Source organism: Mytilus galloprovincialis, chromosome 3 (assembly GCF_965363235.1).
Source record: "Mytilus galloprovincialis chromosome 3, xbMytGall1.hap1.1, whole genome shotgun sequence".
In the NCBI taxonomy this organism is placed as follows: domain Eukaryota; kingdom Metazoa; phylum Mollusca; class Bivalvia; order Mytilida; family Mytilidae; genus Mytilus; species Mytilus galloprovincialis.
In genome coordinates this window covers 10,818,678-10,890,766 of record NC_134840.1, presented here as the reverse complement: position 1 = coordinate 10,890,766, position 72,089 = coordinate 10,818,678, and the positions used below count along the sequence as shown (strand labels likewise).

The 72,089-nt window shown below is 32.9% G+C and overlaps 1 protein-coding gene across 1 annotated transcript; it reads left to right on the top strand.

Annotated features, from left to right (window-relative positions):
* The first annotated feature begins 15,235 nt into the window (after positions 1-15,235).
* On the top strand, positions 15,236-69,982 carry LOC143069867 (ALK tyrosine kinase receptor-like). Its single transcript, XM_076244671.1, has 9 exons — positions 15,236-15,463; positions 19,523-19,613; positions 37,405-37,469; positions 44,849-44,990; positions 45,920-46,020; positions 60,079-60,180; positions 66,587-66,721; positions 68,484-68,574; positions 69,626-69,982. The coding sequence occupies exons 1-9, from the start codon at positions 15,273-15,275 to the stop codon at positions 69,980-69,982; spliced, it is 1,275 nt and encodes a 424-aa protein (XP_076100786.1). The 5' UTR covers positions 15,236-15,272.
* Positions 69,983-72,089: the final 2,107 nt, after the last annotated feature.

Here is a 72,089-nt window from a genome sequence, read left to right as displayed (position 1 = left end):
AGTTGGGATATGTTGTGTTAGGTTAAATTATCTTACTAATCCTGACTGCAGTTCTTATATGTCGTGGTAGGTTAAATTATCTTACTAATCCTGGCTGCAGCTGGGATATGTCGTGGTAGGTCAAATTATTTTGCTAGTCCTGGCTGCAGTTCTTATATGTCGTGGAAGTCAAATAATTTTGCTAGTCCTGGCTGCAGTTCGGATATGTGGTGGTAGGTTTAATTATCTCGCTAATCCTGGCTTCAATTCTTATATGTCCTGGTAGGTCAAATTATTTTGCTAGTCCTGGCTGCAGTTGGGATATGTCGTGGTAGGTCAAGTTATTTTGCTAGTCCTGGCTGCATTTTGGATATGTCGTGGTAGGTGAAATTATCTTACTAATCCTGACTGCAGTTCTTATATTTCATGGTAGTTAAATTATTTTTCGAGTCCTGGCTGCAGTTCTTATATGTCGTGGTAGGTCAAATTATTTTTTAGTCCTGGCTGCAGTTCAGAATATGTTGTGGTAGGTTAAATTATCTCACTAATCCTGGCTGCAGTTCTTATATGTCGTGATAGGTCAAATTATTTTTTAGTCCTGGCTGCAGTTCAGAATATGTCGTGGTAGGTTAAATTATCTCCCTAATCCTGGCTGCAGTCCTTATATGTCGTGGTAGGTCAAATTATCTTACTAATCCTGGCTGCAGTTCTTATGTGTCGTGGTAGGTCAAATTATCTTCTTAATCCTGGCTGCAATTCTTATATGTTGTGGTAGATCAAATGATCTTCCTAATCCTGGCTGCAATTCTTATATGTTGTGGTAGGTCAAATGATCTTCCTAATCCTGGCTGCAGTTCAGATATGTCGTGGTAGGTCAAATTATCATTCTAATCCTGGCTGCAGTTCAGATATGTCATGGTAGGTCAAATTATTCTAATCCTGGCTGCAGTTCTTATATGTCGTGGTAGGTCAAATTATCTTCCTAATCCTGGCTGCAGTTCTTATATGTTGTGGTAGGTCAAATTATTTTGCTAGTCCTGGCTGCAGTTCGGATATGTGATAGGTCAAATTATTTTGCTAGTCCTGGCTGCAGTTCTTATATGCCATGGTAGGTCAAATTATCTTACTAATCCTTGCTGCAGTCCTTATATGCCATGGTAGGTCAAATTATCTTCCTAATCCTGGCTGCAGTTCTTATATGTTGTTGTAGATCAAATTATCTTCCTAATCCCGGCTTCAGTTCTGATATGTCGTGGTAGGTCAAATTATTTTGCTAGTCCTGGCTGCAGTTCTTATATGTTGTGGTAGGTGAAATTATTTTGCTAGTCCTGGCTACAGTTGGGATATATCGTGGTAGGTTAAATTATCTTACTAATCCTGACTGCAGTTCTTATATCTCGTGGTAGGTCAAATTATTTTGCTAGTCCTGGCTGCAGTTCCGATATGTTGTGGTAGGTCAAATTATTTTGCTAGTCCTGGCTTCAGTTCGGATATGTCGTGGTAGGTCAAATTATTTTGCTAGTCCTGGCTGCAGTTCTTATATCTTGTGGTAGGTCAAATTATTTTGCTAGTCCTGGCTGCAGTTGGGATATGTCGTGTTAGGTCAAATTATTTTGCTAGTCCTGGCTGCAGTTCGGATATGTCGTGGTAGGTTAAATTATCTCACTTATCCTGGCTGCAGTTCTTATATGTCGTGGTAGGTCAAATTATCTCACTAATCCTGGCTGCAGTTCTTATATGTCGTGGTAGGTCAAATTATTTTGCTAGTCCTGGCTGCAGTTCGGATATGTGATAGGTCAAATTATTTTGCTAGTCCTGGCTGCAGTTCTTATATGCCATGGTAGGTCAAATTATCTTACTAATCCTTGCTGCAGTCCTTATATGCCATGGTAGGTCAAATTATCTTCCTAATCCTGGCTGCAGTTCTTATATGTTGTTGTAGATCAAATTATCTTCCTAATCCCGGCTTCAGTTCTGATATGTCATGGTAGGTCAAATTATTTTGCTAGTCCTGGCTGCAGTTGGGATATGTCGTGGTAGGTGAAATTATCTTACTAATCCTGACTGCAGTTCTTATATGTTGTGGTAGGTCAAATTATTTTGCTAGTCCTGGCTGCAGTTTGGATATGTCGTGGTAGGTGAAATTATCTTACTAATCCTGACTGCAGTTCTTATATGTCATGGTAGGTCAAATTATTTTGCTAGTCCTGGCTGCAGTTCCGATATGTTGTTGTAGGTCAAATTATTTTGCTAGTCCTGGCTGCAGTTCGGATATGTTGTGGTAGGTCAAATTATCTCACTAATCCTGACTGCAGTTCGGATATGTCGTGATAGGTCAAATTATTTTGCTAGTCCTTTGGCTGCAGTTCTTATATGTTGTGGTAGGTCAAATTATTTTGCTAGTCCTGGCTGCAGTTCAGAATATGTCATGGTAGGTTAAATTATCTCACTAAACCTGGCTGCAGTTCTTATATGTCGTGGTAGGTCAAATTATTTTGCTAGTCCTGGCTACAGTTCGGATATGTCGTGGTAGGTCAAATTATTTTGCTAGTCCTGGCTGCAGTTCAGAATATGTCGTGGTAGGTGAAATTATCTTACTAATCCTGGCTGCAGTTCTTATATGTCGTGGTAGGTCAAATTATAATGCTAGTCCTGGCTGCAGTTCAGAATATGTCGTGGTAGGTCAAATTATTTTGCTAGTCCTGGCTGCAGTTCAGAATATGTCGTGGTAGGTCAAATTATCTCACTAATCCTGGCTGTAGTTCTTATATGTTGGGGTAGGTCAAGTTATTTTGTTAGTCCTGGCTGCAGTTTTTATATGTCGTGGTAGGTCAAATTATTTTGCTAGTCCTGGCTGCAATTCTTATATGTTGTGGTAGGTCAAGTTATTTTGCTAGTCCTGGCTGCAGTTCTTTTATGTCGTGGTAGGTCAAATTATTTTGCTAGTCCTGGCTGCAGTTCTTATATGTTGTGGTAGGTTAAATTATCTTCCTAATCCTGGCTGCAGTTCTTATATGTGGTGGTAGGTCATTGTACATCCACCAAATATCCATACCACATAGTAAGCATTTAAAATTATCCCAGAAATAACAAATGTCAAACAATTCAAACAAGAAAACCAATGGTGTGATTTATATACAAAGCAAATGGAAAAAAAACCCAACATATATCAGACCTAAACCAAAGACAACCTCAAAATTACAGGCTCCTTATTTTGAATAGGCACATACAAAATGTAAGTTAACTGTCAGTTGTTCCTGTTGGATAATTGTATTATAGGCAAACATACAACAAAATACTGTACCAAAATATGTAATCTACATCTTTCTACAGTTTTCAATCAGATCTTTTAACTTACAGAAAGATTTGAAACATATTCAGGTTGTACATTGCTTTTATGGTTTATTGTTGAGGAATTTTCTCCTTTTCTAAGACATGCAAATTCAGTAATATTTCTGCAATTTATAACAAAATCCGGCATTAGTTTTGAGTAGTCTACCCCTTCTACAAACTTGGAACTTCATAACATACAATATTAAAATGGGGAATTCCCCAATGTGTAGATTTTCATTGATTTTTGCTGTCACTGCTATTTCAGGGGAAAACAAATACTTATTTTAATTAAAAAAACATTCCTTTTGGTTGAATTACCTTTCTCGTACATTTCCATAACAAATTCACTCAACTCTTTATGGTCAAGGGCATTGAATTATAGATCCTAAGATTATATAGGTTACATGAAAATTGTTTTAAGACGGGCAATGCCTGATTAAGTATAAGCATTAGGTCTAATTAATTACTGCTTAATTATAATGCAATTTGTGTGTTGACATTCCATTAGCTGGTAATTGTTTTTTTTAAACCTGCATAGAGTTACTTAAGCAATACAATTTAAGTGGAAGATTGAAGTAATACCTAATGAATATTTTACTTAATTAAGAAGACAATATATTCTTATTTCTCTAGCTTTAATCTGAATTGTCCTTTTCCTGACCTTCAATTTAATTCTTTATTACTTTAAGCAGATTATGCTTATCAGTGCAATAAATACAAATACATTTCTATAACACAACATGACATAATACATCAGAGAAGCAAATAAATATCAAGTATTGACCAATAACAGTTTGGTCCTATGATTAAGTGCATTAAACAAGAATTAACACAAAGTATGCAAATCTTTTACATTTTCAGTGCTGAGAAGTTGCACTAATTTGAACGACAATGGACGTCTATAATAATAAGGTTTAATAAACTGTCTCCTCAAGTCTCTATAGCTTTCACATTGTAACACAAAATGGAATTCATCTTCAGTGATATTCAAAGTACAAAGAGTACACTTTCTATCTAACCTATTTACTCCATGATAACAGCCTACTTCAACAAACAAATTATGAAAAGACAATCTAAGGCGAGTTAAATACACTCTAAAATTCATATGTTTAGTTAGATAATTCTGTAAACATACATTATTGACAATATATTTATATAAATAACACTTAGATGAAACGTTCAGTTGATCATTAAAAGTCTGTTTTGCAACTTTTGCTTGATCACATATCCTTGTTTTTACAAATAATAATAAAGGAGTAGGTTCAGTAAGACCCCTTTTTGGCCTCAAAATATAGCAGTTTTAGAAAATTGTGAAAATGTAATCGTTTAGATATTTATTGCAAAGTAGAATGCTTCTGATACATGAATATGGGCTGTTTTTGACAAAACAATGCACATATATCGGGTACTAGCATCATTAAGTCATGCTAAATTACTGAAATCTTCACAATTGTAGCATTTTAGTTAAATTTTAGACGGTTTCCGTCTGAAATGAAAGTGGCCGCATTCGTGTTCATTCATAATATTGAAATGTAAGTTGTATTTGGTGATAATACATAATATATATAAAGGTTGAGGATGAACACGGATGCGGCCACTTTCATTTTTGCCAAAAATCATCTGAAAAGTGACGATTTTTGGCATATTTGATAGATTTTTCATATTTAAGCTTGAATCGGGGCGTTTTAAATGACTTATTAAGTTAAAATCTTCCCCATTAACTAATTGAATCAATTGAAATAGACACTTAAGGGTTAATGAAGTGTCTAAAATCTTTCGTTAGATGAACTTGAAAATTGAGGCCGAAATCGGCCCTTACCGGACCTACTCCTTTGTATCAATAATCAAATTGTCTTGGTTATACCAGATCTCATTTAAACCTAAGTTAAATAATAATTGTTGTAGTTGATAAATCCAACTGCTTCTAATATTACAGAAATTATACAGTTGTTCCCTGTAGCAGTTTTTAAGAATACAGTTGCTTGTGGATAACAATTTTAACCAGTACTTCACTATTTTGTACATTCTAAAATATATCAAAGGATATCTACCCAATTCAAAATAAACCATAACATTTGTTGTACATTGTTTGACACCTTATATGTTTTTGCAAAAATCAAGTTGTATTTTTTCAATATTTGGAGCTTTATGGAAGCCTCATATTTTACAACCTTAACATAAAATACTGCTAATGTAAGTATCAAATGAATTCAAATATGTAAAAACATTCAAATACAATGATGAAACCTTCGACTTTAAACCAAAAACAGCTTTTCTACTTTACTCAGCTAAATGTTTTTGAGCTTTAACAAATTTACCGTTAAAATTTAACAGTACACCAAGGTAACAAAATTCATCCACTATGTCAATAGCATTGCCATCATAATACCAAATTTCTTCGTCTTTTACAAAACCTCCGTTTCTAAATACCATAATTTTTGTTTTGGCAATATTTACAGTCAAACCCCATTTACAAGTATATATTAATAATGTGTCTAAAATATCTTGCAAGCCAATAACTGAATCAGATGTTATCAGCATACATAAGTAAAAAAAAATGACAAGTCTTGCACTTTATATGGTATTTTACTATTATGTAGAAATTCCATTTCAAAGTCATTTACATATAACGAAAAAAGTATAGGAGAAAGAACTTCCCCTGGCATAAGACCAACAGAACTTGTAAACTGCTCAGAATAAAAACCATCAACTTTCACACATACTTTTACTGTAGAATACATTGATTTTAAAACAGACAGTAATTTGCCTGTTATACCAACTCTTGATAGTTTCAACCATAAGTTAATTCTGGTTACGGAGTCAAATGCCTGTTTGTAGTCAACAAAACAGCAATATAAACGTTTTTTTCTTGAAAAGTGCTTTCTGAACGAGTGTCAACAAAGAATAAATTACATCAACAGTGCTGCTACCCGGGCAAAATCCAAATTGCGCATCTGTAATAATATTATTTTCAGACCATTTTATTGGTCTTGAATTAAAATAGATGTAAACAGTTTCACTATATTACTGACTTAACTGATTCCACAATAGTTCGCTGGATCGGACAAGTCGCCTTTTTTAAAAACAGGAATTAACACTGCGAGTGCCCAAGATTTCAGAAAATGTCCTGATGCTAATATCTTTTGAATATTTCCTCTAGGAATGGTAGCAGAATATCCTTAAATTCAATGAATAACTTGTTAAATGTTAACCTGTTGATTATTTTTATTGTCGAGCCTGCAACTTTTGTTGCAGAAAGCTCGACATAGGGATAGTGATCCGGCGGCGGCGGCGGCGGCGGCTACAGCGGCGGCGGTGTTAGCTCACTTCTTAAAAGCTATATATTTTAGAAGGTAGAAGACCTGGATGCTTCATATTTTGTATATAGATGCCTCATGTTACGAAGTTTCCGTCAGTCACATGTCCATTGTCCTTGACCTCATTTTCATGGTTCAGTGACCACTTGAAAAAAAAGTTCAGATTTTTTGTAATGTTAAATTCTCTCTTACTGTAAGTAATAGGATAACTATATTTAGTATGTGCGTACCTTACAAGGTCCTCATGCCCATCAGACAGTTTTCACTTGACCTCGACCTCATTTCATGGATCAGTGAACAAGGTTAAGTTTTGGTGGTCAAGTCCATATCTCAGATACTATAAGCAATAGGTCTAGTATATTAGGTGTATGGAAGGACTGTAAGGTGTACATGTCCAACTGGCAGGTGTCATCTGACCTTGACCTCATTTTCATGGTTCAGTGGTTATAGTTAAGTTTTTGTGTTTTGGTCTGTTTTTCTCATACTTTATGCAATAGGTTTACTATATTTGTTGTATGGAATGATTGTAAGGTGTACATGTCTAGCGGGCAGATGTCATCTGACCTTGACCTCATTTTCATGGTTCAGTGGTTAAAGTTAAGTTTTTGTGTTTTGGTCTATTTTTCTCATACTTTATGCAATAGGGTTACTATATTTGTTGTATGGAATGATTGTAAGGTGTACATGTCTAGCGGGCAGATGTCATCTGACCTTGACCTCATTTTCATGGTTCAGTGGTTATAGTTAAGTTTTTGTGTTTTAGTCTGTTTTTCTCATACTTTATGCAATAGGTTTACTATATTTGTTGTATGGAATGATTGTAAGGTGTACATGTCTAGCGGGCAGATGTCATCTGACCTTGACCTCATTTTCATGGTTCAGTGTTCAAAGTTAAGTTTTTGAGTTTTGCTCTTTTTATCTAATACTATATGTCATAGGTCAACTATATTTGGTGTATGGAAATATTTTATGATCTATATGTCAGTCGTGCAGGTTTTATTTGACCTTGACCTGGTTTTCACGGTTCATTGCTCAGTGTTAAGTTTTTGTTTTTTGGTCTATTTTCTTAAACTGTAAGCAATAGGTCAACTATATGTGGTGTATGGAAGCATTGTTAGCTGTACATGTCTGCCTGGCATATGGTTCAACTGACCTTGACCTCATTTTCATGGTTCATGTTAAGTTTATGTGACAGTCGTAATAAAGCTTTATATTTAGGAGTATCAACATAATATCAATGATTAGTAAAGAAGCCGAGACATTTCAGCGTGTGCACTCTTGTTTAATCAACTTGTAGTTTGGTTGGTTTCAGTTTTTCATTGGTCAAAATTTATTATGACATCAAGTTTTCTTACTTTCTTCTGAAATTTTGACATGGTAAAAAAGACGACCATGCCTGATTATTTCACAAAGAAAGAATATTCATCTTTTTGTAGATCATTCAAAAAGAAGGATTCAGTTGGTCTGCATTTTGTTTAAAAATCATAACAAATTCCACCACCACTTCTCATGCAGTACAATATTTTCCACTCTTGACAGTTGAATATAGTTTTTCTTCTATCTATGAATTTGACTGTCCCTCTGGTATCTTTCGCCCCTCTTTCACGCTCGACTCTATGGTTGAATCAATATTTTTCTAATTCTTACACGATTTTTTCTTTCCTGACCTGTTCATTATTTTTATAAATCAAGGTGTGGTTCATTTAATCTTAGTCTTCATTGGTCAAAATTCAATTATGACGCCCACTTTTCTTGTTTTCCTATTGTAGTCATGGGAAAAGGCGACAATGTCTGTGGCCAGAATTTTTCAATTTGTTGGTTTTCAAATTTTTTCATAAAAAAGTTGAGTCGGTCAGTCAGAAAAAAATATCTTTGAAGACATAGATATGTGGAAAAATATATTTCACCTACAAAGTTTTTGATATGCTATTTTGTCATAATTTCTTACATTTGAGTTCCGATTTTATTGATCCACTGTTTTTAGCATAAAATGCATGCCATCATCAATACAATTTCCAAAAAGGGGAGATATGTCCACGAACAAAGACAAAATTAAATTGTTATTTCACAAAACTAGAAAAATGTTCTAGCCTTTCATTTTAAAAATACAGCTGTCTTGCGAGGATAAATATCATTTCACACTTGTTACAATGGTGGAATCTATATAGATATGGATTGAAATAAAGGTTTTCTTTGGTCAAAACTAATTAATGACTGAAATGATGTTTATACCAGTTATGCACGTTTTTGTAAATATGGGCAGTTGGGTAAAAAGGTAATTGGATTCAGAAAAGAACAGCCTCTTATTACACACACTTAATTGCTTTAACAGTCTTGATCTAAAATATTATATAAAAATTGTCAAACATAAAAATAAAAATCTTAAAATACTGTATATGATAAAAAGGAGATATGGTGTGATTGCCAATGAAAAATTTATCCACCATTGAGAGCTTTATGTTGGCATCTTGTTGTCTTTTGGTTATTTTTGTCATTCTGGTCTGCTGTATGAAATTACTATATACCTCACATTGTAATTTATTTATATAAAAAATTGTCAGTTTGATGAATTATGATTTAAACTGACAACATTTTTTAGAAATTAAAATCTATATAATGTTCTACTGATTTTCATGCAAATGTTGTATGTTTCTAAAAGAATAGTAATCTGGTAGAATTCATAACTCAATATTGCAATTTGGAAAACAAAACAGAAACCTGTGAGTGACAAAATTGATGAAAATGAAACTGTATTTCTGTCAAGTTTTTATCTTCATCACAATAATTATTTCCCCCCTACTCTAAAGGAGTGGGTGTATATTGTTTTTACCTCTGTCTGTAATGTCTGTAATGTCCATGGCTATGTCAGTCCATATTATGAAATTTTGTTGCTTTTCTCAGGAAATTTCAATCGGAGTTTCCTGAATTGTGTTATCAGTCTTCTGTGCAATGAACTTTCAGATTCATGTTTCCAAATACTTATAAAGTTTAACACATAATTGCTTGGTTTGAAATTTCCTAACATTTTTTTTATAGAGAACTACAAATAATAGCTTCCTGAAATTAGTTATCTGTCTTTGTGTGATACTGCTTTACAGTGTAATACAGTTTCAAATTTATTCCTTAATAAGTTCCTGTTCACCGATTACTTATATATTCTAAAGGCACATAATGACCAAGTATAAAAATGTCCTAGCATTTGTAGTGAACTACAAATATTTTTGGCATTTAACATTTAAACACATTGTGGTTTACGTTAACATTTAGGTGCATTGTGGTTAGTCAACATTAAGGTGCAATGAGGGTGCATTGTTGTCAGTCAACATTCAGATGCATTGAGGTTAGTTAATAGTAGGTGCATTGTGGTAAGTAGTGCATTGAGGTTAGTCAATAGTAGGTGCATTGTGGTAAGTCAACATTCAGGTGCATTGAGGTTAGTCAATAGTAGGTGCATTGTGGTAGGTCAACATTTAGGTGCATTGAGGTTAGTCAATAGTAGGTGCATTGTGGTAAGTCAACATTCAGGTGCATTGAGGTTAGTCAATAGTAGGTGCATTGTGGTAAGTCAACATTTAGGTGCATTGAGGTTAGTCAATATTAGGTGCATTGTGGTAAGTCAACATTTAGGTGCATTGAGGTTAGTCATTATTAGGTGCATTGTGGTAAGTCAACATTTAGGTGCAATGAGTTAGTCATTATTAAGATGCATTGAGGTTAGTCAATATTAGATGTATTTTGGTCAGTCAACATTTGGTGCAATGAGGTTAGTCAATATAAGTTGCATTGTGGTAAGTCAACATTTAGGTGCATTTAGGTTAGTGTGTGTTATGTTTCGGTGTTGTGTCGTAGTTCTCTTATATTTGATAGGTTTCCCTCAGTTTTAGTTTGTAACCCAGATTTGTTTTTTATCTATGAATTTTGAACAGCGGTATACTACTGTTGCCTTTATTTAGTCAATATTAGGTGCATTGTGGTAAGTCAACATTTAGGTGCATTTAGGTTAGTCAAAATTAGGTGCATTGAGGTCAGTCAATATTAGGTGAAATGAGGTTAGACAACATTAGGTGCATTGAGGTTAGTCAAAACTAGGTGCATTGAGGTTAGTCAATATTAGGTGAAATGAGGTTAGTCAACATTAGGTGCATTGAGGTTAGTCAGAACTAGGTGCATTGAGGTTAGTCAATATTAGGTGAAATGAGGTTAGTCAATATTGAGGTAAATTACAGTAAGTCAACATTTTCATTTTAAGTGCATTGTGGTTATGCCTATTTATATGGTTTTACACTAGTCATTTTTTGGGCCCTTCATAGTTTGCTATCTGGTGTGAGCCAAGGCTCTGTTGAAGGCCACACTTTGACCTATAATGATTTACTTTTACAAATTGTGACTAGATGGAGAGTTGTATCATTGGCACTCATACCACATCTTCTTAAATCTATTCAGTATTTTCTTGGTTCTGCTCCAACATCTGCCAATTAGTTTTCAGAGAAAAGTTGCCTTCAATTCCAGATGTGGATTTGAAACTGCAATCAGGTCTCATTGAATACGCTCACTTTTGTGCCCTGAATTAAAACAAATATTTAAATATTTTCTTTATGATTTTCATTTAAACTTTAAATATTTCCTATTGAACTCAGTTGCCTCCATAAAACCTTAATATTACTAATGAAGAATGGAAGGAAACTGCAATAACCTACTAAAAGACAAATATTCATATCATTGATCATTCTTGTAAATAAATTACCTTCATTTCCAACAGAACCCATACAGGAAGTAAGGAAGTAGTTGTTCATTTTAAATAATGATAATTTGAAGCTTCTTCATCTGTGTCTAAAAAGTAAAATCACAAAAATACTGAACTCAGAGCAAAATTCAAAAAAGGAAAGTCCCCTATCAAATGGCAAAATCAAAAGTTCAAACACATTAAACGATTGGATAACAACTGTCATATTCCTGGCTTGGTACAGGCATTTTCTTATGTAGAAAATGGTGGATTGAACCCTAGTTTTATAGCTAGCTAAACCTCTCACTTGTATGACAGTCACATCAAATTCCATTATATTGTCAACGATGTGTGAACAAAACAAACAGACACAATAGGTAAAAATGTCAAAAATAGGGGTACAGCAGTCAACATTGTGTTATCAACTTAATCACGCTAAGCCATTATGATACCATTTTGTAATGCGAGTGTACTTGCCTTCATTTATAGGCATATGATACTGTTACAGGGGAGGATATAATGCTGCTAACGTAAATTGTTATTTTTTGTGACATTAAACTATGAATTACTAAGTAAAGATGCATTTTTCTACTGATTTTAATCATTAGCTTGAAAATGAATACATTGGCCTCAATTTTTAAAAATTAGGTATGGCTAGATTCATTATGTATGAAAATTATTTCTACTAATGTTTGTTGGGCCTGCAACTTCTGTAGGAGAAAGCTTGACATATTGACAGTGATCCAGTGGCCGAATAAAGTAACTACTCAATTAAAGCTTAATATAACAGAAGGTATAAGGCCTGTATACTTCATACTTGTATATAGACGCCTCATAATATATGAAGTTTCAGTCTGACATTGTTTTTTGTCCTTGACCTTTTTTATCTCACCTGTCCCGAAGGGACAAGTGAGCTTATGCCATCACTTGGCGTCCGTCGTCTGTCGTCTGTCGTCGTCTGTCGTCGTAAACTATTTCAAGAATCTTCTCCTCTGAAACTACTGGGCCAAATACTTTCAAACTTTAACTGAATGTTCCTTAGGGTATCTAATTTATAAATTTTATCCGAAGTTTTGATCTATCAACAAACATGGTCGCCATTGCTAAAAATAGAACATAGGGGTCAAATGCAGTTTTTGGCTTATAACTCAAAAACCAAAGCATTTAGAGCAAATCTGACATGGGGTAATATTGTTTATCAGGTCAAGATCTATCTGCCCTGAAATTTTCAGATGAATCAGACAACCGGTTGTTGGGTTGCTGCCCCTGAATTGGTAATTTTAAGGAAATTTTGCTGTTTTTGGTTATTATCTTGAATATAATTATAGATAGAGATAAACTGTGAACAGGAATAATGTTCAGCAAAGTAAGATTTACAAATAAGTCAACATGACGGAAATGGTCAGTTGACCCCTTTAGGAGTTATTGCCCTTTATAGTCAATTTTTAACCATTTTTCGTAAATCTTAGTTATCTTTTACAAAAATCTTTTCCTCTGAAACTACTGGGCCAAATACTTCCAAACTTTAATTGAATGTTCCTTAGGGTATCTAGTTTGTAAATTGTATCCGAAGTTATGATCTATCAACAAACATGGTCGCCATTGCTAAAAATAGAACATAGGGGTCAAATGCAGTTTTTGGCTTATAACTCAAAAACCAAAGCATTTAGAGCAAATCTGACATGGGGTAATATTGTTTATCAGGTCAAGATCTATCTGCCCTGAAATTTTCAGATGAATCAGACAACCGGTTGTTGGGTTGCTGCCCCTGAATTGGTAATTTTAAGAAAATTTTGCTGTTTTTGGTTATTATCTTGAATATTATTATAGATAGAGATAAACTGTAAACAGGAATAATGTTCAGCAAAGTAAGATTTACAAATAAGTCAACATGACGGAAATTGTCAGTTGACCCCTTTAGGAGTTATTGCCCTTTATAGTCAATTTTTAACCATTTTTCATAAATCTTAGTGATCTTTTACAAAAATCTTCTCCTCTGAAACTACTGGGCCAAATACTTCCAAACTTTAACTGAATGTTCCTTAAGGTATCTAGTTTGTAAATTGTATCCGAAGTTGTGATCTATCAACAAACATGGTCGCCATTGCTAAAAATAGAACATAGGGGTCAAATGCAGTTTTTTGGCTTATAACTCAAAAACCAAAGCATTTAGAGCAAATCTGACATGGGATAATATTGTTTATCAGGTCAAGATCTATCTGCCCTGAAATTTTCAGATGAATCAGACAACCGGTTGTTGGGTTGCTGCCCCTGAATTGGTAATTTTAAGAAAATTTTGCTGTTTTTGGTTATTATCTTGAATATTATTATAGATAGAGATAAACTGTAAACAGGAATAATGTTCAGCAAAGTAAGATTTACAAATAAGTCAACATGACGGAAATGGTCAGTTGACCCCTTTAGGAGTTATTGCCCTTTATATTCAATTTTTAACCATTTTTCGTAAATCTTAGTAATCTTTTACAAAAATCTTCTCCTCTGAAACTACTGGGCCAAATACTTCCAAACTTTAACTGAATGTTCCTTAGGGTATCTAGTTTGTAAATTGTATCCGAAGTTGTGATCTATCAACAAACATGGTCGCCATTGCTAAAAATAGAACATAGGGGTCAAATGCAGTTTTTTGGCTTATAACTCAAAAACCAAAGCATTTAGAGCAAATCTGACAGGGATGATATTGTTTATCAGGTCAAGATCTATCTGCCCTGAAATTTTCAGATGAATCAGACAACCTGTTGTTGGGTTGCTGCCCCTGAATTGGTAATTTTGCTGTTTTTGTTTATTATCTTGAATATAATTATAGATAGAAATAAACTGTAAAGAGCAATAATGTTCAGCAAAGTAAGATCTTCAATTAAGTCAAATTGACCAAAATTGTCAATTGACCACTTAAGGAGTTATTGCCCTTTAAAGACTTTTTTCACAATTTGTTCATCATGTTGACTTACTTTAAAAAATCTTCTCCTTTAAAACTGCTGTATCAATTTCAGCCAAACTTAGGCTAAATGAGTTTCAGAGTATCTAGTATAAATTTTATATTTTATTTCCTTGTATGTCAAGAAACATAGCTCCTATGGCTAAAATAGAACATAGGAGAAAATTATTATTTTGTTTGGCTTTTGAAGAAAATAGGACGATCCAAAAAACATTTAAATAAATTGAAAAGCCAAAATAATCATTGATGAGAGATTTAACCAAAAGAATTAAGGTGAGCGATTCAGGCTCTTGAGAGCCTCTTGTTTCATGGTTCAGTGAATACTTGAAAAAAAAGTAAATATAAAAAAGAAGATGTGGTATGATTGACAATGAGACAACTGTCCGCAAGAGACCAAAATGACACAGACATTAACAACTATAGGTCACTGTTAGGCCTTCAACAATGAGCAAAGCCTATACATACCACATAGTCAGCTATTAAAGGCCCCGATACATGTATGACAATGTAAAACAATTCAAACGAGAAATCTAACAGCCTGATTAAAATAAAAAAATGAACCAAAAACAAATATGTACCACATAAACAAGTGACAACCACTGAATTACAGGCTCCTGACTTGGGACAGGCACATACATAAATAATGTGGCGGGGTTAAACATGTTAGTGGTATCCCAACCCTCCCCCTAACCTGGGACAGTGGTATAACAGACACAAGATTACTTGTATTTTTAATTTCTCTCTTATAACTCAATTAAAGTACAGGCATGTACAATTGGAAGAAATACTGTTCATCAGTTGGTATAAAATACTCTTTAAATGGTATATTCATAAGTGGAAGGAAGTAGAATGTTCGTTATTTAGTCTAGTATCGTTCTGTAATTGGCTCAAATAATTTATATTTTGATATCTGTTCACTTCAGTAAATCAACAGAAAAAGAAACAGAATGCCAAACTTGTAAGAATGGAACTGAATTCCACACCAACACGTGGCTATGCCATCAGGACATCAACTGCTAATGGCCTCCTTCCAAGTAGTTTTCTACATTCTACAGGAATAATGGCAGAATATAATCCAAACTATGAATTTGTTGTCGCCAACTGTCCAGAGCAGAGGTTAAATGAGATAAACGCAAATAATTTACGATTAGTCAGGTATGTTAACTGCCTATGTATTTTGTAAAAAGTTCTATTAGAATTTTACGGGACTCACGGTCATGCAAGTGAGAGGTTCAGCTGGCTATAAAACCAGGTTTAAAACACAATTTTCAACATAAAAAAAGCCTGTACCAAGTCAGGAATATGACCAAATGTAACCAAACTTGTTTAAATGATACATTTATGATCCTCTTATAATAGTAGTTGATACTCCAATTACCTTCAAGCATGGCAGCTTTAAGTGAAAGCCATTAAAGTTGAAAACTTGAATAAGAATAGTTAGAAGTTGAGCTTTGATTGTATCATCTTCAACAAAGACCAAAACCAATACGAGAGCATAAAAAAAAAAAAATTAACTGAGTAAACTGTTAGTTTGGATACATTGACATGTACAGATGCTGACTAGAATTATTATTGTCTATACAGTTATATAATTTATTGACAATAGTGTTATGTCATCAGTTAAATTCATTTACATGTAGTTCATTAATCTTATTGACAATCTTCTAATGTCATCAGTTAATTCGCATGTAGCTTAATTAATCACAAAGTTTATTTGTTGGATACTAATGTTATTTCACAACTTTTATTCACAGTTAAGTTTTGAAATAAATGTTCTTTTGTATTTTCTGATGGAGGTTATGTAATCCCTAAACATATTTATGTGTCTGATTATGTAACAGGTTACATTGGTTCTGTAAAGGTCATTTATATAACCTTTAATATTGTAATGTTATTTGTAAAGTTGTAATATTTGTATGGCACACCGTGGGGCATTATGTTTCTGGCTCTGTAATATTTGTATGGCACACCATGGGGCATTATGTTTCTGGCTCTGTAATATTTGTATGGCACGCCATGGGGCATTATGTTTCTGGCTCTGTAATATTTGTATGGCACACCGTGGGGCATTATGTTTCTGGCTCTGTAATATTTGTATGACACACCATGGGGCATTATGTTTCTGGCTCTGTAATATTTGTATGGCACACCATGGGGCATTATGTTTCTGGCTCTGTAATATTTGTATGGCACACCGCGGGGCATTATGTTTCTGTCTCTGTAATATTTGTATGGCACACCATGGGGCATTATGTTTCTGGCTCTGTAATATTTGTATGGCACACCATGGGGCATTATGTTTCTGGCTCTGTAATATTTGTATGACACACCATGGGGCATTATGTTTCTGGCTCTGTAATATTTGTATGGCACACCGTGGGGCATTATGTTTCTGGCTCTGTAATATTTGTATGACACACCATCGGGCATTATGTTTCTGGCTCTGTAATATTTGTATGACACACCATCGGGCATTATGTTTCTGGCTCTGTAATATTTGTATGGCACACCATGGGGCATTATGTTTCTGGCTCTGTAATATTTGTATGGCACACCGTGGGGCATTATGTTTCTGGCTCTGTAATATTTGTATGGCACACCGCGGGGCATTATGTTTCTGGCTCTGTAATATTTGTATGGCACACCATGGGGCATTATGTTTCTGGCTCTGTAATATTTGTATGGCACACCGCGGGGCATTATGTTTCTGGCTCTGTAATATTTGTATGGCACACCATGGGGCATTATGTTTATGGCTCTGTAATATTTGTATGGCACACCATGGGGCATTATGTTTCTGGCTCTGTAATATTTGTATGGCACACCATGGGGCATTATGTTTCTGGCTCTGTAATATTTGTATGGCACACCGCGGGGCATTATGTTTCTGGCTCTGTAATATTTGTATGGCACACCGCGGGGCATTATGTTTCTGGCTCTGTAATATTTGTATGGCACACCGTGGGGCATTATGTTTCTGGCTCTGTAATATTTGTATGGCACACCGTGGGGCATTATGTTTCTGGCTCTGTAATATTTGTATGGCACACCGCGGGGCATTATGTTTCTGGCTCTGTAATATTTGTATGGCACACCATGGGGCATTATGTTTCTGGCTCTGTAATATTTGTATGGCACACCATGGGGCATTATGTTTCTGGCTCTGTAATATTTGTATGGCACACCGCGGGGCATTATGTTTCTGGCTCTGTAATATTTGTATGACACACCATGGGGCATTATGTTTCTGGCTCTGTAATATTTGTATGGCACACCGTGGGGCATTATGTTTCTGGCTCTGTAATATTTGTATGACACACCATGGGGCATTATGTTTCTGGCTCTGTAATATTTGTATGGCACACCATGGGGCATTATGTTTCTGGCTCTGTAATATTTGTATGGCACACCGCGGGGCATTATGTTTCTGGCTCTGTAATATTTGTATGGCACACCGCGGGGCATTATGTTTCTGGCTCTGTAATATTTGTATGACACACCATGGGGCATTATGTTTCTGGCTCTGTAATATTTGTATGGCACACCGTGGGGCATTATGTTTCTGGCTCTGTAATATTTGTATGGCACACCGCGGGGCATTATGTTTCTGGCTCTGTAATATTTGTATGGCACACCGCGGGGCATTATGTTTCTGGCTCTGTAATATTTGTATGGCACACCGTGGGGCATTATGTTTCTGTCTCTGTAATATTTGTATGGCACACCATGGGGCATTATGTTTCTGGCTCTGTAATATTTGTATTCAGGCACACCATGGGGCATTATGTTTCTGTCTCTGTAATATTTGTATGGCACACCATGGGGCATTATGTTTCTGGCTCTGTAATATTTGTATGGCACACCATGGGGCATTATGTTTATGGCTCTGTAATATTTGTATGGCACACCATGGGGTATTATGTTTCTGGCTCTGCATCCTTCTGTCTGTGCATCCTTTCCTTCGTCTGTCTGTGCTGCTGCTTCAGGTGAAAGTTTTTGGTAAAGGTAGTTTTAAATGAAATTGAAATCCAACCAACTTGAAAGTTTTATAAGTATACTTGTTCTTTAAGATCACAGTCTACTGAACATCTATACTATTAAACAAGAAGACCTCGTTTTGTGTGTCCCTTCTCTTCTTTCCACAATAAATTAATCAACACGCCTCTGTGTCCTATAGGTACAGTGCATAGTCACATTTGTCATCCATTCATATGATTATTCATATTGAGTTATTTTGGGAGAAAAAAGGCGTACGGATATTGATTCCATCATTGGACGAAATTTTAAGTCAGATTAGACTTCTGGTTAGCGTTTTTCGGTATACTTTGAACATACATATACTACGAATAAAGTGTTGTATTTTCTATCTGCTATCATTTTCAAGTTAACTATCCATAGCGGTCACAGAGTTTATAAAATAGAGAAGGTCTGCATAATATATCAATGACCGCCGTGGATAGATTAGTAAACTGAGAATTGAAAGTGAAAAGCAAATACACTTTATTTATAGGAATGAATGTTCATAATATACAGATAAGCGCTTGTGTGATTGCCAATGAGACAACTCTCCACAAGAGACCAAAATGACACAGAAATTAACCACTTTAGGTCACCGTATGGCCTTCAACAAAAGTTTGGAATTTTGGAAATAAAGGAGGAGGGATAAAAAAAAAACATTCAGTGTTCTGTCCCCAAGTACCCATTACTTTTGATACTTTTCCTGAAGTTCTCCAGTCATTAAATTTTTTACAAAATTCTTCATACAACACTTTACATACTTTCAACCAAACTCTGAATGCCCGCGATTTCGCAGGTGTGTTCTAGTAGAAGATAGTAATGAGAGACTGGCATACATGAACTATTATGGACACATTCTCGTTAAATATAAATTTTGTAGAGAGAAAAAAATATGCTCAAAATTAATGTTTTAGAATATAAATAAAAGATGTTGTGGTATATGTCAATGAGATAGGATCTTGAAAAATAAAAATCATTTGGCATTTGTCTGAATTTGAATTTGTCTGTTATGACAGAAATATATATCCTGACAATGTGTTACCTATTGATCTAACATTTTAGTAATTAAGAATTTTCAACAGAGAGCTTGAGGCAAATACTGAACTTTTCCATTATATTTTTCAATCAATTGACCCTTTTCGTATAAAATTTAAATATATGCATTTCTTATCTGAACAATATTTTGTTATATTTCAGAGCTCTAGGAAATGGAGCCTTTGGTGAAGTTTATAAAGGATTTCTGTCAGGTGTACCTGATGTCCATGGAGAATTACCTGTGGCAGTTAAGGTAAATAAGATAAATAGAGAACAAGTATGTCTGTCTTCATTCTTCAAGGGTCATTTTGATTCGCATAATGCTTGTTGGTAGTTTGAATAACAATGGTTGGTGGTGGATTTGAATAATACAATGGCTTTGTTTAGTTTTGATTTATACAATGGTTGATAGTAGTTTTGATTCATACAATGGTTGTTGGTAGTTTTGATTCATACAATGGTTGTTGGTAGTTTTGATTCATACAATGGTTGTTGGTAGTTTTGATTCATACAATGGTTGTTGGTAGTTTTGATTCATACAGTGGTTGTTGGTAGTTTTGATTCATACAGTGGTTGTTAGTAGTTTTGATTCATACAGTGGTTGTTGGTAGTTTTGATTCATACAGTGGTTGTTGGTAGTTTTGATTCATTCAATGGTTGTTGGTAGTTTTGATTCATACAGTGGTTGTTGGTAGTTTTGATTCATACAGTGGTTGTTGGTAGTTTTGATTCATACAGTGGTTGTTGGTAGTTTTGATTCATACAATGGTTGATGATAGTTTTGATTCATACAATGGTTGTTGGTAGTTTTGATTCATACAATGGTTGTTGGTAGTTTTGATTCATACAATGGTTGTTGGTAGTTTTGATTCATACAATGGTTGTTGGTAGTTTTGATTCATACAATGGTTGTTGGTAGTTTTGATTCATTCAGTGGTTGTTGGTAGTTTTGATTCATACAGTGGTTGCTGGTAGTTTTGATTCATTCAATGGTTGTTGGTAGTTTTGATTCATACAATGGTTGTTGGTAGTTTTGATTCATCATACAATGGTTGTTGGTAGTTTTGATTCATACAATGGTTGTTGGTACTTTTGATTCATACAATGGTTGTTGGTAGTTTTAATTCATACAATGGTTGTTAGTAGTTTTGATTCATTGATTCATACAATGGTTGTTAGTAGTTTTGATTCATATAATGGTTGTTAGTAGTTTTAATTCATACAATGGTTGTTGGTAGTTTTGATTCATACAATGGTTGTTGGTAGTTTTAATTCATACAATGGTTGTTAGTAGTTTTGATTCATACAATGGTTGTTGGTAGTTTTGATTCATACAATGGTTGTTGGTAGTTTTGATTCATACAATGGTTGTTGGTAGTTTTGATTCATACAGTGGTTGTTGGTAGTTTTGATTCATACAGTGGTTGTTGGTAGTTTTGATTCATACAATGGTTGTTGGTAGTTTTGATTCATACAGTGGTTGTTGGTAGTTTTAATTCATTCAATGGTTGTTGGTAGTTTTGATTCATACAATGGTTGTTGGTAGTTTTGATTCATACAATGGTTGTTGGTAGTTTTGATTCATACAATGGTTGTTGGTAGTTTTGATTCATTCAATGGTTGTTGGTAGTTTTGATTTATTCAGTGGTTGTTGGTAGTTTTGATTCATACAATGGTTGTTGGTAGTTTTGATTCATACAATGGTTGTTGGTAGTTTTGATTCATACAGTGGTTGTTGGTAGTTTTGATTCATACAATGGTTGTTGGTAGTTTTGATTCATACAGTGGTTGTTGGTAGTTTTGATTCATACAATGGTTGTTGGTAGTTTTGATTCATACAATGGTTGAGTAGTTTTGATTCATACAATGGTTGTTAGTAGTTTTGATTCATACAAGTTGTTAGTAGTTTTAATTCATACAATGGTTGTTAGTAGTTTTGATTCATACAATGGTTGATGATAGTTTTGATTCATACAATTGTTGCTAGTAGTTTTAATTCATATGATTGTTAGTAGTTTTAACTCATATAATTGTTGTTAGTAGTTATTTAAGGTATTTAACCTTGATTGCTGTAGATAGTTTTAATTCATACAATAGTTATGTGAATTTTATTTAAGGTATTTGACATACTTAGTATTGGTTTTGGTTATTTTTGATAAACTTTATAATGACGTTGATATCAGTTTCATTTATTCAACTTAGGCTTTAATGATTCTATATATGTATAAAAGATAAACCTTCCATTGTGTCATACCATGATAGTTCATAAGATAAAACACTTTTAAAGTTAATCAGCTTTCCAAGTCTTGCATTAAACCCTTCACTCCTCTGTCAGCTGACCAACCTCAGGGTCAGTTACTTCAGTACAGATATGAATGGTGTCCATTCCCTTTATCTTGGTTCTTATCTGAACATAAGCCTAAAATAGTATTATAAAGTTGTACTGCTGATCTGTATATAAATAACACGGAGCCTGGACTCACATCGAACAGTAAGCTATAAAGGGCCCCAAAAATGACTATTGTAAAACAATTCAAACAGGAAAACCAACGGTCTAATCTTAATTAAATAAAACCAGGAACCACATCAACAAACAACAACTACTAGGTCTGTTTCTCAGTTTCTATATAAAGCAATTGTTCAAATATAAATGGTTCATGGAATCATTGAAAAGTTAATTGTTAATTTGTCATGGTCAATCTGACCTCTTTTCATTTGATAATATTAAGTTTTTAGGAAAAAGGACTGTTTCACAGATACTATATACAGTATGTCGACTCTACTTGGTGTATGGAATGATTGTACACTGAATATGTTACAGTAAATAAGTGAAATTAGGAATAACATGTAACTACTAAAATTTGGGAATTACAGGTAATTCCCGATGCACTTAGTAAATACAAGTAATTTTTTAAACGGCCCAGTAATTACCAGTAATTACTAATTTAAAAATGAATTTTTACACCTATTTACTGACTGTTTTAACAATGTTGCAATATGGTCAGCTGATCAAAAGTTGTGGTAAAACTAACTAGAAGATCAGTGAGTACTCTAAAAAAATGATCAGCCTAAAATGTACCTTTTTGTTATATTAGTAGGTTCATTAGCTACGAGATATAATAAAATTAAATAGGATATTTTTTTTGTTAAATCATTAATGAAAATGATAAAGTGAAATTATAATTCACTTTTAGCAGCTAGTCTGTTTCTATTTTGTTAGATAAGCTGAGAAACATTATGGTTAATGAGTTGTGCACTTGCAAGTTAATAATTGGACCTCATTGAATACATATTCATGTGACTTTTAATATGTTACCGATGTATTTAGCTATTAAAATTGTAAGAGTTTCGCGGAACCCTGTGTCTTGCCTACTTTTGCTGTTAGTCGCAACCTCAACAAAAATGGGAAAAAAATATTAAAATTTTCCTCTAGATACTATATTTTGACTAGTCTGTAAGAAGCTTCTATCCAAATTTGGTAAAAATCCAGGTACAGTGAAACCTGTCCAAACCGAACACCCACGGGACTTTGCGTTTTGTTCGGTTTTCACAGGTGTTCGGATTGTAGAGGTAAACGGAAGTCGACACCAAAATAATTTTGGCATTTACTGACAAGGGATAATAGGTGACACAACAGACGACAGTTTATTTTTGTGTTAATTTAGATGTAAATGTTAATATAAAAGAAGATGAAGATAGACGTTTTGCTACATTTTTGTTTATAAATCAAACGCCACTCCGTCAATCACGCTCGTGGTTGGGAGATGTCCGACGAGGAGCGATTTTGCTTTTTATAATTATTTTTTCATCAGTTAATTCACTGACCAATTCAGATTCACAGTCACTGTCAAATGACGATTCCGTAGTTGAATCGGGAACGTCATTGTACACACGAGTTCTCGGACTAAACTGGTCACCCGCTGATTGATACTTTGGCACACGATAACAGTGAAACAACAGCAGGGGTCCAGTTTATTCTCGGACTTTATCGTTGCTAAATAGCGAACGGAAGTCTTTGGGAGCATTCGAATCAAATATATAGGGCCTCTTAAGGGAATCCAGCAATCGAAATCCATTGACCTTGTTGTGTTGCACGACTTCTTAATCCGGCGAAAGGCTTTAAAACTATTAATTTAATTAAACAGGTTAGCTACAGAATGGCAGTTTCGATTTTGTGGCCGTAATTATTTGAGTAAGGTGCATTTAATTGATCTGAGGGAAAGTTCCTTTCTTGTCATTATCGGCGATGAGGGTAGCTGACCAGTTTAACGTTTCTTTACAAACAAATCACTTTTTACATGGACACAGACATGCTAATTAGTTTGTAATAACAACCCACAAGTTCATTAAACCTCAAATACCTTCGGGGATACTCTGCTTGTTTAATTAAATCATGCAAATAATTAATAATATTCTATTGTTTTGATTGGTATTGATTGATTTTGACAGGTAATTTTTAGATACAAATTTACTAACGAGTCTTCAAAAAGCGTTCGGAATTCGGTGTTGACAGGGTTCGGTTTTTTCAGGCTAGATTAACGTTAATTGATAGGGAAATTTTGTGGGACTTTGCAAATTGTTCGGTTTAAACTGAAATTCGGTTTTATCAGGGTTCGGTTTACCCAGGTTTCACTGTATATATAAAGTATGATAAATGTTTTAAAAACTTTTAACTGCAGAGTGCATGTAATTATTACTAGAAAAAAACTAGTCTATTTACAAGTAATATACCTAAAAAGTTTTTTTTTTACAAACTACTTCTTGAAATTATCTTATGATCATGAACAAGCTTCTGTCCAAGTTTGGTAGAATCCAGGATATTTTGAGAAAGTTATTAAAACTTTTAAAAACTTAACCAGAGGGTGAATGTACCGTTACCTGGCATAACAAACTAAGTCCATTTATTAGTAAAACTAGAACACACCCGTGGTATCACGGATCCGTGACTGAATTAAAGTATATAACTATGCGCAAGCCTTATTTTAGTATTAGTATTGTCATCTGATAAAGTCATGCCGATTATAAGATACACAGTTTTTCTTTGCTTTCAAGTCTTTCTGTTTGAACCCGTCGAACTGGAACTTATAAATTATTGGTAATATTAATTATTTGGAAAACAAAAGGTCCTGGAATGGAGTATTTTTTAATCAACAGCATTGTCCTATATAAGTTATAAATAAAGTTGAATTCTTTGCTTCGCTGTTTTACGTCATGCCCACTGACAATTGAAAATTGTACCTATACGCCTTTTTTTTAGTCCAGATTTTAGTATTCGTATTGTTATCTGAGAAAGTCTTACTGATTAAAATACTACAATAGGTAACAATTTGACAATTTTAATTATTTAGTAGTGTCAACCCTGTGGTTATGACCCGTGTATATAGCATATTAATCCTGAATACAATGTTTGGTGGTGCGCCTGTCAGATGCGGAACGTACAGATAAGGTAATAGGAAACAGTTGAAGATACTATTGGTATCGGTAGCGGACTCTTAATTATTGGCAATATTAATTACATGGAAAACAAAAGGGCCTGGAGTGGTGTAATTTTTAATCTACACCTTTGTACTATATTAGTTATATATAAAGTTGAATTCTGTGATTCGTCGGTTTTACGTGATGACGGCTGACAAATTGGACCTCGTAATTTTAGTATTATAGATACGTAAAAAGCCAAATTTTATTTTTACAAAATTTACTTCTTAAAATTTATCTTATGATCATTAACAAGCTTCTGTTCAGGTTTGGTAGAAATCCAAGATAGTTTTAAAAAGTTTAACCACAAATCCAAGATAGTTTTAAAAAGTTTAACCACAGAGTGAACATTTGTGGACGCCGTTAACAACGGAATGTAGGTTGGTTCGATATGTCTCGCTTTTGCGACAAAAGTTGCAGGCTCGACAAAAAAAAAAAGAATGTCAACATTGAAATTAAAACAAAAAGGATGGACCACTCAGTAGACTTATTCAATCCACAAAAAGATCATTCTTAAATAGGTAAAAACGATGATAAAATTTTTATGCAGGTATATAAGCTTAAAGTTTGGAGGTTTGAAAACTCATAAAAAAGTAAAACACGGAGGCACAGAAATATGATAATGTGACACTAAACGCCATCAATTTGAACAATTTTGTTTGTGAAGAATGTCAGCTTTATTGCAAATGTATGAAAAAAGAAGTCGTAGTTAAACCTATTTTGTAAAAAGAATTTAACTTATGTCATTGGGCAAATTGATATGCAAAGTAAGCCTTATGGAGATTTAGATTTAACAAAATTATGAAATTTTAAGAATTATCAAGATCATTTAACCAAATTTGGCATAATCAAATGTCTATCATTAAAAAGAGCTGGTGAAATTGACTATAAACTTCTCACAAATGTATATCTCAATTTTGGATTGATATCATTGTCTTGCATGCTGAAAACGATTTTTAGGGAGTTTCAAAACTTATCAAACAACCATTTTCCAGTTTCAATTCACAAACACTAAAGAGTATGCACTTTTGAAGTGCCTTGTATTCCTTAATCCTTAAGTAAAGCCCTGAAATCCTTAACCATTTACTTCCTTATTTGATATCTTGAATTATCAAGTCTTTAATTTTAAAACAAAAATATCAAGTAAGTAAATAGCTGTAAAAATGACCAAAAAAATCAGTGAATACCAGGTATCACTGAAACAACTAGTAATTACATGTTATAACTAAATTGGCTAGTAATTATAGGTATTTACTGAAATGTTTAGTAATTACGTGTAATTCCTAATTTCACCTATTTACTGTAACATATACATGGCAAGGCTCCGTGTTGATGACGGTACTTTGACCTATAATGATTTACTTTTATAAATTTTGACTTGGATGGAGATCTGTTTCAATGGCACTCATACCACATCTTCTTTTATCTATCTGCAGTCTGGCATGCCACATTTTCATAGTTCATTGGTCAATGTTGAGTTTTCAGTGAAAGGTCTGTTTCTCAGATACTTTAAGCAGTATACCAATTATATTTGGTGTATTTAAAAATGATTGATATATATGCATGGCTGTGTGGTAGGGTTGATTTGACATTGACCTAAATTTCATGGATCATTGATTACTGTAAATTCAGAAATTATTACATGCATTTATTAATATTGCGATTTTGTCATTTTAGACTAAAATGCATTTTTAATTTTTCCTGTTTAATTCATACAAAAAATTTCAAAATGTGATTATGACCCTGTCGCATTTTTGCAATTATAAAAACATTGCAATAATTTCTAAATTAACAGTATGTTAAATCTATGTGATACTTGGGGTTTATTGTAATGACTTTCATGTAACAAAACCACACGTCTGTTGTACCAAATTAAGTTTTACCATCTTAGAACTGATGATCAGTAAAACAGGCAAGAAATTGTAGCAAGTGAAATTTTGTGTACTATTGTAATATCTTGTGAACATAAATGCTGTGATGTTTGTGACAGAAAGCTCTCATACAGATATAGGAAGATGTGGTATGAGACAACTCTCCATTCAAGTAACAATTTATAAAAGTAAACCATTATACCATGAACATCAGATTACATAGGATTGGTTGTCATCATTTGAGGTGACAAAGTCTTTTGAGAGAACCTTTTTAGGATTTTTAGTGGTAAAAAATAAAAACACATATTTCTATAATGGATTGATTAATAGATATAATGGTAAAGTGAAATACCTTCCATTAAGATATTAAAGACATATAAAGTGGGAGGAAACATTTCCTGGAATCAAATTAAACACTCCAATATGTCAATATTTTCTTTGATTCTCATTATTCACGTCCTTGACCCCTAAACTTAGCCACTGGCATACAACGATTGTTTCCTTTACACACTGTTGATTGCAAATAAAATAAATGTTACCATTCCTATAAAAAATAATTGGTACCATTAAAATTTGTTGGACTTATCCTTGTCAGATAGACTGTTTATTATTTTCATTTTGAATCAATCATCTAGGCTCAGCATGATTTTGTCAGATCTGTCAATTGAAATTGTAGGACTGAAACACTATAAATATATTTAGTTTTTGTTTTAATTGGAGATTTGGGAAAACCAGTTGGACATTACTACATGGTAATATGTCTGTCAGAAATCTTGTCAATGGTTGTATTTTCTTATTATAGAACCCTCAATAAGATAAAAATGGTTTACAATCAATTTCTGTCTCAGTCAGACACACAAAGTAAAGTTCAAGATAAAGAAATATATGGTATCTTGTTTGAAATTCTCAATTTTTATCAAGTGCGTAGTTAAATATTTAAAGTCACAAATATGATTTCTTTTTGATATAGAACTTTATATTTTATGATTTCTTGTCGGAGATTAAGATGCTTAGAAGTGATTATTTAGGCTTCTGAATGGTGAAATACATTAATCTTGACTTTTTTTATTGTCGCAATGTTTAAAGTGCATCAGCTCAGCTAATTTAGATGTCAAATTCATGTTTACCGATTTGACTTAAATTCTCATATTTCAATTATGACACTAAAATGTAGATCCACATTACAAAAAGTCTGAAATAAAAAATTAACAATGCATAGATTGGATAATATATATCAGAATTAGATGTATATATATTAAAGTCTAGTTGCCCTTTAATCAACCATAGAGATGACATCAGAAGACTGCAGATATGAGCAGTAATTACTGATATAAATATAATTATAAAAGATCTGGACCACATGCAGTTGGATTATTTGTAGGTCTGTTTGATATCATGTTATAGATTTAAAAAGCAAGTTAATCATCATTTTTACTTCATAAGAATGATTTTTTTGTCGAATTAATCAGTTCTTCAGGTCATTCATGATTCTCTTTCAGTGTTGACACTCTTTTCCTTATAATAGCTGAACATGTCTATTACATGCATAAGTTATCTCCAGCTTACTGGTTCAATTGGAGGTCGAATAAATAGGAATTCAATTTAGGTGATATTAATGACTTGCAAGTCTATAATACATCAGCCATTTTTAGCTCACCTGGCCCGAAGGGCCAAGTGAGCTTTTCCCATCACTTTGCGTCCGGCGTCCGGCGTCGTTAACTTTTACAAAAATCTTCTCCTCTGAAACTACTGGGCCAAATTGAACCAAACTTGGCCACAATCATCATTGGGGTATCTAGTTTAAAAAATGTGTGGCGTGACCCGGCCAACCAACCAAGATGGCCGCCATGGCTAAAAATAGAACATATGGGGTAAAATGCAGTTTTTGGCTTATAACTCAAAAACCAAAGCATTTAGAGCAAATCTGACATGGGGTAAAATTGTTTATCAGGTCAAGATCTATCTGCCCTGAAATTTTCAGATGAATCGGACAACCCGTTGTTGGGTTGCTGCCCCTGAATTGATAATTTTAAGGAAATTTTGCTGTTTTTGGTTATTATCTTGAATATTATTATAGATAGAGATAAACTGTAAACAGCAATAATGTTCAGCAAAGTAAGATTTACAAATAAGTCAACGTGACCGAAATGGTCAGTTGACCCCTTTAGGAGTTATTGCCCTTTTTAGTCCATTTTTAACCATTTTTCGTAAATCTTAGTTATCTTTTACAAAAATCTTCTCCTCTGAAACTACTGGGACAAATTAATCCAAACTTGGCCACAATCATCATTGGGGTATCTAGTTTAAAAAATGTGTGGAGTGACCCGACCAACCAACCAAGATGGCCGCCATGGCTAAAAATAGAACATAGGGGTAAAATGCAGTTTTTGGCTTATAATTCAAAAACCAAAGCATTTAGAGCAAATCTGACAGGAAGAAAATTGTTTATCAGGTCAAGATCTATCTGCCCTGAAATTTTCAGATGAATTGAACAACCCGTTGTTGGGTTGCTGCCCCTGAATTGATAATTTTAAGGAAATTTTGCTGTTTTTGGTTATTATCTTGAATATTATTATAGATAGAGATAAACTGTAAACAGCAATAATGTTCAGCAAAGTAAGATCTACAAATAAGTCAACATGACCAAAATGGTCAGTTGACCACTTTAGGAGTTATTGCCCTTTATAGTCAATTTTTAACCATTTTTCGTAAATCTTAGTAATCTTTTAGAAAAATCTTTTTCTCTGAAACTACTGGGCCAAATTTAACCAAACGTGGCCATAATTATCATTGGGGTATGTAGTTTAAAAAATGTGTCCGGTGACCCGGCCAACCAACACAGATGGCCGCCATGGCTAAAAATAGAACATAGGGGTAAAATGCAGTTTTTGGCTATAATAACTCAAAAATCAAAGCATTTAGAGCAAATCTGACAGGAAGTAAAATTGTTGATCAGGTCACGATCTATCTGCCCTGGAATTTTCAGATGAATCGGATAATTGGTTGTTAGGTTGCTGCCCCTGAATTGGTAATTTTGAGGAAATTTTGCTGTTTTTTTTGTTATCTTGAATATTATTATAGATAGAGATAAACTGTAAACAGCAATAATGTTCAGCAAAGTAAGATCTACAAATAAGTCAACATGACCAAAATGGTCAGTTGACCACTTTAGGAGTTATTGCCCTTTATAGTCAATTTTTAACCATTTTTCGTAAATCTTAGTTATCTTTTAGAAAAATCTTCTCCTCTGAAACTACTGGGCCAAATTTAACCAAACTAAACTATAATTGGGGTATCTAGTTAAAAAAATGTGTCCGGTAACTCGGCCAACAAACCAAGATGGCCGCCATGGAAAAAATAGAACATGGGGGTAAAATGCAGTTTTTGGCTTATAACTCAAAAACCAAAGCATTAAGAGCAAATCTGACAGGAAGTAAAATTGTTGATCAGGTCACGATCTATCTTCCCTGGAATTTTCAGATGAATCGGATAATCGGTTGTTAGGTTGCTGCCCCTGAATTGGTAATTTTGAGGAAATTTTGCTGTTTTTTTTGTTATCTTGAATATTATTATAGATAGAGATAAACTGTAAACAGCAATAATGTACAGCAAAGTAAGAACTAAAAATAAGTCACTATGACCAAAATAGTCAACTGACACCCTAAGGAGTTATTGCCCTTCATAGTCAATTTTTAACAATTTTCTTAAAATTTGAAGATTTTCAATAACATTTTCCACAGAAAGTACTGTTATAGATAGAGATAATTGTAAGCAGCAAGAATGTTAAGTAAAGTAAGATCTACAAACACATCACCATCACCAAAACACAATTTTGTCATGAATCCATCTGTGTCCATTGTTTAATATTCACATAGACCAAGGTGAGCGACACAGGCTCTTTAGAGCCTCTAGTTTTTTGTATCTGATTATGTCAAATTTGGGCCTAACTGACTGTTTACAATGAAATATTTAATTCAAGATTCTGCATGTATTAGTTCTTGAAACAAAAAGAAAGAATTTTAATGAAGGTCTAAATAGAAGCTTATGCCCCTTTAAATGACAAAAAAATAAAATAAAATATCTGAAATGTTTATTATTAATAAACAATAAGAAAAGAAATGGACATCAAGGTTAATTGGTAAATACATTGATCGGGTTCAGAGCTAATCAGCTTTACTGCTGTGTTATTTAACAGAAGCCTTCTCAAATACTGAAAAAGTTACAATGTATTATAGAAAAGATGATAGTGCTTAGCTTCTTATGGTATAAACTATAAGTTCAATTGTGGTCACTTATAGGTCAAAATCAGTATGTCCATCATTCAGTGTAAAGAGGAGGTAAAAGATGTTTGACCGGTCAATTAGGAGAAAGATAATCATATTATGTAGTAGGAGTAATAACACTTGAAACATTTTTCATTGAATGAAGAATAAAGTAATTGTATATATTAATTATTTCATTAATTCAAGTGCAATGACTTGAAGAGGTTTATAGAGACAACAACCTGACCAATCGGCAGAAAACAAGCAGATTTTTGTTTGCCAGTTGTTAGTCTTTCCTCTTGAGACTTTTTCCTCTTGAGACTTTTTTAACAGATTCAGATAAGTTTATGGAATCATCTTAAATGCCTTATCTACAAAGTAACTTAAATATCCCTTATACAGTAAAACCTGTATAAACTGGTCGGATATGGTTGTTATGGAGTGAAAACAGGCCAGTTTATTCAGGTCTTCGCTTTGACAGAAAGTAATGACTTGGATCTAAGATAATTTGCATGAAAAATATCTTGTTGTAATTGTAATCTTATAAATACAAATACCATAATAATGTATGTATTTAAAATTATGTTATGTTTTGTGTGAAAATATTGTGACATGAACAATACAAGTTTTCACAGCCTTTTCATCATGATTGTTTGCATATTTAATGGCTCTAAAATTTTAAGAATTAGGTTGTCTCTTGAATTCAAAATGATAATATTTTAACCATTTTACATATCCTTGAAAGTGACCTTGGAAACATTAGTTTGTGAGTTATCAGTTTCACTTTTGAGTTCATGTTGTTTTCCATCAGAATCCTTGGGTTGTTTGAGCTGTTAAATGAGGGTTTCGTTTTACCTCCATGGTTCATTTTCTATGTTGGTATATCTGACTAAAAAGCTAGAATTTTATCAAACAAAATTACATTATGATCGTACCAATGGATTTTTGTCATCCGGGTTCTCATCATCAAGGTCATAGGTATCAGGGTTCACAACAGGAAACCCAGCATTTCTAAACACAATGTTAATTTCCTACTCCGCCATTTAAAAAATTTATGTAAGTTACAACATTAGTTCTATCTGAGATATATTCAGCATTTCTTTTAGTAAGACTTTTGTTTAAAATATTTTAATAATAAAGGTCAATGACTGTATGTTCACAGGTTAATAATAAAGGTCATTGACTGTATGTTCACAGGTTAATAATAAAGGTTATTGACTGTATGTTCACAGGTTAATAATAAAGGTCATTGACTGTATGTTCACAGGTTAATAATAAAGGTCATTCACTGTATGTTCACAGGTTAATAATAAAGGTCATTCACTGTATGTTCACAGGTTAATAATAAAGGTCATTGACTATGTTCACAGGTTAATAATAAAGGCCATTGACTGTATGTTCACAGGTTAATAATAAAGGTCATTGACTGTATGTTCACAGGTTAATAATAAAGGTCATTGACTGTATGTTCACAGGTTAATAATAAAGGTTATTGACTGTATGTTCACAGGTTAATAATAAAGGTTATTGACTGTATGTCCACAGGTTAATAATAAAGGTTATTGACTGTATGTTCACAGGTTAATAATAAAGGTCATTGACTGTATGTTCACAGGTTAATAATAATAAAGGTCATTCACTGTATGTTCACAGGTTATAATATTAAAGGTCATTGACTGTGTGTTCACAGGTTAATAATAAAGGTCATTCACTGTATGTTCACAGGTTAACTAACACCTTGCTAATTTATTATCCTGAAAAAACATCATGTACACTTTAAATTCACAAATTATTTTGTGCATTTATTATTGTGATTTTGTAATTTTAGACAAAAATGCAATTTCAAATTTTTATAATATTGAGAAACATCCTGTTTAATTCATATAAAATTTTTCAAAATGCAACTGATCACCAATTAAGCAGACATAAAGTTAGTGTCCTATTGTGCATTTCCAAATCTAAGATCATTGAGTTTGTCAAATTTTGTTTAGATATTCTACTTCCTGGTATTAAAAGTCTCCTCTGACCCTCACAAGCTTTATTTTTTAAATGTCCCTCTGGTATCTTTTGCCCCTCTTTTGCATAGATGCCAACTATTACGATTTTTCCGTAGTTTTTCCGATTTTGCGATATAAACTACGCTATTACGGTCAAAGTCGAATAGTTACGGATTCCCAATCATCGACGTTCAATTTTGTAAAACGCGGATTTTTATCATTACTTTTCCGTCCGGGTCCAGTATTTAGGAAATGCCAATCTAATGCTTCCGGTTTCTCGGGAGTTATCAACCTATTGTTGGGTAACTAATTGACTTCCGAAGAGTCAAACTTGCATTTTATTAAGTAGCTTTTTCCCTTTCTCTACTTCTCCTTGACAAAACAAAAATGTTTGAGTCGAGAACATCTGAACAATTAATGAATGGAATACATACTACAGACAACATGTTAAATGACAAATTTTAGTGTACATCACTTTGCAACCACTCGTCAGTAATTTTGATTGGTAAATGCACGTTTATAAATGATTACTGAAAACTTTTCAAAAATACGGAAAATTTGATAGTTTGTTACTGATTGTGTCAAAAGGGGGTTGGCATCTATGCTTTTGTATACAATAAACAAATATGCAATGTTCAGACATACCCAAACCTTACATTAGTAATGAAATAAGGATATTCTATCTCTCTTACATGGTGGTTAAATTTAATTCAAATATAAGCCTAGTCTTAAAATATGTTTAATATTATAGAGAAAAAGATATCTCGAGTAGCAGTCAATATTACATTCTGTTAATTAAAAAGCTTGTAGTAAACTTTATATTGAGAGAGCACTAAACCAACTACAGCACAATACAAGAAGACTAAGTAAAACCATAAACTATTCATGTATTTTTTAGACACTGATATTTTATTGTTCAAGTAATGAAATTGTACTAAACAAATCTCTATATCAATTAAAATGTAGCAACTGTCAAGATGAACCACAGCAATGAAATCATTGTTACTCTGATGAATTGGCTGATTTCAATTAATTTATCAGATAGTTGTTTACGTCACATCATTTCTTTTGAAAAATAGGGTTATCTTGAAAAATCAGTTGACAAATACTTGTATAGGCTTTAAATGACTTGTTTTGACAAAAGATATTGTTGTGTTGACCTTTAATGGAGGTCAGAAATATCTGAGAATTGATTTATAATGATCATCAGAAATTGTCCATTACAATTTATCCAATGTTATGGATTTTATGTTTTCTGGATTTCAAGAGTCAAAGTATGTTTTGTTTACAGGACATTCATATAATTTTATTAAAGCTCTCCTTGAAATTGTGTAATCATGTAGCTATTAGTGTAGCTAAAAAAAATATGTGATAGTAGGCACATTGTCTATAAACTATTTAAAAAAAGGTATGGTACTGACTACTGAGTGAGTCAGCTCAAACCTATCACAAAAAGAATGAACAATTTTTGTAAGAAATGGATTTCTAAAACATTTTTTAATTGCTCATTTTTAAAAGTTTTCTTTTTATACGACCGCAAAAATTTTAATTTTTCGTCGTGTATATATATATATTGCTATCACGTCGGCGTCGTCGTCGTCATAATACTTTTAGTTTTCGCACTCTAAACTTTAGTAAAAGTGAATAGAAATCTATGAAATTTTAACACAAAGTTTATAACCACAAAAGGAAGGTTGGAATTGATTTTAGGAGTTTTAGTTCAAACAGTTTAGGAATTAGGGGCCAAAACGGGCCCAAATAAGCATTATTCTTGGTTTTCGCACCATAACTTTAGTATAAGTAAATAGAAATCTTTGAAATTTAAACACAAGGTTTATGACCATAAAAGGAAGGTTGTGTTTGATTTTGGGAGTTTTGGTCCCAACAGGTTTTTAGGAATAAGGGGCCCAAAGGGTCCAAAATTGAACCTTGTTTGATTTCATCAAAAATTGAATAATTGGGGTTCTTTGATATGCCGGATCTAACTGTGTATGTAGATTCTTAATTTTTGGTCCCGTTTTCCAATTGGTCTACATTAAGGTCCAAAGGGTCCAAAATTAAACTTAGTTTGATTTTAACAAAAATTGAATCCTTGGGGTTCTTTGATATGCTGAATCTAAAAATGTACTTAGATTTTTTATTATTGGCCCAGCTTTCAAGTTGGTCCAAATCGGGGTCCAAAATTAAACTTTGTTTGATTTCATCAAAAATTGAATAATTGGGGTTCTTTGATATGCCATATCTAACTGTGTATGTAGATTCTTAATTTTTAGTCCCGTTTTCAAATTGGTCTACATTAAATACCAAAGGGTCCAAAATTAAACTAAGTTTGATTTTAATAAAAATTGAATTCTTTGGCTTTTTTGATATGCTGAATTTAATCATGTACTTAGATTTTTGATTATGGGCCCAGTTTTCAAGTTGGTTCAAATCAGGATCCAAAATTATTATATTAAGTATTGTGCAATAGCAAGAAATTTTCAATTGCTCAGTATTCAGCAATAGCAAGAAATCTTCAATTGCACAGTATTGTGCAATAACAAAAAATGTTCAATTGCACAGTATTGTGCAATAGCAAGAAATCTTCAATTGCACAGTATTGTGCAATAGCAAATATTTTCAATTGCAACAGTATTGCACAATAGCAAAAAATATCTAATTGCACTATATTGTGCAATAGCAAGAAATTTTCAATTGATTGGAGTTATCTTTCTTTGTCCAGAATAGTAGTTGAATCAACTTAAATCATTGTTTTATACAATGCACAATGTATATTCACTTTTACTACCAACTGATAAATTAAAACACTCTTTACCATTCAGTGATAACAAGAACTTTTTGTTACATTTTAATATTTTATGATGTATTTAAATGAGTAGTTATTGTTGCAAACTCCATTAGAAATTTGAATTGAGATCAGTTTTGCAAAAAGGGAAAGGGGGATGTGAAAAAAAAATGGTGGGGGGGGGGGGGGTTAATTTTTCTCATTTCAGATTTCATAAATAAAAAGAAAATTTCTTCAAACATTTTTTTGAGAGGATTAATATTCAACAGCATAGTGATTGCTCAAAGACAAAAAACATATTTTAAGTTCATTAGACCATATTCATTCTGTGTCCAAAACCTATGCTGTGTCAACTATTTAATCACAAATCAAATTTAGAGCTGAATCCAGCTTGAATGATGTGTCCATACTTGCCCCAATCGTTCAGGGTTCAACCTATGCGGTCGTATAAAGCTGCGCCCTGCGGAGCATCTGGTTATCTTTTTGTGGAGATCTCATTAATAGTTATCCCACTCGGACTTGGTGTGTCAGTCACCCCGATGGCCGGAGGCCAGAGGTTGATCTAACACTGACACCAAGTCTGAGTGGGATAACTATTTTACATCCCAGCTGTTTTAGATTAGATGAAAAACCATTTACAATTCACAAAATCTAGTTTAGAACGCCACAAAACCATTATAATATACTTTATATATTACTATATGATGTATAACCCCTTATGACCCCCGAACACGATGAGTAGATATTTAACAATGCCAACTCGCCCCCTGGCCAATGGGCCCACACTATATCGCCACTTTATAAAAAAATCGACCCACTCTTGTTTACCGACTCGCCCCACTTTTGAAAAAGTGTAAAATCAAATTGAATAATCAGTCTAACAACTCACTTATTAACGAAAAGGGTTTAAACCCCACTGATTAAAGGTCTGCCAACTCGCCCCACTTATAAAAATATCTTGCTTCCTTTAAGTGTGTTAAATTATTGATAATTTCGTATCCAGTTGTCCTGATGTGGTATTTTGTGTCGTGGCTTGATATGCCAAAGGTCTTGAGTTCAAATCCCAGCATATACACTGGATTTTTTCTACGTGAATTTTGATAGCTAGTCTTTTCCGTATAATTAATTATAAGTTTTATAGTGGATTTGACATTCCTGCCAAAATGTTACAGAACAAAGGAAAGCATGCATAACAAAGGAAAACAAACTGGGGTGATCCGTCTCAGATCACCCCTGTTAGAACAAAGGAGCTGGGATGTAACATGCAAAAGTTTCTGTTAATTTTACCTTTTCTCTTGGGTCTTTATATGTTTTAAATATAATGTGAGTTGACAGCTGTTAAGTGTGTCTCAGTAAATTTACCTATATTGAAAGAAGTAAATAATTACAATTGAAAATAGATGAATTGTTAAATCTCTGATAAAACCTATTTGATTGCAGTTTCTTTTTATACAAAGTAGTTGCAAATTGGGTTTGGTGACATTACATGTCTTCAACAATATTTTGAGGATATCATGAAAGATTAGTTGCATTACTAACTGAGTTAGTATAATCCTATTACAATAAAGTATTGTTGTCTTTATAAGTCGCTCAAATCAAAATAGTCTGAAAGCCAAACTAAGTCATTATAATCCTATAACTTTCTTCTTTTCAGACTTTACCAGCACTTACTACAGAGCAAGCAGAATTAGACTTCTTAATGGAAGCTGTTATAATGAGGTAAGTTAACATATCAGGTATTTTTTGTATGTGGTCATGTGACTAAACTGAGAAGTATCATTTTATTAAACAGACAATAGTTTTATTCAAACATATTGCATTTCTATTGTACATAAAACCAGGCATACATGTCAGTTCTGTCTTTAAAGCTGGCTGACTAGCAGGTTAATGTTTCCCCAAAAGCTGAGCCAGGGATGTCAAATCAGAAACCAAGTTTGACGTGGATGTCAATCGACTTGCCTTAAGTTTTGACCACCATGTCAGACTTGGCTTTATGATTGACCACCATGTAAGACTTTGCTTCAGATTTGACCTCCATGTCAGACTTTGCTTCAGATTTGACCTTCATGTCAGACTTGGCTTCATGATTGACTTCCATGTCAGACTTTGCTTAGGTTTGACCTCCATGTCAGACTTTGCTTCAGATTTGACCTCCATGTCAGACTTGGCTTCATGATTGACCTCCATGTCAGACTATGCTTCAGATTTGACCTCCATGTCAGACTTTGGTTCAGATTTGACCTCCATGTCAGACTTGGCTTCATGATTGACCTCCATGTCAGACTATGCTTCAGATTTTACCTCCATGTCAGACTTTGGTTCAGATTTGACCTCCATGTCAGACTTGGCTTCATGATTTACCTCCGTGCAAGACTTGGCTTCATGATTGACCACCATGTAAGACTTTGCTTCATATTTGACCACCATGTTAGACTTTGCTTCAGATTTGACCTCCATGTTAGACTTGGCTTCAGATTTGACCTCCATGTTAGACTTTGCTTCAGATTTGACCTCCATGTCAGACTTGCCTAAAGTTTTGACCTCCATGTCAGACTTGGCTTCATGATTGAAAACCATGTTAGACTTTGCTTCATGATTGACCACCATGTCAGACTTTGCTACAGATTTGACCTCCATGTCAGACTTGCCTAAAGTTTTGACCACCATGTCAGACTTGGCTTCATGATTGAAAACCATATTAGACTCAGCTTCAGATTCAACCTGTATTTCAGACTTGGCTTCATGATTGACCTCCATGTCAGACTTGGCTTCATGATTGACCACCATGTCAGACTTGGCTTCAGATTTTACCTCCATGTTAGGTTTGGCTTAATGATTGACCTCCATGTAAGACTTTGCTTCAGATTTGACCTCCATGTCAGACTTTGCCTCTGATTGGACTTCCATGTTAGAGTTGGCTTCAGATTTGACTTCCATGTCAGACTTGGCTAAAGATTTGACCTCCATGTCAGAGATGGCTTCAGATTTGTCCAAGATTGACGAGGAGGTCAATTCTGAAGCCAAGTTTCACATGGAAATCAAATTTAATGCATAGTCTTACATGGAGGTCAAATCTGAAGCTGAGTCTTATCTGGAGGTCAAATCGGGAAATATCTCCTATGTGCATTGCTATTTAAAGTCTTGTTTTTTTATGCAGTTAGGCTGCATTATGCGAGCACCCTAGATTTGTGTTCTACCCAATAAATGCTGAAATACTTGCCATTGTTATTACCTAGCTCGCTACTATGTTATCTATAACTAATTGAACACTTTTTTAATACTTTTTATTCTGGATTACAAAAAATATGACCAGAAAAACCTTAAATGATCGTCGAAAAATTATCCAAAAGTTTTGAAGTTACACATAGGAAGTAGTGCTTATTAAGAATCCTTGTGTAGTTCATTATGACTTGTGCTTTTAGCTAAGATGTCAAAGAACAATTGTATGAAATATTTAATCGCCTAAAATGTCTTAAGACAAGTAGTTTAGATTTCCCAAATGGCAAAAGTTGTAGGGATATTGTTTGTCATCAATACGTAGTACAACTACTTCAGTAGTCTATTATATAATAAGTTCAACTGTTCATGCTGTTGGCGGCAATTTCAAATTAGAAAAAGAAATTTTCAATTTGGAGGCAGGTGTGCAAATTAGCGGTGGTCCGATGTCCGCGACCTTCCACTTTTGCAAGCGGAATTTCGACTAGGAAAGTTGGTTTCTAGCTATGCCCGGCGTAGTCACCTTCCACTTGAAAGAAAATAAGAAATTACTTTGCAAACTTTCCATGCAAGTCACCAGTCTCCAATTAAACGATCTAAAAACTTACTTTTTATCATTATTATTCATGACAGCGATGTTCATTTTGTTCAACGCTAGCTTTATACAGAAAATTGCCGACAAATATTGTATAAATTCGAGTAAAATCGTATCTGATTAACAAAAACAACATTGTAAACACATTACAATGGCGTCCGTGAAGACAAAATTTTACAATATCCGATCCGATTCCGTAAGCGGATAAGGATAATTCCGGGTTTGGCATCAATTACAAAATAAATCTATGCATGGTAAATGAATATAAACATTAGAATTGTAAACAAAAGATATATGTAAAAGAAAGAAAAAGTAGAAAAATATTTTATACAGAAACTCAAAATTACTTTTTGACAAATTTTAATTTAAAAATCCAATACAACGTGACAGCTGTGAACAGTATATCTAACAATATACATGTTCATGGTCACAGTCTAAATTTTCTTAATCAGTGATAAATGATGATAATGCATGTGAGATGCTTTTAAAGTGTAAACATATTACTGCAATTTCGAAGGGTTATTTGTTTTTCTCAATTTTGAAGGGTCAATTAAAATAGCTGAAAGTTTCTTTCTTTATTTTCACAAATAATGCAACTATATTATATATACCTGAATGTAAGTAAATCATATGATATATAGGTGGCATTCTTTGGGCCACTCTACCCCCTCCTGTTTGATAACTTGGAAATGGTCGAGCTCCCCACCCCATTCGTTTTTGATGCGTTTTGTTATTTGATTTTGCCATGTGATTATAGACTTTCCGAATTGATTTTCCTCTGAGTTCAGTATTTTTGTGATTTTACTTTTCCCCTAAAACATATGAGAGGCAGATCCATGAATTTAGGTTAGGAGGGGTGCAAACTTAAATTTTAGCCGAGCAGAGCGAGGCTAAAAAAAATTGAGGTAAAATTTTCGGAATATTCTTTATTAAGCTGAGAACAACCCATGCTTTGCAAATTTAAGGGGGGTGCAAGCCCACAACCCCCCCTTCCTGAATCCGCCCCTGCATATATTCAAGTATAGGACAATATAATAAATAAAAAATATAGGGGGTGTCCCTGGAGTTACCCCACCCCCTCCTGTTTGAGAACTTGGAAACGGTCGAGATCCACACCCCTTAACCATATATATTCATGTTTGTGACAATATGACAAATCAAATGAAATATAGGAAAAGTCGTTGGGGGTCACCCAACCCTTCCTGTTTTAGAATTTAAAAATGGTCAGATCCCCACCCCTCAACCATATATATTCATGTATGGGACAATATAACAAATCAGATGAAATATAGGGGAGTCCCTTGGGTCACCCCACCCCCTCCTGTTTGAGAATTTGAAACCCGTTGAGGTCGCCACCCCTTAACCATATATTCATGTACGGGACAATATAACAATTCAAATGAAGGATAGGGGGAGTCCCTGGGGTCACTGTACACCCTTCTGTTTGAGAACTTGGAAATGGTCAAGATCCTTACCCCTAAACCATATATACTCAACAATGGGACAATATAACAAATCAAATAAAATAATGGAGAAGTCCCTGTGGTCACCCCAACCCTCCTGTTTGAAAACTTGGAAACGGTTGAGATCGCCACACCAAAACAATATATATTCATGTATGGGCCAATTTAACTAATTAAATGAAATATAGGTGGAGTCCCTGGGGTCACCCTACCCCTTCCTGTTTGAGAACTTAGAAACCAATGAGATCCCCACCCCTAAACCATATATATTCATGTATGGGACAATATAACAAATAAAATGAAATGTAGGGGAAGTCCCTAGGGTCACCCTACCCCCAGTGGCGGATCAAGAAATTTTATAAGTGGGGGCCCGCTCCAGTCACGCTTGAGTGATTCCCTATATAAGCAACCAATTTTTTCCCAAAAAGGGGGGTGGCGGGCCCCCTGCCCCCTAAATCCTCTGCCTACCCCTACCTGTTTGAGAACTTGAAAACCGTTGAGATCCCCACCCCTAAATTATATACATTTGTATATTCATATGTATGGGACAAAATAACAAATCATTTACATTTACTATGGGCAGGTCAGTCAGACCTCACCTTTGATCCCTGTTGTAGTGAACATTTGTCTGATTCGTGTCTCATAACTTTTGTACTATAGAACACAAACTCAGTTTTCTTTCCAGGGAAACCAGTCCATTCATACTATTACATGTTCATACTAAGTCAACTTGAACTTCTAGCAGTCAAATAAAACCAAGGTTAACTACCAAGTAGAACAACTGCAATCATTGGGAACTTGTACCACTGCAGACTCACCATAAAAAAATATACATTGATATATGCATTGCTTTTGAAACCTTGATAACATGTAAATTATTTGCCTTAATAAATAAATCATTAGATAAACATAAATGTACTATATATGAATGTTTAATGTTGAGGCAACATTGCCACAGTTTTCATATTTACGGTTGCCTTGGTTTTTGGTTAACTGTCTTCAGCGCTTACAGCGCTTTGATTTAATTTGTTATAAGTGGTAATTTTTCAAAGGAACATCTTCATCACATTTTTAATACTGTTCCACATTTTTTCCAATTAAATTGGTTTGGTTTTTCTCTTAAAAGCTGTCATTTTCTCATTGAAATTATTTAAAGCCATGGCTTTAGCTTTCAGATTTTTTGCTAGGTCTGTTTTATATATATATTTGTCTGCCTTATTTTTCATTTGCATTAGGGTAATTCTGATAATTGATTTGTAGTTTTATTTATATACTCATTTTCTGTATTAAATCTTTCATACTTTTTTTTTAATGTGCTACATATTTTGCCAGTAGGTATTTTTTACAGACATAATGTGTTATTATATAGCAAAATATGTTCTGAGGTCAATTTATTTTTGAACTCAGTTTTAAAAGCAGCTAATTATTTATGACAATATTAAACAGCTTTTTAATTGAAATATGACCTTAACTAATTAAGAAAATAAAATGACCACATGCTTACATTATAACAATGAAAAAGTAAGTTATGTCATGACTGATAAATCCCAAAGTTTGTCTTGAGAAAATTATAGTGTTTCTAAAAATATGTTTAGCACACAGTACAATTTTATTTACAATTTAAGGCATCACTGTGATCAAATATGAAAACAAATAAACTTATTTATTTTTATTTCTTCACTATTCTATATTGAGTATAAGTATAGAAAAGTCTCTTACAGTGATCTATACTACATTTTAAATATTTGATTATTTAAGAAATTTCAAAGTAACTAACGGCTTTAGATTCAGTCAGTTTGATTCATACATTCTTCATAATCATGAAATTCCATAGAAAAATAATATAGGCCTTACATTTAAAAAGGAAATTACAAATTAGGTAATTCTCCTTGACCTGGCTGTTTGTTACATTTAAAGATTCCTAATTAATCTAGGAGAAATTTTAATTGAGGAAAAAGTCAAACCTGTTTATAAAACTAATTAGAATTAAGGATGGATTGAGCTCAATGTTAGGGTTAAAAGAATATTACACAAGAAGCTGTCAACAATTCATTTAAGTTCATGGAGAACAACTTTCAATGAATCTATTACAAATCAATTTTATCTTTTGGCTCCTCCAGATGTGTTTGTTAACTCCAAATCTCCTACGATTTGATCATCAATAGAACAATAGATTTACTTCACACAGTGAAGATTTTGTAGCATGGATGTTAGTGTGATCTATATTAAAAAAGTAAGGAAATATGATTGTCATTAATGAGACAACTTTCCCCTAGAGACCGAAGAAGTAAGATGATAACTATAAAGCACTGTGTGGCCTTTAACAATCAGAACTACAAAGCACTGTGTGGCCTTTAACAATCAGAACTACAAAGCACTGTGTGGCCTTTAACAATCAGAACTACAAAGCACTGTGTGGCCTTTAACAATCAGAACTACAAAGCACTGTGTGGCCTTTAACAATCAGAACTACAAAGCACTGTGTGGCCTTTAACAATCAGAACTACAAAGCACTGTGTGGCCTGTAACAATCAGAACTACAAAGCACTGTGTGGCCTTTAACAATCAGAACTACAAAGCACTGTGTGGCCTTTAACAATCAGAACTACAAAGCACTGTGTGGCCTTTAACAATCAGAACTACAAAGCACTGTGTGGCCTTTAACAATCAGAACTACAAAGCACTGTGTGGCCTTTAACAATCAGAACTACAAAGCACTGTGTGGCCTTTAACAATCAGAACTACAAAGCACTGTGTGGCCTTTAACAATCAGAACTACAAAGCACTGTGTGGCCTTTAACAATCAGAACTACAATGCACTGTGTGGCCTTTAACAATCAGAACTACAAAGCACTGTGTGGCCTTTAACAATCAGAACTACAAAGCACTGTGTGGCCTTTAACAATCAGAACTACAAAGCACTGTGTGGCCTTTAACAATCAGAACTACAAAGCACTGTGTGGCCTTTAACAATCAGAACTACAAAGCACTGTGTGGCCTTTAACAATCAGAACTATAAAGCACTGTGTGGCCTTTAACAATCAGAACTACAAAGCACTGTGTGGCCTTTAACAATCAGAACTACAAAGCACTGTGTGGCCTTTAACAATCAGAACTATAAAGCACTGTGTGGCCTTTAACAATCAGAACTACAAAGCACTGTGTGGCCTTTAACAATCAGAACTACAAAGCACTGTGTGGCTTTTAACAACCAGAACTACAAAGCACTGTGTGGCCTTTAACAACCAGAACTACAAAGCACTGTGTGGCCTTTAACAATCAGAACTACAAAGCACTGTGTGGCCTTTAACAATCAGAACTACAAAGCACTGTGTGGCCTTTAACAATCAGAACTACAAAGCACTGTGTGGCCTTTAACAATCAGAAAAACATGTCAAGTAAGCTACAGAAAACCAGGGCATAACAAATTGTTATACAATTCTGTTAACTTATGATGAAGTTGAAAATATCTATATATTTTAGATCCAGATGCAGATGCAATAATCTATCTCCCTATATGTCGTTTCTATATAACTGTTCTTTCTCCACACCTTACATTGGATTGTAATGAAGCCTTTTCATCTAGTTTGAGGCCTACACTGTTCAGAGAATGCTATACTGTTGTATGTCCATTATCTTGAAGATATTTTTTGCTCTTTGAAAGATATTATCAAAACTATCTAGTACAAACAAATGTATTAGTATATTCTAATTGTTAGCATGATTTGAACCGAGTCTATGAGGAAAAATGCAAGATTTGGGATATAATACCCTTGAAGTGTCCTAGTGCCAGACTGTCTGTATAACTTTTTCTTATTTTTCAGTAAATTTCAGCATCCAAACATTGTAAAGTTTATTGGTGTGTGTTTTGAATGTCATCCACGGTATATTATTCTTGAGTTATTAGAAGGTGGAGATTTGAAAACATTCCTACGAGAAATGAGACCAAAGTCAATGAGTTTAAAGGTAAGATTAATATTACAAGCACTACGGTAGTCTTTTGTAAACAGACTCCAGGAATTGTTCTATGCTAAAATTATTTCGCAAGTTTAAGTTTTTCAGAAGATTAACGACAAATTATCTTCCTACATACTATCATTTACATCTATTTGTCTGTTATCCCAACTGGTTTTTGGAATTGAGAGCCCCTGATCCCCTTGTGAAATTTCTCATTAAAAGCCTTTATATCAAATATCAAAGAATTGTAGTTTCCAAATAACTCATTTTAGGCATTTCCTTGTACAGTATTATAGTATTCAGACTGTTTATAATATTTTTAGGGTTCCATAATTTATTTCAATTCCAAAATATATATTACAGTTCTTTTTTAGCTCACCTGGACCAAAGGGCCAAGTGAGCTTTTCTCATTACTTGGCGTCTGGCGTCGTTAACTTTTACAAAAATCTTCTCTTCTGAAACTATTGGGCCAAATTTAACCAAACTTGGCCACAATCATCATTCGGGTATGTACATTGTAGTTTTAAAAATGTGTCCGGTGAACCGTCCAACCAACCAAGATGGCCGCCTTGGCTAAAAATAGAAAATAGGGGGAAAATGTAGATTTTGGCTTATATCTCTGAAACCAAAACATTTAGAGCAAATCTGACATGGAGTTTATCCATTGTTTATCAGGTCAATTTCTATCTGCCCTGAAAATATTTACAAAATATTTTTTCACTGTAACTACTGGGCCAAGTTCATTATAGATAGAGATAATTGTAAGCAGCAAGAATGTTCAGTAAGTAAGATCTACAAACACATCACCATCACTAAAACACAATTTTATCATGAATCCATTTGTGTCTTTTGTTTAATATGCACATAGACCAAGGTGAGCAACACAAGAGCCTCTAATTTTTGTAGAAAAAATATACTCAGTTTTTTTTTTTATATAGGGAACTATGACACCATCTTTGACATGTATAGACTTGCTCAAGATAGCCATAGACATTGCCAAAGGTTGTCAACATTTAGAAGATAAACATTTTATCCACAGGTGAGACAGTTACCAAGAATTGACTCATATAATTTATTTATAACGGGGCTTTAAACATGCTGTCTAGAAATAGTTGAAAGAAGGTTTATTTTAAAGATTTGATAAATAATTATTAACTCAATTGTTCTTCCACTAATGTAATGAAGGACTGCTGAACTGAATGATAGGGGCCATCTTGATTTGTGAGACTTTTAACTAATGCTGATCATCTGGATGAAGAACATCAATTAAAGGAGCTAGAATTAATCAGTTCTTAGAATATGTACTTTTAGTGGGCACTTTTACAATGGAGAATAAATTTGAAGACAACAATATTTTTTTAGCTCACCTGGCCTAAAAGGCCATGTGAGCTTTTCTCATCACTTGGCGTCCGTCGTCGTCGACGTCGTCGTCGTCGTCGTCGTCGTCGTCGTCTGTCGTCGTTAACAATTTTTCAAACATCTTCTCCTCTGAAACTACTGAATGGATTTGAATGAAACTTAACATGATTGTTCCTTAGTATATCCTGCACAAAATGTGCGCTTCGATTTTTGATCCGTCAAAAAACATGGCCGCCGTTACTTAAAATAGAACATAGGGGTCAAATGCAGTTTTTGGCTTATATCTCAAAAACGAAAGCATTTAGAGCAAATCTGACATGGGGTAAAAATGTTCATTAGGTCAATATCTATCAGCCCTGAAATTTTCAGATGAATCAAACAAACCATTGTTGGGTTGCTGCCACTTAATTGGTAATTTTAAGGAAATTTTGCAGTTTTTGGTCATTATCTTGAATATTATTATAGATAAAGATAAACTGTAAACAGCAAAAATGATCAGCAAAGTAAGATCTACAAATAAGTTTATATGACCAAAATTGTCAATTGACCCCTTAAGGGGTTATTGTCCTTTAATGACAATTTTTCACAATTTGTTCATCATATTTGCTAACTTTAAAAAATCTTCTCCTCTGAAACTACTGAATGGATTTGGTTAAAACTTAGCATGATTGTTCCTTAGATTATCCTGCACAAAGTGTGTGCTTTGATTTTTGATCCGTCAAAAAACATGGCCGCCGTTACTTAAAATAGAACATAGGGGTCAAATGCAGTTTTTGGCTTATATCTCAAAAACGAAAGCATTTAGAGCAAATCTGACATGGAGTAAAAATGTTCATTAGGTCAAGATCTATCAGCCCTGAAATTTTCAGATGAATCAAACAAACCATTGTTGGGTTGCTGCCACTTAATTGGTAATTTTAAGGAAATTTTGCAGTTTTTGGTCATTATCTTGAATATTATTATAGATAAAGATAAACTGTAAACAGCAAAAAAGATCAGCAAAGTAAGATCTACAAATAAGTTAATATGACCAAAATTGTCAATTGACCCCTTAAGGGGTTATTGTCCTTTAATGACAATTTTTCACAATTTGTTCATCATATTTGCTAACTTTAAAAATCTTCTCCTCTGAAACTACTGAATGGATTTGGTTAAAACTTAGCATGGTTGTTCCTTAGATTATCCTGCACAAAGTGTGTGCTTTGATTTTTGATCCGTCAAAAAACATGGCCGCCGTTACTTAAAATAGAACATAGGGGTCAAATGCAGTTTTTGGCTTATATCTCAAAAACGAAAGCATTAAGAGCAAATCTGACATGGAGTAAAAATGTTCATTAGGTCAATATCTATCAGCCCTGAAATTTTCAGATGAATCAAACATCCAATTGTTGGGTTGCTGCCACTTAATTGGTAATTTTAAGGAAATTTTGCAGTTTTTGGTCATTATCTTGAATATTATTATAGATAAAGATAAACTGTAAACAGCAAATATGATCAGCAAAGTAAGATCTACAAATAAGTCAATTTGACCAAAATTGTCAATTGACCTCTTTAGGAGTTATTGCCCTTTAAAGACTTTTTTCACAATTTGTTCATCATGTTGACTTACTTTAAAAAATCTTCTCTTATGAAACTGCTGTATCAATTTCAGCCAAACTTAGGCTAAATGAGTTTCAGAGTTTCAGAGTATCTTGTATAAATTTTATATTTCATTTCCTTGTATGTCAAGAAACATAGCTCCTATGGCTAAAATAGAACATAGGAGAAAATGATTTTTTTTTGCTTTTGATGAAAATAGGACGATTCAAAGAACATTTAGAGGTTAGAAAGTTAAATAACCTCTGTTTCTATCTACAGAAAACAAAAATCATTCCATAAGACATGTCAATTAGAGGTCAGAAAGTTAAATAACCTCTGTTTCTATCTACAGAAAACAAAAATCATTCCATACGACATGTCAATTAGAGGTTAGAAAGTTAAATAACCTCTGTTTCTATCAACAGAAAACAAAAATCATTCCATAAGACATGTCAATTAGAGGTCAGAAAGTTAAATAACCTCTGTTTCTATCTACAGAAAACAAAAATCATTCCATAAGACATGTCAATTAGAGGTCAGAAAGTTAAATAACCTCTGTTTCTATCAACAGAAAACAAAAATCATTCCATAAGACATGTCAATTAGAGGTCAGAAAGTTAAATAACCTCTGTTTCTATCTACAGAAAACAAAAATCATTCCATAAGACATGTCAATTAGAGGTCAGAAAGTTAAATAACCTCTGTTTCTATCAACAGAAAACAAAAATCATTCCATAAGACATGTCAATTAGAGGTCAGAAAGTTAAATAACCTCTGTTTCTATCTACAGAAAACAAAAATCATTCCATAAGACATGTCAATTAGAGGTCAGAAAGTTAAATAACCTCTGTTTCTATCAACAGAAAACAAAAATCATTCCATAAGACATGTCAATTAGAGGTTAGAAAGTTAAATAACCTCTGTTTCTATCTACAGAAAACAAAAATCATTCCATAAGACATGTCAATTAGAGGTCAGAAAGTTAAATAACCTCTGTTTCTATCTACAGAAAACAAAAATCATTCCATAAGACATGTCAATTAGAGGTCAGAAAGTTAAATAACCTCTGTTTCTATCTACAGAAAACAAAAATCATTCCATAAGACATGTCAATTAGAGGTCAGAAAGTTAAATAACCTCTGTTTCTATCTACAGAAAACAAAAATCATTCCATAAGACATGTCAATTAGAGGTCAGAAAGTTAAATAACCTCTGTTTCTATCTACAGAAAACAAAAATCATTCCATAAGACATGTCAATTAGAGGTCAGAAAGTTAAATAACCTCTGTTTCTATCTACAGAAAACAAAAATCATTCCATAAGACATGTCAATTAGAGGTCAGAAAGTTAAATAACCTCTGTTTCTATCTACAGAAAACAAAAATCATTCCATAAGACATGTCAATTAGAGGTCAGAAAGTTAAATAACCTCTGTTTCTATCTACAGAAAACAAAAATCATTCCATACGACATGTCAATTAGAGGTTAGAAAGTTAAATAACCTCTGTTTCTATCTACAGAAAACAAAAATCATTCCATAAGACATGTCAATTAGAGGTCAGAAAGTTAAATAACCTCTGTTTCTATCAACAGAAAACAAAAATCATTCCATAAGACATGTCAATTAGAGGTCAGAAAGTTAAATAACCTCTGTTTCTATCTACAGAAAACAAAAATCATTCCATAAGACATGTCAATTAGAGGTCAGAAAGTTAAATAACCTCTGTTTCTATCTACAGAAAACAAAAATCATTCCATAAGACATGTCAATTAGAGGTCAGAAAGTTAAATAACCTCTGTTTCTATCTACAGAAAACAAAAATCATTCCATAAGACATGTCAATTAGAGGTCAGAAAGTTAAATAACCTCTGTTTCTATCTACAGAAAACAAAAATCATTCCATAAGACATGTCAATTAGAGGTCAGAAAGTTAAATAACGTCTGTTTCTATCAACAGAAAACAAAAATCATTCCATAAGACATGTCAATTAGAGGTCAGAAAGTTAAATAACGTCTGTTTCTATCAACAGAAAACAAAAATCATTCCATAAGACATGTCAATTAGAGGTCAGAAAGTTAAATAACCTCTGTTTCTATCAACAGAAAACAAAAATCATTCCATAAGACATGTCAATTAGAGGTCAGAAAGTTAAATAACCTCTGTTTCTATCTACAGAAAACAAAAATCATTCCATAAGACATGTCAATTAGAGGTCAGAAAGTTAAATAACCTCTGTTTCTATCAACAGAAAACAAAAATCATTCCATAAGACATGTCAATTAGAGGTCAGAAAGTTAAATAACCTCTGTTTCTATCTACAGAAAACAAAAATCATTCCATAAGACATGTCAATTAGAGGTCAGAAAGTTAAATAACCTCTGTTTCTATCAACAGAAAACAAAAATCATTCCATAAGACATGTCAATTAGAGGTCAGAAAGTTAAATAACCTCTGTTTCTATCTACAGAAAACAAAAATCATCCATAAGACATGTCAATTAGAGGTCAGAAAGTTAAATAACCTCTGTTTCTATCTACAGAAAACAAAAATCATCCATAAGACATGTCAATTAGAGGTCAGAAAGTTAAATAACCTCTGTTTCTATCAACAGAAAACAAAAATCATTCCATAAGACATGTCAATTAGAGGTCAGAAAGTTAAATAACCTCTGTTTCTATCTACAGAAAACAAAAATCATTCCATAAGACATGTCAATTAGAGGTCAGAAAGTTAAATAACCTCTGTTTCTATCAACAGAAAACAAAAATCATTCCATAAGACATGTCAATTAGAGGTCAGAAAGTTAAATAACCTCTGTTTCTATCTACAGAAAACAAAAATCATTCCATAAGACATGTCAATTAGAGGTCAGAAAGTTAAATAACCTCTGTTTCTATCTACAGAAAACAAAAATCATTCCATAAGACATGTCAATTAGAGGTCAGAAAGTTAAATAACCTCTGTTTCTATCAACAGAAAACAAAAATCATTCCATAAGACATGTCAATTAGAGGTCAGAAAGTTAAATAACCTCTGTTTCTATCTACAGAAAACAAAAATCATTCCATAAGACATGTCAATTAGAGGTCAGAAAGTTAAATAACCTCTGTTTCTATCAACAGAAAACAAAAATCATTCCATAAGACATGTCAATTAGAGGTCAGAAAGTTAAATAACCTCTGTTTCTATCTACAGAAAACAAAAATCATTCCATACGACATGTCAATTAGAGGTTAGAAAGTTAAATAACCTCTGTTTCTATCTACAGAAAACAAAAATCATTCCATAAGACATGTCAATTAGAGGTCAGAAAGTTAAATAACCTCTGTTTCTATCAACAGAAAACAAAAATCATTCCATAAGACATGTCAATTAGAGGTCAGAAAGTTAAATAACCTCTGTTTCTATCTACAGAAAACAAAAATCATTCCATAAGACATGTCAATTAGAGGTCAATAAGTTAAATAACCTCTGTTTCTATCTACAGAAAACAAAAATCATTCCATAAGACATGTCAATTAGAGGTCAGAAAGTTAAATAACCTCTGTTTCTATCTACAGAAAACAAAAATCATTCCATAAGACATGTCAATTAGAGGTCAGAAAGTTAAATAACCTCTGTTTCTATCAACAGAAAACAAAAATCATTCCATAAGACATGTCAATTAGAGGTCAGAAAGTTAAATAACCTCTGTTTCTATCTACAGAAAACAAAAATCATTCCATAAGACATGTCAATTAGAGGTCAGAAAGTTAAATAACCTCTGTTTCTATCAACAGAAAACAAAAATCATTCCATAAGACATGTCAATTAGAGGTCAGAAAGTTAAATAACCTCTGTTTCTATCAACAGAAAACAAAAATCATTCCATAAGACATGTCAATTAGAGGTCAGAAAGTTAAATAACCTCTGTTTCTATCAACAGAAAACAAAAATCATCCATAAGACATGTCAATTAGAGGTTAGAAAGTTAAATAACCTCTAGCTAGCTGTTTCTATCTACAGAAAACAACAATCATTCCATAAGACATGTCAATTAGAGGTCAGAAAGTTAAATAACCTCTGTTTCTATCTACAGAAAACAAAAATCATTCCATAAGACATGTCAATTAGAGGTCAGAAAGTTAAATAACCTCTGTTTCTATCAACAGAAAACAAAAATCATTCCATAAGACATGTCAATTAGAGGTTAGAAAGTTAAATAACCTCTGTTTCTATCTACAGAAAACAAAAATCATTCCATAAGACATGTCAATTAGAGGTCAGAAAGTTAAATAACCTCTGTTTCTATCAACAGAAAACAAAAATCATTCCATAAGACATGTCAATTAGAGGTCAGAAAGTTAAATAACCTCTGTTTCTATCTACAGAAAACAAAAATCATTCCATACGACATGTCAATTAGAGGTTAGAAAGTTAAATAACCTCTGTTTCTATCTACAGAAAACAAAAATCATTCCATAAGACATGTCAATTAGAGGTCAGAAAGTTAAATAACCTCTGTTTCTATCAACAGAAAACAAAAATCATTCCATAAGACATGTCAATTAGAGGTTAGAAAGTTAAATAACCTCTGTTTCTATCTACAGAAAACAAAAATCATTCCATAAGACATGTCAATTAGAGGTTAGAAAGTTAAATAACCTCTGTTTCTATCTACAGAAAACAAAAATCATTCCATAAGACATGTCAATTAGAGGTCAGAAAGTTAAATAACCTCTAGCTAGCTGTTTCTATCAACAGAAAACAAAAATCATTCCATAAGACATGTCAATTAGAGGTTAGAAAGTTAAATAACCTCTGTTTCTATCTACAGAAAACAAAAATCATTCCATAAGACATGTCAATTAGAGGTCAGAAAGTTAAATAACCTCTGTTTCTATCAACAGAAAACAAAAATCATTCCATAAGACATGTCAATTAGAGGTTAGAAAGTTAAATAACCTCTAGCTAGCTGTTTCTATCAACAGAAAACAAAAATCATTCCATAAGACATGTCAATTAGAGGTCAGAAAGTTAAATAACCTCTGTTTCTATCTACAGAAAACAAAAATCATTCCATAAGACATGTCAATTAGAGGTTAGAAAGTTAAATAACCTCTGTTTCTATCTACAGAAAACAAAAATCATTCCATAAGACATGTCAATTAGAGGTCAGAAAGTTAAATAACCTCTGTTTCTATCTACAGAAAACAAAAATCATTATATAAGACATGTCAATTAGAGGTCAGAAAGTTAAATAACGTCTGTTTCTATCAACAGAAAACAAAAATCATTCCATAAGACATGTCAATTAGAGGTCAGAAAGTTAAATAACCTCTGTTTCTATCTACAGAAAACAAAAATCATTCCATAAGACATGTCAATTAGAGGTCAGAAAGTTAAATAACCTCTGTTTCTATCTACAGAAAACAAAAATCATTCCATAAGACATGTCAATTAGAGGTCAGAAAGTTAAATAACCTCTGTTTCTATCAACAGAAAACAAAAATCATTCCATAAGACATGTCAATTAGAGGTCAGAAAGTTAAATAACGTCTGTTTCTATCAACAGAAAACAAAAATCATTCCATAAGACATGTCAATTAGAGGTCAGAAAGTTAAATAACCTCTGTTTCTATCTACAGAAAACAAAAATCATTCCATACGACATGTCAATTAGAGGTCAGAAAGTTAAATAACCTCTGTTTCTATCTACAGAAAACAAAAATCATTCCATAAGACATGTCAATTAGAGGTCAGAAAGTTAAATAACCTCTGTTTCTATCTACAGAAAACAAAAATCATCCATAAGACATGTCAATTAGAGGTCAGAAAGTTAAATAACCTCTGTTTCTATCTACAGAAAACAAAAATCATCCATAAGACATGTCAATTAGAGGTCAGAAAGTTAAATAACGTCTGTTTCTATCAACAGAAAACAAAAATCATTCCATAAGACATGTCAATTAGAGGTCAGAAAGTTAAATAACCTCTGTTTCTATCTACAGAAAACAAAAATCATTCCATAAGACATGTCAATTAGAGGTCAGAAAGTTAAATAACCTCTGTTTCTATCTACAGAAAACAAAAATCATTCCATAAGACATGTCAATTAGAGGTCAGAAAGTTAAATAACCTCTGTTTCTATCAACAGAAAACAAAAATCATTCCATAAGACATGTCAATTAGAGGTCAGAAAGTTAAATAACCTCTGTTTCTATCTACAGAAAACAAAAATCATTCCATACGACATGTCAATTAGAGGTTAGAAAGTTAAATAACCTCTGTTTCTATCTACAGAAAACAAAAATCATTCCATAAGACATGTCAATTAGAGGTCAGAAAGTTAAATAACCTCTGTTTCTATCTACAGAAAACAAAAATCATTCCATAAGACATGTCAATTAGAGGTCAGAAAGTTAAATAACCTCTGTTTCTATCTACAGAAAACAAAAATCATTCCATAAGACATGTCAATTAGAGGTCAGAAAGTTAAATAACCTCTGTTTCTATCAACAGAAAACAAAAATCATTCCATAAGACATGTCAATTAGAGGTCAGAAAGTTAAATAACCTCTGTTTCTATCAACAGAAAACAAAAATCATTCCATACGACATGTCAATTAGAGGTCAGAAAGTTAAATAACCTCTGTTTCTATCAACAGAAAACAAAAATCATTCCATAAGACATGTCAATTAGAGGTCAGAAAGTTAAATAACCTCTGTTTCTATCTACAGAAAACAAAAATCATTATATAAGACATGTCAATTAGAGGTTAGAAAGTTAAATAACCTCTGTTTCTATCTACAGAAAACAAAAATCATTCCATAAGACATGTCAATTAGAGGTCAGAAAGTTAAATAACCTCTGTTTCTATCAACAGAAAACAAAAATCATTCCATAAGACATGTCAATTAGAGGTCAGAAAGTTAAATAACCTCTGTTTCTATCTACAGAAAACAAAAATCATTCCATAAGACATGTCAATTAGAGGTCAGAAAGTTAAATAACCTCTGTTTCTATCAACAGAAAACAAAAATCATTCCATAAGACATGTCAATTAGAGGTCAGAAAGTTAAATAACCTCTGTTTCTATCTACAGAAAACAAAAATCATTCCATAAGACATGTCAATTAGAGGTCAGAAAGTTAAATAACCTCTGTTTCTATCAACAGAAAACAAAAATCATTCCATAAGACATGTCAATTAGAGGTCAGAAAGTTAAATAACCTCTGTTTCTATCTACAGAAAACAAAAATCATTCCATAAGACATGTCAATTAGAGGTCAGAAAGTTAAATAACCTCTGTTTCTATCAACAGAAAACAAAAATCATTCCATAAGACATGTCAATTAGAGGTTAGAAAGTTAAATAACCTCTAGCTAGCTGTTTCTATCAACAGAAAACAAAAATCATTCCATAAGACATGTCAATTAGAGGTCAGAAAGTTAAATAACCTCTGTTTCTATCTACAGAAAACAAAAATCATTCCATAAGACATGTCAATTAGAGGTCAGAAAGTTAAATAACCTCTGTTTCTATCTACAGAAAACAAAAATCATTCCATAAGACATGTCAATTAGAGGTTAGAAAGTTAAATAACCTCTAGCTAGCTGTTTCTATCAACAGAAAACAAAAATCATTCCATAAGACATGTCAATTAGAGGTCAGAAAGTTAAATAACCTCTGTTTCTATCTACAGAAAACAAAAATCATTCCATAAGACATGTCAATTAGAGGTCAGAAAGTTAAATAACCTCTGTTTCTACCTACAGAAAACAAAAATCATTCCATAAGACATGTCAATTAGAGGTCAGAAAGTTAAATAACCTCTGTTTCTATCTACAGAAAACAAAAATCATTCCATAAGACATGTCAATTAGAGGTCAGAAAGTTAAATAACCTCTGTTTCTATCTACAGAAAACAAAAATCATTCCATAAGACATGTCAATTAGAGGTCAGAAAGTTAAATAACCTCTGTTTCTATCAACAGAAAACAAAAATCATTCCATAAGACATGTCAATTAGAGGTCAGAAAGTTAAATAACCTCTGTTTCTATCTACAGAAAACAAAAATCATTATATAAGACATGTCAATTAGAGGTTAGAAAGTTAAATAACCTCTGTTTCTATCTACAGAAAACAAAAATCATTCCATAAGACATGTCAATTAGAGGTCAGAAAGTTAAATAACCTCTGTTTCTATCTACAGAAAACAAAAATCATTCCATAAGACATGTCAATTAGAGGTCAGAAAGTTAAATAACCTCTGTTTCTATCAACAGAAAACAAAAATCATTCCATAAGACATGTCAATTAGAGGTCAGAAAGTTAAATAACCTCTGTTTCTATCAACAGAAAACAAAAATCATTCCATAAGACATGTCAATTAGAGGTCAGAAAGTTAAATAACCTCTGTTTCTATCTACAGAAAACAAAAATCATTCCATAAGACATGTCAATTAGAGGTCAGAAAGTTAAATAACCTCTGTTTCTATCTACAGAAAACAAAAATCATTCCATAAGACATGTCAATTAGAGGTCAGAAAGTTAAATAACCTCTGTTTCTATCTACAGAAAACAAAAATCATTATATAAGACATGTCAATTAGAGGTCAGAAAGTTAAATAACCTCTGTTTCTATCTACAGAAAACAAAAATCATTCCATAAGACATGTCAATTAGAGGTTAGAAAGTTAAATAACCTCTGTTTCTATCTACAGAAAACAAAAATCATTCCATAAGACATGTCAATTAGAGGTCAGAAAGTTAAATAACCTCTGTTTCTATCAACAGAAAACAAAAATCATTCCATAAGACATGTCAATTAGAGGTCAGAAAGTTAAATAACCTCTGTTTCTATCAACAGAAAACAAAAATCATTCCATAAGACATGTCAATTAGAGGTCAGAAAGTTAAATAACCTCTGTTTCTATCAACAGAAAACAAAAATCATTCCATAAGACATGTCAATTAGAGGTTAGAAAGTTAAATAACCTCTGTTTCTATCTACAGAAAACAAAAATCATTCCATAAGACATGTCAATTAGAGGTCAGAAAGTTAAATAACCTCTGTTTCTATCTACAGAAAACAAAAATCATTCCATAAGACATGTCAATTAGAGGTCAGAAAGTTAAATAACCTCTGTTTCTATCTACAGAAAACAAAAATCATTCCATAAGACATGTCAATTAGAGGTCAGAAAGTTAAATAACCTCTGTTTCTATCTACAGAAAACAAAAATCATTCCATAAGACATGTCAATTAGAGGTCAGAAAGTTAAATAACCTCTGTTTCTATCAACAGAAAACAAAAATCATTCCATAAGACATGTCAATTAGAGGTCAGAAAGTTAAATAACCTCTGTTTCTATCTACAGAAAACAAAAATCATTCCATAAGACATGTCAATTAGAGGTCAGAAAGTTAAATAACCTCTGTTTCTATCTACAGAAAACAAAAATCATTCCATAAGACATGTCAATTAGAGGTTAGAAAGTTAAATAACCTCTGTTTCTATCTACAGAAAACAAAAATCATTCTATAAGACATGTCAATTAGAGGTCAGAAAGTTAAATAACGTCTGTTTCTATCAACAGAAAACAAAAATCATTCCATAAGACATGTCAATTAGAGGTCAGAAAGTTAAATAACCTCTGTTTCTATCAACAGAAAACAAAAATCATTATATAAGACATGTCAATTAGAGGTCAGAAAGTTAAATAACCTCTGTTTCTATCAACAGAAAACAAAAATCATTCCATAAGACATGTCAATTAGAGGTCAATAAGTTAAATAACCTCTGTTTCTATCAACAGAAAACAAAAATCATTCCATAAGACATGTCAATTAGAGGTTAGAAAGTTAAATAACCTCTGTTTCTATCTACAGAAAACAAAAATCATTATATAAGACATGTCAATTAGAGGTTAGAAAGTTAAATAACCTCTAGCTAGCTGTTTCTATCTACAGAAAACAAAAATCATTCCATAAGACATGTCAATTAGAGGTTAGAAAGTTAAATAACCTCTGTTTCTATCTACAGAAAACAAAAATCATTCCATAAGACATGTCAATTAGAGGTTAGAAAGTTAAATAACCTCTGTTTCTATCTACAGAGATATAGCTGCAAGGAACTGTCTATTAACGTGTAAAGGACCAAACAGAAAATGCAAGATTGCAGATTTTGGTATGACAAAAGACATATACAGGTATATATATGTTCTCAAACATTTTGGTATGACAAAAGACAAATACATGTATGTTCTTAAACATTTTGGTATGACAAGAGACATATACAAGTATGTTCTCAAACATTTTGGTATGACAAACGACATATATACAAGTATGTTCTTAAACATTTTGGTATGACAAAAGACATATACATGTATGTTCTTAAACATTTTGGTATGACAAAAGACAAATACATGTATGTTCTTAAACATTTTGGTATGACAAAAGACATATATACAAGTATGTTCTTAAACATTTTGGTATGACAAGAGACATATACAAGTATGTTCTCAAACATTTTGGTATGACAAACGACATATATACAAGTATGTTCTTAAACATTTTGGTATGACAAACGACATATATACAAGTATGTTCTTAAACATTTTGGTATGACAAAAGACATATATACAAGTATGTTCTTAAACATTTTGGTATGACAAAAGACAAATACATGTATGTTCTTAAACATTTTGGTATTACAAGAGACATATACAAGTATGTTCTCAAACATTTTGGTATGACAAAAGACATATACAAGTATGTTCTCAAACATTTTGGTATGACAAAAGACATATACATGTATGTTCTCAAACATTTTAGTATGACAAACGACATATATACAAGTATGTTCTTAAACATTTTGGTATGACAAAAGACAAATACATGTATGTTCTCAAACATTTTGGTATGACAAAAGACATATACATGTATGTTCTGAAACATTTTGGTATGACAAAAGACATATACATGTATGTTCTCAAACATTTTAGTATGACAAACGACATATATACAAGTATGTTCTTAAACATTTTGGTATGACAAAAGACAAATACATGTATGTTCTTAAACATTTTGGTATTACAAGAGACATATACAAGTATGTTCTCAAACATTTTGGTATGACAAAAGACATATATACAAGTATGTTCTCAAACATTTTGGTATGACAAAAGACATATACAAGTATGTTCTCAAACATTTTGGTATGACAAAAGACATATACAAGTATGTTCTCAAACATTTTAGTATGACAAACGACATATATACAAGTATGTTCTTAAACATTTTGGTATGACAAAAGACATATATACAAGTATGTTCTTAAACATTTTGGTATGACAAACGACATATATACAAGTATGTTCTTAAACATTTTGGTATGACAAAAGACATATATACAAGTATGTTCTTAAACATTTTGGTATGACAAAAGACAAATACATGTATGTTCTTAAACATTTTGGTATTACAAGAGACATATACAAGTATGTTCTCAAACATTTTGGTATGACAAAAGACATATACAAGTATGTTCTCAAACATTTTAGTATGAAAATTGAAATGACATTCAGTGGAACTTGCCTAAACCAACACACTGGGGGACCAAAACAAAATGTCTGATTAAGCTAGAGTGTTTGATTGCTCAGATGTTTCTGCAAGGATAGGTCTATTTTGGGACCATGAAAATGTGTCGGATAAAGCAGGATGTCGAAATACTTAGGTATCGGATTAGGCAAGTTACACTACAAGTATGTTCTTGAACATTTTGGTATGAAAAAAAACATATACAAGTATGTTCTCAAACATTTTGGTATGACAAAAGATATATACAAGTATATTCTCAAACATTTTGAATTAAATAAACAGATACATTAAACTTTATAAGTCTTGACAAAGAAACCCTGGAAATATTAAACGCAGATATGACCTTTGTCTGTTAGGCTTTTAGAAAAATCAAAATAGAATCTTCTGTATAAGTGTAACAATGGTTAGGTTTTAATGAAAGCTTATTAATCAATAATACTTCATGCCTTATTTATTAATCAAAAGCATATTGGGCAAATTTCATTTTAAAGGCACTAAGGTATTGTTTAAAAATATTTGTTTGATTTTTTCATAAACAAATTTCATCTGGCAGCTTATGTCTTGTAATTTCAGGTCAGATTATTACAAAAAAGGTGGCAAAGCCATGTTACCTATCAAATGGATGCCTCCAGAAGCTTTTTTGGATGGTATTTTCTCTACAAAGACAGATGTTTGGTAAATATTTTATTTTTCCTACTGAAGGGGGTGGTTTACTGTCGTGTACAGTAGTTGGTGTAGTTATAATGAATTAGACCAATAGATTCAAACTGGCCGAGATTTCCTTCTTTATTTGTCAAAAGATCAGGGTCCTGTGACTGAATTAATAAGCAATGCCGCTGTCCATCAGATTTTCTTTTTAGCTCACCGTTCCAAAGGAACAGTGAGCTTTAGCCATCACTTTCCGTCTGGTTTAAACTATTTCAAACATCTTCTCCTCTGAAACTACGTATACTGAACCAATTCCAACTATACTTAATTTTATTTTCTGTTTTGTCAAAAAACATGGCCGCCATGCCTAAAATAGAACATAGGGGTAAAATGCAGTTTTTGGCTTATATCTCAAAAACCAAAGCAGTTAGAGTAAATCTGACATGGGGTTAAAATGTTCACATTCACAAGGTAACGTTCTATCAGCCCTGAAATTTTCAGATGAATCTAATAACCAATTGTTGGGTTGCTGCCACTAAATTGGTAATTTTGAGGAAATTTTGCAGTTTTTGGTTATCATCTTTAATATTAAGATAAACTGTAAAGAACAAAAATGGTCATCAAAGTAAGATCTACAAATAAGTTTATATAACCAAATATAGAAAAGAAGATATCTTGTATGATAATCAATGAGACAGTTATTTTCAACAGATTAATCAATGTTGATGTAAGCATCTTCAAGTCAACTGCAGTTAATCACCTTTTAAAAACCTAACAAACTTCAAAATCTCACACCAAACACCTTTTTGTTTTGCTTTTGAAGAAAGTATGACAAAAAACTGCATTTTCAAACTCTTATTTATATACATTAAACCAAAAAACAAACTATGATGAAATTGGACACTTAAACTCTTAACAAAAGGATAAATGCCAAAAAATCAAGGTGACCAATTCAGGCTCTTGAGAGCCTCTTGTTCTGAATTTTATGCCGACAGGCCAGACATATCTCTGTGTCAACAGTTTATTATGAATTTGTATGAAAACATAATTTCTGTCCAACCAAATGAATTTCTTCTTTTCCTCCCAGACCCACCCACCTATCTCACACAAATAATTCTCATTTGAGTTGGATTATCTGTCCTCCTATTCAGCAGTGGATTGCAGGATTCCTATTCGTAGATACACAGAAGTTAATCCTTTATCAGTCCTCTTGTTTATCATTTCTATGTATATTTGTACATGGTCAAAATGGGATTAGCTTTCCAGCACTGAAACTTTTTTCCCCCTCTAATCTCCTTTTGAAAAGTGAAGGTAGTTATATTATTTAGAAACATTTGATTTTATTTTCCTCAACATTAATTGTTTTCTGAGAACTGAGACGGAAGCATCTTTTCTAGTTGACAGCCTGGAGTGATTAAGAAAATGTCAGACTCTGTTTATCTCCGATTGGTCTTGATAGGATTTGTTGACTGACGAGGAAGAAAAATCTCAGCCAGTTTGAATTTATTCGTCTAATTTGATAGCAAAAAAAGCAGATTGATGGTTAAATTGTAAACAATATAAGTCAATTGTAAATTTTGATTGAGCCTCAAATCAATTTAGCTTAGAGGCATTTCCTTTTCTTCACAATTGAATTAGTTTTGAATTTGATATAGTAAGATTGAAGAACGAATATATTTCTTAATCAAAGTTTTAACTGCCACAATTTTATTATGGTTTATAGATAATAGAATAAAAAGGTTTATGCAATAAGAAATTAACTGACTTTTCTCTATTATACCCAACATTACAAGTTGATTAAATGCCTATCTGATAACATTGTAGTCACTATGAGTGTTTATCTTTTAGTCTATACAATATTCTAGGTGTTTCCTACCTTCAGTTCCTACGTAGAAAGTTGCTGCTTATATGTTGCATTTCTGTAAATATTGACAATGCAATTTCCCATAGGAACTCCTTTTATGGCTAAAACTGTACCACTTTTACTAGGAAGTTTTGAAAAAAATCTTATCCTAGAATTGAAAGTTCATATGCACCACAATTTTTTTCAAAGGTCAAAATATAGGGCTGCGCGGCATATTTTCAACGTTTATATGCCCTGAACTTCTCAGAGTTTAAACTTACACTAATTTTCTTAACTACCCCTACCTCGAATGAAAGGTTACCACAGATTTCAATGTATACAATATGCACGTGTTTATTTACTGGTAACATTCCCAAGTTCTGTCTCTGCGATATGGAACACAGAGAGCATAACTGGGAACCAGTATGTAAACAAAATGAATTTTCTATGAATATTCAATTACTCCCCAAAAGAGGCGTGTTTTGAGAAACAGCTGTATTTACAAAGTGCAACCTATATGGCAGCTACTGAATTAATGATTTTCAAATGCTATAATTATTGTATGGTATCTCTCCTTTTGCCTTTATTTCCCATTAGATCAAAGATGGATTATTCTCAACAAAACCTTGGTAACTTAGACTGATAATTAATTCAGATATAAGGGTGTAGCAAATATCACAGGATTCTGAGTGGGGACCTGTATTTATATAAAAATTTGTGATTGTGTTGCATTTAAACTGTCTTCCTTTCTGTATGGAGTCCTATCTGTATTGAAGAAATTTTTAACTCCATCAACAACTTGAATAAATGTAAAAATATGAATCAACAGTGTGGTACAATCATTTAAGTATCTGCCTTCCATGGGTATATATAAAAAAGAAGATGTGATGTGATTGCCATTGAGACAACTATTCACAAGAGACCAAATGACGTAGAAATTAACAATATTCAAATGAAATAAGCCTAATTGGATTCCAATTTACATATTCACTCAACATCTCTTCTTTATATCCCTTTAAAACATTTTTAAATATAGGAGTCTTTGATCCATTTTGAAAAATTTAATTTGATGGAACCATTGAAAATTGGTTTCAATGAAAATGAACTTCCAAGGATATCGTGAAGACCGCCATACTTTGACCTATAATGGTTAACTTTTATAAATTAAGACTTGGATGAAGAGTTGTCTCATTGGCACTCATACCACATCTTCCTATATCTACTTGAAAGTTTATAAGAAATGAGAATACAGACTAAGTGATATTTTTACCACATTTGTCACATATTTATTAAAGGATATCACAAAAAGTCTTCAGAAATAGTCTGTGGTTAAAACACCAAGCAGTCATTTAAAAGATAATTGTCTGATAGCCGTCATTTTAAAGATAATCGTCACATTCCTATCATTGTAAAGATAATGGTCAGATTGTGTTTTGAAGCAAATAAGTTTTTTCTAGTTGACCTCGTGAGAATCAAAGAACAATAATATATTTATTGATGCTGTTAATGTGTCTTTTGTTCATCATTTATTTTATTCTACAATAAACGAGAAGTTTGCCAGAAAGTCATTGTTATACACATTGATGTGGAAAGTCTTTAGATTGCCAATTAAATAACAAGGCTTTGTTCTTTTATCGTAAAACTAGGTGTGGGAGTTTGAGATAAACCTACTGTACTTACATAAATATATGTGATATATTTTATATATTATGTAATCTGATCAAATTCTAGCAAAGGAACCTACTCATATATAGCGATATAACTATTGATTATTATCCTATAATATACATATACAATATTGATTGAAATTTAATCAAATTTGTCATGTTGAAGGCTGACTGTGACCCTGAGATGATCCTTTTTGTGTTCTTTGCTCTGCGTAGACTGATTTTGTTTCATTGATGGAAACCTCACACCCTTTCTTATTTATCTAATATTTCACACTTATATACATTAAAATTGACATCTTCATATGACATGTTTAGCCCCAAAGGGTGACTGAGTGGAATATAAATATTGTAACTACAAGTCTTCTTCAGACAGGCAGATAAACCCTTGTAAATATGGGGCATCCATTTGGCTGTGCAGAATGTACAAGAAGGCAGCCATGTCTGGTGAGAATATGGGTGTTAAATCCCTTGCCTTGTGTAAAGAGAATGCCACACTGTTTACACTTTCAGAACATATAAAAGAACCTTTACAATCACTCAAAGTGGTTATGTGTTTACTTTTCTGCATTGGCTAGAGGTATAGGGGGAGGGTTGAGATCTCAAAAACATGTTTAACCCCGCCGCATTTTTTGCGCCTGTCCCAAGTCAGGAGCCTCTGGCCTTTGTTAGTCTTGTATTATTTTAATTTTAGTTTCTTGTGTACAATTTGGAAATTAGTATGGCGTTCATTATCACTGAACTAGTATATATTTGTTTAGGGGCCAGTTGAAGGACGCCTCGGGGTGCGGGAATTTCTCGCTACATTGAAGACCTGTTGGTGACTTTCTGCTGTTGTTTTTTTTCTATGGTCGGGTTGTTGTCTCTTTGGCACATTCCCCATTTCCATTCTCAATTGTATTATATGTTGCCTGTTGCAAGACAAAATGTCTGACCCTATTCAATATACCCTCATTTACCAGTGACAGTCAAATTTTTCCAGGCCTTCTTCTTTAGTACCCTCTATTACACAAGCAAATTTTGTTCATGAAATATCACGTGAATTTCACTTGAAATTTTACACGTGAGATTCACCTAAAACGAGCTTATACGTGAAATTCATGTGAAAAAAATTCATGTGAATTTCACCTGAATCTGATGTGAAATTCACATGAATTGAGATTTCACATGAAATTCACGTGAATTGAGCCTTCACGTGAAACTCACGTGAACTTTTCACGTGAAATTAATGTGAATCGAGCTTCTTTTAAAAAAAATGAAATTAAAGTGAATTCAGCCTCAATCACACAAATTGCACAGGATTTGAGCTAATTTAACACTCTTCTTAGTCTTGACCATGTGTTCATACTTCCATCCTCTTTCTACGTTCTTTGTTTCCAAAATCATCACAGGTTATAAATAATATCCAGGGCACCGTCCTTAGTTCACTCTTAGAACTATTTTGGTTGTGTTGGAGTCTCAATCCTTATTTGTAAATGATTTATGGACTATAGGAGATGTTTGCACTGATGTATATTTCATTTCAGTTGATTTTTATTATGTATGTGTGCATAAGTCATATTGTGTGGTCATCAGTTTTGATACAAACCAATCACATAATATGGAAAAGTACCTGCACAAGATGCCAATTCTTTTTAAGAAGGTTTTAAAGAAGAAAAAACAGTTCACCTTGCAACATATGCATGTACCCATTTAAAGCCAGAAAGCGTTTCAGTGGTTGTATTAAATTTCATCTTAACTAAAAGAAAATATTCAAAGAATTTGATGTTGATGGCTATTCTTGATTCACAGATCGTGGCATATCTTTAAGACACCGATCTTTTGTTGAGGACTGCATGTTAGAACCTAAATGCCTTCAGGTGTTTTTGTTGTAGTATTCATTGCTGTCTGATTGATGTTTATCTCATATCTATTGTACTAACTAGATATCATTGAGATGGGAGCCATCTCTGTGGGCCCCGCTGTGAATAATGTGCATTAAAAAATTGTATCTTTACCATAGGACATGGGTTTGTCAACTGAAATCAACGTGAAATTTATGTGAAATTCACTTGAAATGAGATTCACGTGAAATTCACGTGAGCAAAATTTGCCTGTGTACAGGATCTACCTATTGTATTTAATGTTCATCTTAAACATGAATGAAATATTTGCCACTGTATGTTTAGAAACCAAAAATCACCGACATATTATTATAGATTTTACGTGGAAATATACTACAATTTATAAAAAAAATTGAAAGGATTTACTTTCAGATTGAAAATTTAAATATCATATTTTTAATTTTTATTACCTAAATCTTTAAATATATGAATTGAATGGTGTGGTTTTGAAAATTTATATGATATGAAAGCCAGTTAATCATCACATTTTAAGTAAGAATACTTTTAAGAAGAAGAAAAAGAAAATGTTAGGTTGTTCCACTCATTTGAACTACTTTTAAATGACAAAATTATATTATTCTACAATGTAATCACCATATGATACAATCTGAAAGTTTCAACAACTAATTACATTTCAATTCTGTTTTTAAAATTGTATAAAGATAAGGAGTTGTGGTGTTATTGCATGTCAATGAGACAACTTTCCACCAGAGTTCTAATAAGTTACAGGAAATAAGCAATTAACATGTTTAAAGCTTAACATACAGTTAGGTGCAGAAGGACTGAAAATCAAAGAAGAAACATTCTCTTTACAATTTGTTATGATGGCTTCAATAAATGAAAAACCTGTTATAAATCTAGTTGTTTGAATATTTTTTTTAAATCTCTCTCTTACTGTTTTGTCACCGGTTGTTGAACCCCAAAAGATGTAATCAACAATCAGTTATTATCAGAATTATAAGGATAACAGTAGTTGTAAACATAATTATGGCACTGTAGTTCTTGTGATTTAATTGGTATGCATTTGATATATTTTTCAGGTCATTTGGAATTTTGTTGTGGGAAATATTTTCCATGGGTTATATGCCTTACCCAGGAAGAACAAACCATGATGTCATGCAATACGTTACAAGTGGTGGCAGGTTAGAAGCCCCTCAACAGTGTCCACCTGTCATGTAAGTATGTTTTCTGGTGACAGGCAATGGAAGCCCTGTGCAGCTCACCTGACCTCAAAGTTCAAGTCAGCTTTTGTCATCACTTGGCATCCATCGTCGTTGTTGTCATTTACAAATATATTCTCTGAAAACTACTTGACCAAATTTAACCAAATTTTGCCACAATCACAATTGAGATATCTAGTTTAAAAATGTGTCCTATGACCCGGCAAACCAACCAAGATGGCTGCCATGTCTAAACATAGAACATAGGAGTAAAATGTAGACTTTGGCTTATATCTCTGAAACCAAACCATTTAGAGCAAATCTGACAATAGTTAGAAATGTTCATCAGGTTAAGATCTATCTACCCTTCAATTTTCAGACTAATCTGAAAACCCGTTGTTGGGTTGCTGCCCTTTAATTGGTAATTTTAAGGAAATTTTGCAGTTTTTGGTTATTATCTTGATTATTACAGATAGAGATAAACTGTAACAGCAATAATGTTCAGCAAAGTAAGATCTACAAATAATTCAAACATGATCAAAATTGTCTGTCGACCCCTTAAGGAGTTGTTGCCCTTTATAGTCAATTTTTTTTTTACAATTTTTCGTAATTTTTTTTAGCGACACAGGCTCTTTGAAGCCTTTAGTTTTTAAAATCAAACAAAAGCTACAACTTCATGAACAGTTTAACTGTAATGTCAGTAAAATGACGTTTACAGATTTGCATGGTTTTAGCTACAAATTGGCAAAATTCCAAAAGTATATTTTTTACTTCACTCAACTTAGATCACAAGTTATTGCAACATATATTTATCCCTTTCCACTTTGCGGGTGCGAGTGCTGCCTAATGTAGCAGTATATTAGCCTACTCTTTTTTGAAATCTACAAGGGTGTCTTTTACGTGAAAGAGATATGGCTCTCTCTTAACAAGGGTCAGCCATTTATCATTTCCCAAGACCATTCTTACAAATGGTGTCAAGGGAGAGCCGTAAAATTCAGTTCCTGAAATTTTGTACCCGGAATGGGGATCGAACCAGAAACCTTTGTGTTAGTAGTCCAAAAATTATTTACAACAGCTGGTCAGAAACTTTATGGTAAGAAGTGTGCACTTTTCCAGATCTGTCCACTAAACACTTACTTTTTTGTTTATCAAAACTTTAACTTTTTCAATATGTTGAATGAACACATTGACTTCATATTGTGTCATCATCTTAGCCTTGATGAGTTCTAACATGTTTAGATGTTTTAGGATTGGCCAGACACTTACTGTCTGTTTTGAATTAAGAAAAGAATATAGCAATCGATTATTTGCTGTGATTCTTCTTTTTGTAGTTTATTTTGTGTCTCCTATCACATATGAAAGTGAAGGATAGAAAATATGAAAAAGTAGATAATTCAATATATCAGTCATTTAGCAAGAAACATTTATAATTCACTCTCTTTTTTATTAAATAAATTATTAGATCATGTCTTGCCCCTTGTATACCGTAATTGCAATGACAAATATAATACCTACTTATATATTATGGCATGAAAGATACATTTTATTTAAATAGGATTGGTGTTATAAAAAATAACCTCTTTTATTTAAAATGTGTACAGAAAAGTATGGACTTACTTTTTAAATGAAATATTGAATGAGTTCCCACAAAAATGTCCATTTTGACCATGTTCATCATTACAAGTTTTATTTTGATGTGACCCACTTCTAACCTATGTTTTGTATGTATTAAAACAAATGTGTGACAGTTTATAGAACCAGTAAATGTTTATTGTAGGTACCAGTTAATGTCAATTTGCTGGGCAGCCATTCCAGAAACCAGACCAACATTTTCTGAATTAATAGAAAGATTACAAAGGGCCAAACAGGTATATTAAAACTATTCTATTTTACTACAACTACAAACCTACCTTAGAAGTCATACACCATCTGAAATAGATATTATTAATAAACAATTAGAATAGTGGGCGATATTATTTGCACTTCCTTTGACAAGTTAGTTCAAACGATCGTGAATAAATCAGAAAATCTATGATTCAACTACCATTTATCATCATCATCATTACATGTTTTTTTTTAAATTAAAGTATTATAAATATACCAATTACTTTGAATTTTAGCTCACCTGACGTGAAGTGTCATTTGGCCTATCTATTCACTTTGGGTCTTATCATCCATTGAATCTTACAAAAATATTCTCCTCTGTAACTATTAGGCCACTGCTGTCACCATTCGGATAACTAGTTTAAAAAATGTTTCATGTTATTGCCTATTATTTTTAGATAGAGATAGAGAGAAATATTAAATATCAAAATTGATAGTCAAAATAGTGATCATGAACTAATGCCCCAAAAGCTGTATATTTTTTGATGATGGTCTGTTGACCCTTCACATTTTATGTCCCACCACTTAATGGCCAGGGCATATAGTGTGTAACTCATATCTGTTCTAGCTTCTGTCATTCTGAAATCAAACAGTTTAAATAACCTGTTTTTTTTCAAATTTGTGATATAAAGCTGCAGGTGGAAGCATATAAATATATTTAATAACTCAAATTACAAAGATGCAATCACATAATGTTTGTAGACAATACACAGCTTGCACATAATGTATGTGCACAATACACAGCAAGCACATAATGTATGTACACAATACACAGCTAGCACATAATGTATGTACACAATACACAGCAAGCACATAATGTATGTACACAATACACAGCAAGCACATAATGTATGTACACAATACACAGCAAGCACACAATACATTGCTAGCACATAATGTATGTACACAATACACAGCAAGCACACAATACATTGCTAGCGCATCATGCATGCACACAATACACAGCTAGCACATAATGCATGCACACAATACTGTTTGTTTCCTAGTTTTATTTTCCTATTGTTTATTTTACAGATGCCTGAAGTTATAAATGCTCAAATCCCGACATTTTATCAGATTCCCAAACTGCCTGTGTTATCAGCAGAGTGTGTAGAACCTTTGGAGGATTCTGATGAAGAAGAACAATGTAATCAATGTGTACGAGACTCTGAATCCAAGGAACCGCTGCTTCCTCTTCATGAACAAACAGATGAAAACATTGAATCACAATTTATATCAAGTTTTAATGTGACTTTTAACCATGACAATTTAGGCTCAGAAGCTAGTGAAAAATCTTTATCATCTCAAACACGTGACTCTGATTGGACCAATCAAAGTCCAGTATTAACCAATGCCAATATACAGTGTAATGTAAATCTTGAAGAGGATTGATATTTATACTTGAAAATGGTTTAAAACAATGAATACAACTACTATATACGATATAAATTTGTGTATTTTAGTGTGCGCTGAAGGTAATTCTCAATACATGTTTCGTAAACACAGCAACCATCTTATATACTGGCAATAAAAGATACTTATGTTACCTGAGAACAATACAAGACTTAAAGTTTTAAGTTATTATGTATAATGTGAGCAATATTGTTAAATATGATGCTACCGAAGATAGCTAGTGTTAAATAATAAACAGCATGATGGATATTTGCATAATCCTCAGAAACATGCTCAATTTTCTTGTGCAGGACATTGTTTTGTGGGACTGTTTAGTGGAATAAGGTGTAAAACAAGTTTTAATTAAGGATGGAAAACATTTATGGTTGAAGTTTTTAGTCCAGCTTCAAAGGGCGTTGGCGGCCAAGTGGTCTCAGTAGTCCAACAACTGTTATCACTAGCCTGCCAACAATGAGGTTGTAAATATGGGTTGGCACATTATAGGTGTGTTAAACTCTTATTTTACTAGGATTGTCAGTTAAATCCTACCAAGGGTTGATGGTTCTCTCTGACACTTCATCCTCCACCAATAAAAAAACTGGCTACCACAGAATAGTCAGTAGTTCTGAAAACTGTTAAATACCAATCAATCAATCATCCAGCTTCAAATACTATTATGTCATTGCGGTGATGTGTTCTTTTAATTTGGTTACATTTCAATGGCCTTCTCTTGTGATATGACATAATTCAGTCATCAGATCTTTATGGAAGGGAAAATAATGTGATTCAAATGACAAGGAAGACAATTGGTCTATTTATGATTCCAAACAGTTTTCAACACCAGAATAATGAATTGCATATGCCAAAACACCAGAATAGTGAATTGCATAATCCAAAACACCAGAATAATGATTTACATAGGCTAAAACACCAAAATAATGATTTACATAGGCTAAAACATCAGAATAATGATTTACATAGGCTAAAACACCAGAATAATGATTTACATAGGCTAAAACACCAGAATAATGATTTACATAGGCTAAAACACCAGAATAATGATTTACATAGGCTAAAACACCAGAAACAATTGAATCGAATAAACCAAAACACCAGAATGTGAATTATAGTGGACAAAACGAGCTGAATAATAAATTGCATAGGAACACAAGAAAAATGAATTTAACTGACAAAAACACCAAAATAATGAAATATAAATGCTAAAACATCAAAACAACATTTTGGATTGGCCAGACCACCAAAATAATGAATTTTTGCATAGAGCAAAGCTCTAGAATAATGAACAACATAACCAAAAACACCAGAATAATGCATTACTTAGGCCAAAATACCAGAATAATGCATTACTCAGGCCAAAATACCAGAATAATGAGTAACATAGGCCAAAATACCAGAGTAATGCATTACATAGACAAAAATAACAGAATAATGAGCTATACAGGCCAAAATACAAGAATAACGAGTTACACAGGCAAAACACCAGAATAATGCATTACATAGAACAACATAACAGAATAATGAGTTACACAGGCAAATTACCAGAATAATGAATTACACAGGCAAAATACTAGAATAATGAGTTGCACAGGCCAAAATATCAGAATAATGAATTACATAGACCAATTGCCAAATTATGAAATATACAGGCAAAACACCAGAATAAAGCATTACATAGACCAAAATCCCAGAATAATGAGTTACACAGGCCAAAATACCAGCATAATGAGTTACATAGGCAAATTACCAGAATAATGAATTACACAGGCCAAAATACCAGAATAATGAATTACACAGGCAAAATACCAGAATAATGAATTACACAGACAAAATACCAGAATAATGAATTACACAAGAATACCAGAATAATGAGTTACACAGGCCAAAATACCAGAATAATGAATTACACAGGCAAAATACAAGAATAATGAGTTACACAGGCCAAAACACCAGAATAATGAATTATTCAAGCAAAATACCAGAATAATGAATTACACAGGCAAAGTATCAGAATAATGAGTTACACAGGCAAAATACCAGAATAATGAATTACACGGGCCAAAATACCAGATTAATGAATTACACAGGC

Coding starts and splice junctions, on each gene's coding strand:
- LOC143069867 (XM_076244671.1), top strand. CDS start 15,273: ATGGAACTGAATTCCACACCAACACGTGGCTATGCCATCAGGACATCA. Junction 37,470..44,848: donor ATGGAAGCTGTTATAATGAG/GTAAGTTAACAT, acceptor CTTATTTTTCAG/TAAATTTCAGCATCCAAACA. Junction 46,021..60,078: donor GATAAACATTTTATCCACAG/GTGAGACAGTTA, acceptor TTGTAATTTCAG/GTCAGATTATTACAAAAAAG.